At 37.3% G+C, this 54,854-nt stretch overlaps 2 protein-coding genes across 2 annotated transcripts; both read right to left on the bottom strand.

The window, feature by feature from the left end:
- Positions 1–2,176: 2,176 nt before the first annotated feature.
- Positions 2,177–18,922, bottom strand: LOC127162008 (butyrophilin-like protein 3). The gene is made up of 5 exons (XM_051104782.1): positions 18,791–18,922; positions 18,599–18,674; positions 3,285–3,635; positions 2,879–3,151; positions 2,177–2,364 (listed from the first exon to the last, which is right to left on the bottom strand). The coding sequence occupies exons 2-5, from the start codon at positions 18,654–18,656 to the stop codon at positions 2,240–2,242; spliced, it is 807 nt and encodes a 268-aa protein (XP_050960739.1). The 5' UTR covers positions 18,657–18,674; positions 18,791–18,922; the 3' UTR covers positions 2,177–2,239.
- A 3,216-nt stretch (positions 18,923–22,138) lies between these two features.
- Positions 22,139–42,554, bottom strand: LOC127162009 (butyrophilin subfamily 1 member A1). The gene is made up of 22 exons (XM_051104784.1): positions 42,511–42,554; positions 40,275–40,350; positions 39,704–40,057; positions 39,309–39,581; positions 38,929–39,036; positions 37,935–37,979; positions 37,685–37,711; positions 34,943–35,467; positions 32,160–32,167; positions 31,992–32,067; positions 30,919–31,272; positions 30,041–30,313; positions 29,618–29,725; positions 26,222–26,263; positions 25,955–25,996; positions 24,931–24,972; positions 24,730–24,762; positions 24,522–24,561; positions 24,267–24,307; positions 24,065–24,110; positions 23,645–23,688; positions 22,139–23,134 (listed from the first exon to the last, which is right to left on the bottom strand). The coding sequence occupies exons 1-21, from the start codon at positions 42,532–42,534 to the stop codon at positions 23,682–23,684; spliced, it is 2,544 nt and encodes an 847-aa protein (XP_050960741.1). The 5' UTR covers positions 42,535–42,554; the 3' UTR covers positions 22,139–23,134; positions 23,645–23,681.
- Between the last annotated feature and the right edge of the window lie 12,300 nt (positions 42,555–54,854).

Genomic DNA, 54,854 nt, shown 5'->3' with positions numbered 1-54,854 from the left:
CATGGTTCAAATCGTATCTATCTGACCGCCATCAATTCGTGGCAGTAAATGATGAGGTATCATATCGATCTCAAGTGCAGTATGGAGTACCACAAGGCTCAGTACTAGGGCCGTTACTCTTTACGCTTTACATGTTACCCTTGGGTGATATCATCAGGAAATATGGTGTTAGCTTTCACTGCTATGCTGATGATACCCAGCTCTATATTTCTTCGCGGCCTGGCGAAACGTACCAATTTGAAAAACTAATGGATTGTGTAGTTGAGTTAAAAAATTGGATGACAAGTAATTTCTTACTGCTAAATTCTGAAAAAACAGAGGTGTTAATTATTGGGCCTAAAACCTCAGCGTGTAATAACCTAAAACACTGTCTAATACTTGATGGCTGTTCTGTCAATTCTTCGTCATCAGTTAGGAACCTAGGTGTGCTATTTGATGGTAATCTTTCCTTTGAAAACCACATCTCTAGTATTTGCAAAACTGCATTTTTCCATCTCAAAAATATATCTAAACTACGACCTATGCTCTCAATGTCAAATGCTGAAACATTAATTCATGCGTTTATGACCTCACGGTTAGATTATTGTAATGCTTTATTGGGTGGTTGTTCTGCTCGCTTAATAAACAAACTCCAGCTGGTCCAAAATGCAGCAGCTAGAGTTCTTACTAGAACGAAAAAGTATGATCATATTAGCCCGGTTCTGTCTACACTGCACTGGCTCCCTATTAAACATCGTATAGATTTTAAAATCTTGCTAATTACTTATAAAGCCCTGAATGGTTTAGCTCCCCAGTACCTGAGTGAGCTCTTATCGCATTATAGTCCCTCACGTCCGCTGCGTTCTCAAAACTCTGGCAATTTGATAAACTCTGGAACAATCTACCCTACAATGTTCGGGACGCAGACACACTCTGTCAGTTTAAATCTAGATTAAAGACCCATCTCTTTAACCTTGCTTACACATAACAAATCCACATTCTTATAATTCAAATCCGTTAAAGGATTGTTAGGCTGCACTAATTAGGTCAACCGGAACCGGGAACATTTCCCATAACACCCGATGTACTCAGTGCATCGTCAGAAGAATGGCATCTACGCTAATTTTAGTCTGTTTCTCTCTTATTCCGAGGTCACATTAACCACCAGATCCAGTCCGTATCCAGATCAGATGGTCACTGCAGTCCCCCGGATCCAGTCCGAACCCAGCCCAGACGGTGGATCAGCACCTAGAGACGACCTCTACAGCCCTGAATGTCAGCGGAGTCCACATCAACTAGATGAGCCCCAGAGACGGATCCACAGTGAAGACCACATCACCTAGACGGCTGTCGGCACAAGACCACGGGAACTTTGGCCAGAGGAGAACTGGCCCCCCGACTGAGCCTGGTTTCTCCCAAGGTTTTTTTCTCCATTTGTCACCGATGGAGTTTTGGTTCCTTGCCGCTGTCGCCTCTGGCTTGCTTAGTTGCGGGCACTTTCTCTTAACACAATATTGCATTTTATTTTATTGTTTTTGATTAACTACCTTTACCTATAATGTGAGTGTTTAATGTTGCCTTTGGCATTGTTGATGTACTGTTTCCTATTTAATACTGTACAGCCGCCTTGTCACAATTCTGTATTGTTAAAGGCGGTATATAAATAAAGGTGACTTGACTTGACTTGACTTGACCTAAGATACACTGTCCTTCATATGACAAAAAGTATATGAATACACATGTTTGTTCATTAACTATTTATGGATGAAATGTATGGAGTTACTTTTGTGTCTTTTTTATTCAACCAAACATACTCTGTTTGAGAACACGAGTAATTACATTGTAATTACAGATTAAAGTTGGCAAAAAATGGTATAGTATTTATTGATATTTCAAATGAAATAAGGACTCATATTCAGTCACATCTGCTCCCTTTGTGATCACAGGGCTTCACTAAACAATGTCCGTTAGTCCAAAAGTGTTCCTATTTAGAGAAATATTGATGGTTTCCAATTGCTTTCATATTTTTTTAAAAGAATCGTCATTCCTATTCATTTTCCACTAAATTATGAGCATGACGTGACGTCTAATGCTCTGTTTTATCACATACTTTAGTTTTTTGTAAATAAAACAATTTGTAGCATTTATTTGCAGTCTTATATATTTAAATAATACAAATTTTTATTTTGCCCTTAAACACAGTATTTTTGTGTGAAATAATAGTGAAATAATAACTTATAGTAAAATAAGTTAATGACTTTCAAGAAAAAAATGTACCTCTGTATTTATGATCAAACACATATATCAGTATTCCAGCTATCAGAATGAGCACAAAGGTAATTGAGCTCAAGATGATTGATGTCCTCCAAGGATTAAAACTTTTACCTGCAAAACAAAACAGTGACTCCCATTGAGCACATTGTGTGCAGTCAAACATTTATAACTGCTAGATTAAAAATGATTAATAATGAAAACAAGATACATTTGTATAATACTTACACAGTTACAAAAAAGTGCAATTAAAACTAATGCTGCTGATGCTTTTTTTTTTCCGTACCCTAATGTAATGCGTTCATTTCAGAATTAAAGTGTAACTTCGCCAATTTTCAACCCACTTGTATTGTTAGAATGTTGTATATGTAAAAGATTTTTAATTTCATCAAAACTCCACCGGAGTTGGGTGTGTTTTGCATAATCCCATGGAGGTTTACTAAAAAACAAACCGGGATACACATAACTAGGAGAAAAATTAAAGCTTGTTTATTTACATCTACGACATTCAAACAATACAAAGCAAGTTAAAAATCTGCTAAGTTACACTTTAATTGATCTACACTACAGCATCAAATAACCACAGAAATATCATAAAAATGTCACAACAAAACGTGCCAGTACATACTTGAGGTCACAATCAGTGTCTCCAGCACGTGATGTCTCAGTTTGACTCTGCAGTGAATCTTGTCTTCTCTGTGATGTACAGTGATGGTGTGTTTCACACTGAAACCATCTGTGTTTCTTTGCATCTCTGTTTTTTCTGAACTCAAACTGACTCCTTCACTGTTCAGCCACTCAAGATCAGGTTCAGGATACCAACCTTCAGATTCACACTGTAGATGAAGCCCTCCTGAATGATCAAACCCATCTACAGTGATCACTGGAGGACGTCCTACAGCTACAGAGACCAAGATGAAGAACATTCACTGAGTGCACACCCCTATATATACATATATATATATATATATATATATATATATGTGTGTGTGTGTGTGTGTGTGTGTGTGTGTGTTTTTCATTGGTTTACTCACCTCCAACTTTGACAACAACAGTTGTGTCATCATACCAGGATTTGGACTGAATAAAACATCTGTAACGTCCTTCATCAGAGACTTGGACTGATGAGAGTTTGAGTGATGCGTTTCCTCTCTGTAGTTCTTGATGATTCAGTTTTGTTCTCTCTCTATAGGACTGAATCTGATCTGTATTTCTGTCTTCATGATTCTCATAGAGATGCACTAGTGAGTCTTTCAGATCTGGTCTAAACCACTCCACTCTCATGTCCACAACACTGATGTTGGGTTTGACTGAACAGGGCAGAATCACATCTTCACCAGCTACAGCAAATACAGGGGCTGCTGGTCCCACCACATCATACTGTTCTGTTATACAATAATTAAAACAAGTGTAAAATGTGTGTCATTAAGGTTCCCTTTTGATACGGTTCACTGTTTCTGATGCTTTGAGGAAACTCCTTTTTCTCCAAAATACTAAAGCCTGCATTGAATCACATCTGTGCACTTGCACAGACAACTGCTTTTTTAGCATCTACCTAAATAAGTTGATGCTTAATGTCATTTAATCAGAATCTTTTTCCTTCAGTGTGATGATCATCTCCTCACTGACTCCAAAGAAGAAGAGGGAGCCTTTCTGCTCACCTTGAAAGAGCTTTTGCAGTGGATTATGATGCTGACAGCAGTCTCAGCAGAGAATGCGCTACTTCCTTTTGTCTATCCAGCTAATCTTGATGCATCTTGTTCAGTTCCAGGGTATTGGGGGCATTGTGTTTGTTGCCAGTTTTGGGTTTTCCCTGCTAAATGAGTCTTCACCAATGTTAAAATGAACCAAAAAAATAAAAAACAAAAGCCCTCACAGCAAGAGCACTTCTCCTCTTCATAGCAGCATGAACATTAATTCACTCCAGCCCCTCACCACCTGAATCCAGTATGGGCTTTATCTGGGGCTGATCTCCAGAAGGAAAGGAGTCACTTGGGTTGGGATGCACTGTGCAACACCAGACTAACATTCAGCTCCTGGTTGATCCTGTAGCAGCACTGGCTTATCTAAAATGATGGCAGTTTTTTTCTGGCACTCAAAGCCTTCCTGCCAAATCTGAGAGGGCACCACGTCCTGGTCCATTCAAACAACATGTGGCCTACTTAAACCACCAAGAGGGACTTAGGTCGCACCCTATGTACAAGCTGGTGAGGAGTCTCCTCCTGTGGGCATAACACAACCTTCGTATAGTGAAGGCAGTGCACCCTCATGTTGGTCTAAACTTATATGACTGACTTTCAACAAAAAGAGACAACTATGTATAATGTTCATACCATGCTGGGCGGATAGAAGGGGTTGTCAACCTCCAATAGGACAAAAAAAGCCATAAAAGTGCTCCATAACTTGACAACTCAACTTCTTCAAAAACAAACAGAAGCCTTGAAGTTGTGATTGATGAAACTGCACATTTCTAAAACTTTAGAATACAATTCCGTCATTAATGAATAACTACACAGGAACAAATGACAAATGATTTTTTTCATATCTCCCAGAGAACTACTAAGAACTGCTATACATGTTCACAATTAATGTAAAAAATGAAAAATGTGTAATTAATTCCAAAGTGAAGATCATGGTAACCCACTAGATATGACTCAGCTATTATCAAATACTTCAGAAGGAATTAATTATGGAACTAATTATTTGGATCCGTATTCTAAAGTGAAGATCATGATAACCCCTTAGTAACGACTAATGCCATTAAAACTATTGAGGTTTTTGTAAGGTTCTGGATAGTCATACTTCCGATGGCTTTGGTAACACTTGAGTTGTTACTAGTGGGTTACCGTGATCTTCACTTTAGAATACGGATCCAAATAATTAGTAATTCCTTTAGAAGGATGTAGTAACACTTGAGTCATTACTATCCAAAACCTTACATATACCTCAATAGCTTACCATGATTTCAGTCATTACTATAGAGTTATCATGATCTTCACTTTAGAATATGGATCCAAATGATTAGTAATTCCTTCTTAAGTATTTGGTATATATCAAGTATTTGGTATTACTAGTGGGTTACTTTAGAATTAATTACACATTTTGCATCATTCACATTAATTATAAACATGTATATAGTAGTTATTTTGGAGCTATGGAAAATAGTAGATACTGATTAGCTACCACTTTCAACTGAGCACTATTACTGACTCATTAATCAGAATTTCTTGTTAGTCAATCTTAGTTACTAGAATGTTAAAAGTGCATTATTTGTTCCTGTGTAGTTATTCACTAATGACTCGAGTCCGGTCTCGAGTACAATTTCTAGGCGACTCGGATGCATTTTACTCGGACTTGACTCGGACTCGAGCATTTCGGACTCCGAAAATATGCGGAGTCCATCCAAATCCAGAGACAGTTTACGGAAATGTACATGTAAATGTTTCTCGATGCATTACAATTACAAACAGTTGACGCCATACATTATCACGAAAGTACGGTGGCCGGGAAGTGCAAAACAACATTACAAAGTTTGAAACACTTTTACGAAGCTCGAGACAAATTTACATTTTGGAAAACATTTTTACCTATCATAAGACACAATTACATGGGAAAAACGATTTTACCAAGGACGAAACAAATTTACATTTTAGAAAAAAAATTAACAAGACGCAAAACACTTTTACCAGTCCCGAAACAAATTTACAATGACAGATTCTTTACGGAAAGGGAATGTACCACACACCGGAAGTGACGCGGTGAAAGGTGTTGTGTTGTTGTTGTTGGTGGTGAGCGCGGTAAATTCGTGTTGTGGAGTAAATGGCGTAAATAAAGTTTATGGTGACCGAACATGGACTGCGGCAGAGGGATGTTTTGCCCGTTTTGTGGCAAACACATGAGCAGCTTAACGTGGTTTTGCTTTACGTGTGGTCGGTGTTTGGAGTTTCTAAAGCACGCGGACCAGACGGAAACACCAGACATACTGCATCAATGTGTTCAATATTTTAACGAGGGTCACTCACCTCCGTGAAGTTGGCACCCCATAAAAAGAAATAATGACCAAAACTATGCCATTCTTTTGTGCTGATTTGTGCCGCAAAAACGAACGTTTGTGCTGGTTTGGTGTTTAAGATATTAAACATTATTTTTTTGACCGTGTGACGTCACTTTCGACACCATGTTGTCCAAATCGCTCCAAACCGGCGCAGTTCGTTTGTGCTCGATTGTACCGTTAAAATAAACACTGTATCTGTTTTCCTTCCCTAGATATAACAAAAATATTTTCGGGGCTGTGACGTCACTCTCCACCCCAGTTCGTCTAAATCACACAAAACTGGTGTCATTCGTTTGTGCTCGATTTGTGCTGGTTTGTGCCGTTGAAATGAACGTCAAATATATTTCCCCTTCTTAGAAATAACAAAAACAATTTGAGGCAGTGACGTCACTCTCCACCCCATGCCTTCCAAATCTCTCCAAACCGGTGCCGTTCCTTTGTGCTAGATTTGTGCCGCTAAAAGAAACTATGTAACCATGACCTCTTTTTAAATATAACGAAAATTTCACTGTCAACTGCATTTAGCGCCACTGCAGAGTTTTAAAAAAGTTAGTGTTCGTGCTGCGTTAAAATTTAAAATGTACTCTTTTCATTTAGTCTTTTCAAGTTAGTTTTTACTAACTTCATATTTAAATTTGACTAAATTAATAAATTATTAATAAATTGTATAGCCTGTATGTAATTATATAGCCTAATTCAAAGCGCTCCCCACACAAAATGGCGTGTTTATTTGTGCTGATTTGTGCCAGAAATCCTGGTTGTGACTAAAATTCGTTTAAAAATTGATATTTAAAGGGAGAAAACTTAAGCACTTAATATACCATTATCTATAGGAAACATGTAGCCTAAAAGTAATTGCATGGCATGACTGCATTTTAATAGCTAATATGGTAAAGTTTTTCTGTCCCCCTTATAAACGATTATTTACCGCACTGCTTAAGAAAACGAAAAAGGGGCTCGTAGATAAAATAGGCTCAAGCTATAGACTACTGAATGTGTGCATGGCAGGAAAAATTACCGGTCATTGGAAAAAGACTACAAGAAATTGATAGATACTACTGTAGCTAATCACAATTGCTAATCAACGAGGTAAATCTATATTTGTACATATTTGTATATATTTTAATGCATGTTGAATGTTGAAAAAATCTAAATTTAATTAAAACGAATGTTTTGTTGATGTTGTGAGTGCACACAAATCAAAGTAGATTCGTTGCAGTTCCGAATAATGTATTACTCCTACCTTTAGCAAAAATGATGGCGTGTAGATATTAATTAAAAAATCGCAAGCGATATTGCCGGCGCCTCCATATCTGCGTGCTGTAGTTTCCACACTCCTCATGGATTAAAATGCACCTAAAAGCGCACATTTATATGTGGAATGTTTAAATTAATATTGTGAAATGCATTAATTGTTTTATATCTATAAATTTTATTTTAGGCAAGTGTTGATTTTGAGAAGGCTATCAGCTCACTGTCTGCTGCTGGCAGCTTGGTCAGCAAAGAAAAAAAAAGAATTTAACAAACATAAAATGTTCCAAACATATTTCTAAAATAACTTAAAGAAACGAAAATAAATACAGCCACTTTGCTATTAAAAATATTAACGAATATTCGTGGGGAATCTATGTTTAATACTCTAATGGCACAAATCGAACACAACCGAATTATAACGATTTTTTTGTTGAAGTTAGTGTTCTGCCTTTAAATTTAAATTTAGTCAATTTGAAATATAAAGTTACTGCAAACTTGGAGCTGACAAAATGTAAAATTATAAGGCAGCATGAACACTAACTGTTTTTTTAAACTCTGCAGTGGCGCTAAATGGGGTGGAGAGTGAAATTTTCGTTATATTTAAAGAGAGGTTTGGAAGGCATGGGGTGGAGAGTGACCTCACTGGCCCATATTGTATTTGTTTTTTTCTAACGAAGGGAATTAGGTACAATGTTTATTTTAGCGGCACAAACCGGCACAAATCGAGCACAAAGGAACGGCACCGGTTTGGAGAGATTTGGACTACATGGGGTGGAGAGTGACGTCACTGCCTCAAATTGTTTTTGTTATTTCTAAGAAGGAGAAATATATTCGACGTTCATTTCAACCGCACAAACGAATGACACCAGTTTTGTGTGATTTAGACGAACCGGGGTTGGAGAGTGACGTCACAGCCCCGAAAATATTTTTGTTATATCTAGGGAAGGAAAACAAATACAGTATTTATTTTAACGGCACAAACGGGCACAAATCGAGCACAAACGAACTGCGCCGGTTTGGAGCGATTTGGGCAACATGGGGTCGAAAGTGACGTCACACGGTCAAAAAAATAATGTTTAATATCTTAAACACCAAACCAGCACAAACGTTCACGGAGGTGAGTGACCCTCGTTAAAATATTGAACACATTGATGCAGTATGTCTGGTGTTTCCGTCTGGTCCGCGTGCTTTAGAAACTCCAAACACCGACCACACGTAAAGCAAAACCACGTTAAGCTGCTCATGTGTTTGCCACAAAACGGGCAAAACATCCCTCTGCCGCAGTCCATGTTCGGTCACCATAAACTTTATTTACGCCATTTACTCCACAACACGAATTTGCCGCGCTCACCAACAACAACGCAACACATTTCACTGCGTCACTTCCGGTGTGTGGTACATTCCCTTTCCGTAAAGAATCTGTCATTGTAAATTTGTTTCGGGACTGGTAAAAGTGTTTTGCGTCTTGTTATTTTTTTTTTCTAAAATGTAAATTTGTTTCGTCCTTGGTAAAATCGTTTTTCCCATGTACTTGTGTTTTATGATAGGTAAAAATGTTTTCCAAAATGTAAATTTGTCTTGAGCTTTGTAAAAGTGTTTCACACTTTGTAATGTTGTTTTGCACTTCCCGGCCACCGTACGAAAGTGATATTCCGTATTTGCATGTGTTTTAAGTCTTGTCCAGTAGGCTACTTGAAAGCCGACGGGTTTATGTGCGCACACACTCAAAGCGCGCTCACAGAACGCACCTCTCAGTCAGTGTACGAATGCCGAGTTCTCTTTCGCTTCTAACAGGGTCTGTTATTGCTACACACATGCTCGTCTTAGAGATTATTCATGTAAATGAAGTCGATTTTGTCTTAAGTAAACCTGAACAGTTGAGAGAAATACTGATGCGCCAAAATATTTGATCTGTGCGTCAGATCTTAAAGCGACAGCAGCGTAAGGCCCCGATCACGTTTTAGTTCTAAAAACGCGAGGCGCACTGCACTGCCTTTTTCTGGCGACTTTTAAAAAAGAGCAGTGCGGTTTTTTATTTTGCTAGGCAACCATCAAATAAGTCGTCCTGTCAATCTAATCAAAGGATTATAGCACTAGCGCTTTCAAATCTATGGTTTTTAGCTGTTAAGTAAACTGTCATATCAGCAAAAAAATTAAAACATACAGCTCTGGGTAACCCACGATAGACACCAAAAGTTTCTCCTCCATCACGGCAATCTCCGGACTTTTTAAGCGTCGGTAAAACTTTCGTCACCACAACAGAAGGCCCGCCTCTCCATTCATTCGATTGGACAATGGAAAAAAGTGCGATGACGTCGGGCGCTTTTCCGCTCAGAGTTGCTTTTTTTTCAACTTCAGGCGCTCAGAATCCTCCGGCAAAAACGCGAGGCGCCCGCGGCGCATAAACAGCGCGCATAACGGTGTGTTCACACAGGGCGTCAGCGTCAACGCTTGACGTAAGGCGTGGCTGAAGTTTGGCACTGACGCCATGGTCATAGCAGCGTCAGCCAATGAAATTAGATAGGAACTCAACAACAAAAACTCGGATACAGCTTCATTGTCAGTCAACATGGACGCCAATTTTTTATATGAAATTTAACCTAAATTTCTGATGGCGTGCTATTCTTGGCGGTACATTCTGTGTATGGTAGTTATCATTCACGGGTCCAATACACACCAGATTCACCAACGGCCTCTGCCACCTCCTTCCACGCCTGGTCTCTCCGGTATGAATCCCGGTACATAAAAAGTGATTGGTCATAAAGGACCGGGTGATTGCCCACCGCAATAATTAGTTTCTCCTCCATTTTAAAATTTATCCTCAGTTTGCTGCTCTTGAACAGGATGAACGTGATTGGCTGCCGCCTGGCTACTGTATTTGCATAGAGCGATCCTGATTGGCTGACGCTTCCGTCGGCGGCGCTTCACTGGCGTTGCTCGCGGCAGAAGTTGAAAAACTCTCAACTTCTGCCGCGAGCAACGCCAGTGAAGCGCCGCCGACGGATCCACAATTCTTTTCGGCAACGCTTGACGTCACCCATTCAAAGTTAATGGGAAGCGTTGACGCTGACGCCCCGTGTGAACACACCGTTACGCTCACTGCCTATCCACAAGTTTCCTACGCCCCATGAGGCCTTGCGTCAAAAGTGGGAGCATCTTCTGGTTCAAAGTAAACAAGCAACGGTTGACAGGAGTGACGGGCAAATGAAGCCTCGTGAAGCACCGAGACTTTCCTCTGACTGTTTCGGGAAAAGATTCAGAGCTTCGAAGTGTCGAAAACAGCGCGGTGGTTAGTGGTGGTTCTGGTGGTTAGTAAAAAATAAAGCAGCCAAAAGACTAAAGCTCTGTCGGAAGCACAACCGGAGGCTGTAGTTTCAGGACCTCCGGTTGTGCAGGAATACCCTTCTCGTCGGAAGACGCATTCACCACAATTCCCATAGATCGGTCCATGTTATATGCACAAATAAAAGCCTAACAGTGTGTGTGTGTTTGTTTGTTGAATTTCTGACAATGATAAATTAATTTACCCATTGAATAGTGCATATGTTGTCCATAAGAACGTAATGACATCTCTCATAAATGTGTGCATCTTTACAAAGTAAACAATGGTCTAAAATTAGCACACAAAATACCATTGGTATACTATGTCCACCACCTTACCGGAAGTTGTACCCACATTCTTTTTTACAGTAGCGCCCCCCGGAAACTTGTGGATAGAAAACAATTTAAAAAAGGCGCCTCTCGCTGCAAAAACACGTTCGGTGTGATCGCGGCCTTTTTCTGGTGACTTTTAAAAAAAGAGCAGTGCGTTGCGGTTTTTTTATGTTGCTAGGCAACCATCAAATAAGCCGTCCTGACAATCTAATCGAAGGATTATAGCGCGAGCGCTCTAAAATCTTTGGAGTGAGAATCACTCACTTTACTTGACTGAATCACTTATTAACTTTAATAAGAATCGTCTTTAATGTATACAGTGAAGATTTTGCAGTGTTTTATTTTAACATTTATTAAAATGTCTGTAGTAGTCTATTTCTGTAAAAAATATCCTATTTTAAAAAAAATACCATTTCATTTGTATTTTTGATTAATATATTTATTTATCCTTTTATTTGTAAGTAAGAGGACTACTTGGAGTGTTTACTTGCCTTCAGCTTAAGAATGTTTTACTTACATTACTTGATTAGTTTTTGCTGTATTAAAATTATTATTTTTTTTAAACATGGTGGCAGTTTCAAGTTTCAAAGAAAATAATTTTTCTAACATCTTTGCAGCAATAGTTTTAATGGGTCCAAAACCACCTTGGGTGTGCATGATTTTCTAATAAATCAATGGCACATCATCAAATTTTCTTTATATAATGTAATTTACTGTAATTAATATAACTATAAATGCATTCAAAAATAAAACAGGTGTGAGTTTTTTGAATGCATTTATAGTTACATTACACAGTGTGTACCACTGTAAAGATTAAAAAGTGTCATATAAAACCCAAAACACACACAGACACAATCAGAAATAAAAGAGGAACATTTTCTGCTCTTAAGGTCCCATTAAACAAGATACCTACTTCTTTACCCTCACCCTTGAATTTATACATTTACTATATCAACGAATAATTCAAGTTCCGCCCTATAATTTATCACATTCTAAAACCTGTTTCACTCTAAAATATGTCACAAGACATAAGTCAGCTATGACTTCTGTTACATGACTTTAAGTTTGCTAAGCAGAACATGGACACTAATCATGAGATGTTGTGAAATCAAAAATCAAAATGGCAAGATCCACTAGAGGTTTGCTTTTTTTTGCTTTTCAATTGACATTGCATTTTACTGGTTGTAAATGTGCCCAAGCTCAGTCCTGGTCTTTGGTTTAGCTCCAACTTGCCTCAACACACCTGCCAGGGGGTTTCTAGTATCCCTAGTAAGAGCTTGATTAGCTGGTTCACGTGTGTCTGATTGGGGCTGGAGCTAAACTCTGTAGGACACCGGCCCTCCAGGACCGGGTTTAGGAACGCTTTGGGTTAAAACAATGTTAAGATACTGACAAACAGTAATGTTTACTTGGACTCGGACTCGACTCGGACTCGGGCCTTTGGGACTCGGTCTTGAATCCGACTTGGCCCATTTTGGACTCGGACTCGTCTCGGACTCGACTCGACTCGGACTCGACTTAGGTGGACTCAAACCCAACACTAACTTTTTCTATCCGCCTCTACAACCGTTGTTGCTTTCTCCCCCTGCTTTTTCTTCACAAGTTCATCAAACAACAGTGGTGAGTTGAAATTGTTCAACAACTACGGTGAGTAATGGCTTCTTCTCCTTTCCTGGTAACCTGCAGCACCTGTCATATGCATAGTTTATCAATCTCTGTCGGCAGCGAGGGATTCACATGTGATAAATGCAGGGACATACAGGGGTTGGACAATGAAACTGAAACACTGGCCAATATAGTGTTGGAGGTTTCATGGCTATATTTATGCAGCCTGGTGGCCAGTCTTTACTGATCGCACATTCCACCAATAAGAGCAGAGTGTGAAGGTTGACTATGTGCACCCAATAGCTCAAACATTGTACCCTGAAGGTGGTGCCGTGTATTAGGATGATAATGCACCAATACACACAGCAAGACTGGTGACAAGAGTGATTTGATGAACATGAAAGTAAAGTTAAACATCTCCCATGGCCTGCACAGTCACCAGATCTGAATATTATTGAGCCACTTTGGGGTGTTTTGGAGGAGCGAGTCAGGAAATGTTTTCATACACCAACATCACATAGTGACCTGGCCACTGTTCTGCGAAAGGAATGGCTCAAAATCCTTCTGGCTACTGTGCAGGACTTGTATTTGTCAGAACATCAAATAGGTTCTCCCCACTCAGTGACGCACCCACTGAGAAACCTGATGAAAGTGCTCTAGTTATTGGCGATTCTATTGTACAGAACGTGAAAATAGAGACACTAGCCACCGTAGTCCAATGTTTACCGGGAGCCAGAGCGCCTGACATCTTGGCAAATTTAAAAGTGCTGGCTAGTGCTAAACGTAAATTCAGTAAGATTTCAGTAAAATTCAGTTATTCACGTCGGCACAAATGATGTTCGACTTCGCCAGTCGGAGATCACTAAAAATAATGTTAAAGAGGTTTGTGAACTTGCAAGTACAATGTCAGACACTGTAATTTGCTCTGGCCCCCTCCCTGCGTATCGTGGTGACGAGATACATAGCAGACTGTCGTCACTAAATGGCTGAATGTCTAAGTGGTGCCCGCAGAATAACATACAGTCAGGTCCATATATATTTGGACACTGTCACAATTTTTATTATTTTAGCTGTTGACCAAAACATATTCAAGTTACAGTTATACAATGAATATGGGATTAAAGTGCACACTCTGAGCTTTAATTTTTAGGGCAGTCTCATCAAATTGGTAGAAAGGTTAAGGAATTACAGCTCTTTAATATGTACCTCCCCCCTTTTTCAAGGGACTATAAGTAATTGGACAGTTGACTCAAAAGCTGTTTCATGGACAGTTGTGGGCTATTCCTTCATTTTTTCTACATAAATTAACCAGGTAAAAGGTTTGGAGCTGATTCTAAGTGTGCCATTTGCATTTGGAAGCTGTTGCTCTGAACCCATCATGCAGTCAAAGGAGCTCTGCATGCAAGTAAAACAGACAATTGTTAGGCTTCAAAAACAAAAGAAATGCATCAGAGAGATAGCAGGAACATTAGGAGTGGCCAAATCAACAGTTTGGTGAATTCTAAGAAGAAAAAGAACACACTGGTGAGCTCAACAACATAAAAAGGCCTGGACGTTCACAAAGGACGACAATATAGTGGATGATTTGATGATCCTCTCCATGGTATTAAAGAAGTTTTACAACATCCAGCCAAGTGAAGAATACTCTCCAGGAGGTAGGCATGTCACTGTCAAAGTCTACAATTAAGAGAAGACTTCACGAGAGCAAAATAGAGAGGGTTTACCACAAGGCGCAAACAAGGCCAAGGGCGGCTCTTCATAGTACAAATGGACGATGACCTAAAACATACAGCAAAAGCAACCCAGGAGTTTTTAAAGGTAAAAAAGTGGAATATTCTGCAATGGCTAAGTCAATCTTCTGATTTCAAATCGACTGAGCATGCATTTCACTTGCTGAAGACAAAACTAAAGGCAGAAAGACCCACAAACCAACAACAACTGAAGTCAGCTGCAGTAAAGGCCTGGCAAAGCACCACAAAGGAGGAAACCCAGTCTATGGTGATGTCCATGAGTTCCAGACTTAAGACAGTCATTGCCTGCAAAGGATTCTCAACAAAATATTAAAAATGAACATTTATTTATGATTATATTTATTTGTCCAATTACTTTTGAGCCCCTGAAAATGGGGGGTCTGTGTATAAAAATGGTTGTAATTCCTTAGCATTTTATGTTATATTTTTGTTCAACCCCTTGAATTAAAGCTTAAAGTCTGCACTTCAATTTAATCTTGATTGTATTATTTTAAAACTATTCTAGTGGCATACAGAGCCGAAATTATGAAAAGTGTGTCAGTGTCCAAATATATATGGACCTGACTGTAGGTTTCATAGACAATTGGACAAGTTTTTGGGGCAGACCTGACCCGTTGAAAAGAGATGGTCTTCATCCCTCCAGGGGTGGTGCCGCTCTTCTCTCTAGTAATATGGCATATAGTCTTAGAGTTTGCACTTGACTAACTGGGGGCCAGGTCAGGAAGCAGACAGACTGGCTAAACCGACCATCTGCTAGCTGAATCACGTCACCAAAATCAGTTATTTCTCACCCTTTCAACTAGATATCATGCTATAGAGACTGTGTCTGTTCCCCGAGCTAGAAAATACAAAAGACGTCTAAACCAATTTAAGAGTAACAATCTAATCAATGTTCAACAAATAAAAAATGTACATAATACAGAGAAACAAATGATACAACTTGGCCTTTTGAATATCAGGTCCCTCTCTACAAAAGCGCTTTTTGTAAATGATATGATCATTGATCATAACCTAGATGTGCTGTGTTTGACAGAAACCTGGCTAAAATCAGATGATTACATTATCTTAAACGAGTCTACCCCTAATGATTACTGTTATAAACATGAGCCACGTCTAAAAGGTAAAGGGGGAGGTGTTTCTACAATTTATAGCAATATTTTCAGTGTTTCTCAGAGAGTGGGCTTCAAGTATAACTCGTTTGAAGTAATGGTGCTTCATGTAACATTATCCAGAGAAACAAGTGTTAATGATAAATCCCCCATGCGGTTGTACTTGCTACTGTATACAGGCCACCAGGGCACCATACAGATTTTCTTCAAGAATTTGCTGATTTTATATCTGAGCTGGTGTTGGCTACAGATAAGGTCTTAATAGTAGGTGACTTTGACATCCATGTTGATAATGAAAATGATGCACTGGGAGCAGCATTTACAGACATTTTAAATTTTATTGGAGTTAGACAACACGTGTCAGGTCCCACTCATTGTCGAAATCATACTCTAGACTTAATACTGTCACATGGAATTGATGTCAATGCCGTTGAGATTCTGCAGCAAAGTGATTATATCTCTGATCATTATCTAGTCTCGTGTATACTCCAGATAACTAAAACTGTAAATTCAACTCCTTATTACAAGTATGGTAGAACCATCACTTCTACTACAAAAGATTGCTTTCTAAGTTATTTAGCACCCAAACTTTGGAACAATCTACCCAACACTGTTCGGGACGCAGACACACTCTGTCAGTTTAAATCTAAATTAAAGACCCATCTCTTTAACCTGGTTTACACATAACACATTAACACATTTCTATAATTCAAATCTGTTAAAGGATTGTTAGGCTGCACTAATTAGGTCAACCGGAACCGAGAACACTTCCCATAACACCCGATGTACTCAGTGCATCGTCAGAAGAATGGCATCTGCGCTAATATTAGTCTGTTTCTCTCTTATTCCGAGGTCACATTAACCAACAGATCCAGTCTGTACCCAGCCCAGATGGTGGATCAGCACCTAGAGACGACTTCTACAGCCCTGAATGTCAGTGGAGACCACATCGACTAGATGAGCCCCAGAGACGGATCCCCAGTGAAGACCTCGTCACCTAGACGGCTATCGGCACAAGACCACGGGACCTGGTGAGTCCTCTGCGTCTGGCCAGAGGAGAACTGACCCCCCGACTGAGCAAGGTTTTTTTCTCCATTTGTCACTGATGGAGTTTTGGTTCCTTGCCGCTGTCGCCTCTGGCTTGCTTAGTTGGGGACACTTTATCTTCACTTTATCTTCACACAATATTGTATTTTATTTTATTGTATTTGATTAACTATCTTTACCTGAAAATTGAGTGTTTACTGTTGCCCTAATGTACTATTTCCTATTTAATACTCTACAGCCGCCTTGTCACAATTCTGTATTGTTAAAGGCAGTATATAAATAAAGGTGACTTGACTTGACTTGACAACATTAGAAAGATCAGGCCCTTTCTTTCGGAACATGCCACACAACTCTTTGTTCAAGCTCTTGTTCTGTCCTGACTGGACTATTGCAATGCTCTTTTAGCAGGTCTGCCAGCCAGTTCTATCAAACCTCTTCAATTAATCCAGAATGTGGCTGCAAGATTTATTTTTAATGAGCTGCAAATAACGCATGTCACACCTCTGTTCATTTGTTCATTAATTTGCACTCGCTACCAATAGCTGCTCTCATAAAATTTAAGGCATTAATGTTTGCCTACAGAACCACCACTGGCTCTGCACCCTTATCTGTAATTAATTACTTATGTGCCTGTTAGAAGCTTGCATTCTGCAAGTGAACACCACATTATTGTTCCATCTTAAAGAGGCACAAAATCACTTTTAAGGACTTTCACATTAACTGTTCCCTCCGGGTTAAATGACCTGCCCAACTCAATCCGAGCAGCTGAGTCCTTAGCCATTTTCAAAAAGCTGCTAAAAACACACCTCTTTCATCTATATTTGACTGTCTAACTCTAGCACTCTCTATTGTAATTCTGTTTAATCTATTAACATTAGCTTTCTCTCTATTCTTTTTTTTCCTATTGTATCTGTTTCTTTCTTTTTATTTATTATTAAATGAATAACAACAACAACAACAAAACAACCCCGTTATATATACTGCATTAGGCTAACTAGGACTTCTCATAGCACTTGCATATGCTCTTTTGTTGATTTTGATTGCTTCAGTTCATCCTCATTTGCAAGTCGCTTTGGATAAAAGTGTCTGCTAAATAATTAAATGTAAATGTAAAAGTTTAATGTCATTGACACCACTCATTACAGGTTCTCACATATAAACATATCACAACACATCATATTTCACATTAGAGCAACAGTGAAATAATAATGACAACAAAATGTTTGGTCTGTTCCTTACAAAAAGCTATTATCTGATCATTTTATGGTAGTTTTTGGCTTTTGTGAAACTTGTCAGGACCTGGTGACTATTTGCTTTCATTTTATGCAAAATAGCAAAATAGAGTAAACATTGTAATATCTACTTTTTTGTTCCAGAGAAGAAATATGGTTTGAAATAACATGAAATGACATTTAAAGGGATGATGAACTGTCATCCTTTAAATTAGAAGCAGTAGACAATTTGTTTTACAGATTTAGAAGTTAAAATGCACTGAATAATTCTTATCTTCATTATAAGAAATGTCTGATGTGACAATCCTACACCAGAAACAATACAAGACACATTTTTCCTAAAAACATGTTTCTAGGTAAAGCAGCATCTGTCATTTCCTCACACAAACCTCAGCTCAGCATCTGTTCAGCTGAGGATTCATTCACTGCATTGAACTGCATAAAACACTACCTGTTTACACTTTCTTGGATTTGATTAATTATTACATGGCTCTTTGGAATACTTGATTCTGATTGGTCAATCTTGACATTCAGTTGGACTATGACCGGCTGATTGTACATTGTCCCTTATATAAGTTACTTATTATTTATCTCTTCCTCTTTATTTTACACATAAACACACACTTAAATACAAATGCTTACCTGATGTTGAATCAGTAATTCCACTAATAATAAGGTAGGTCAAACAAATAAACTTCATCTTTGAAGGACATGGATGCTGAAAATAAAATATGAAAAAAACAAACAAACAAAAAAACACATGTATTATAATCAGAAAACTCTAATCAGAAAACTCACAGAAAATCTACATTCAAAAAATCTATGTAGACTTACCTGTTAAAGTGTGTTTCTCAATTCTTCCGTGACCTTAAACTCTTGACTGAGTGTGAATAATTGTAAGATCATACAGAGATCATTCCTGGTTTAGATTTACTTTCTCATTTCACTGAACATCTTAAGCGATTGCACAGTTCCTTACATCCTCTAGGAGCAGGGAGGAGTAACTTTTTTTTTTATTATTTTATGGCCTGTGAGGACCTCTCTGTTGCCTGAAATCAATGTCTTAACTTTTTGAGTTTACAAATTTGCATTTGTGGATGGGTTTGTGATTTAACCTTTTGAATCAATTTGCAGGTTCTAACTACAACTCCAATTCCAGAAAAGTTGCGACATTTCGTGAAATGCAATAAAATCAAGAATATGGTATATGTCCATTCTCTTTAACCTTTATAATTATAGTTTATAACCTTTATCATTTTCAACTGATTAAAGTAAAAAGAAAAAAAATTCCAATGCTTTTAATGGCAAACTTAATTTTATTTTGTAAATATAAACAGATTTTGATTTTGATGGCTACACACTCCAAAAAAAAAGTTGGGACATAGGCATTTTAATGTAACACACAGGGCTGGGAAAACACCAATATATTATTACAAGGCAGTTTCTAAAGCCAATTGGTAGTGGACTACACCCAGTGGTGTATGAAGTACATGAAAGTCATGCTTAAGTAAAAGTTCAGATAACTTACCAGAAAATTAAGAAGTTGAAGTCACCGTTTAGAATATTACTTGAGTAAAACCTTTAAAGTATGTGATATGTATTGTACTTATATTGTACTTATGTAATAATTTAAGACGTGAAAAAAGTCAAAATGTGAAATTAAAACTGCAAGTAGGTGGCAGCAAGTGACTATTAATGAGTGAGTCATAGAGATTCAACCGAATCATTCAAATGGCTGATTCATTCAGAAACAAAGCATTTGACTGTGTTAATGAGTGAATCACTGAACCTTTTTTTATCAACCAGCTGGTTCAAAAAGCTGATTCATTCAATAAGTAAACACAATCCATTGATCAAAGATGCAAAACAGTGCTGTGATCTTTGTTTGGAACTATTTTTGTTCGGCGAAATTGAGCAAAAACAAGCAATATTATGTCTAAAAAGTAAGTCACTTATTGCTTTACTGAACTTTTATAAAAATATTATTAAATGTATTATCATATGCAAAAGTTGACTATTATAAATATAAAAAGCATACAGAAGCATTTTTGCCATCTACAATTTAGAATGCCTGAAATTTTGAGTTTTAATAGACTAATATATCAATGTGCGTGCACTCTGTGTGCAATTTGGTGATATAGCCTACTTGTGCTGTTGAGCACGGACTTGTTTGCACATGAGCATAGGTGTTTTTATGAGTCTAACTTGGAAGTACCAGAATGATGAATGATGAAATATATATATATATATATATATATTTTATATATATATATTTTCATGATATTTACATTTTTACTTACATATATATATATACATATATATATATATATATATATATATATATATATATATATATATATATATATATATATATATATATATATGTAAGTAAAAATGTAAATATCATGAAAATACATCATAAATCATTCACTTCCATTGTATCTTTTTTATACAATGAAAGTCAATGGTGACTGAGGATGTCATTCTGAAGATCTTTTATTTGCTGCAGAGAAAATAAAGTCACATGGTTTTGGAACAACAAGATGGTGACAGGTACATGACCAATTTTTCATTTTTTCATTTTCCTTTAAAGGGGTCATGAACTGAGAAATCAAATTTCCCTTGACATATAACAGGCCAATGTACTGTAAAAACATTCTGTAAGGTTTAAAACTCAGAACTTTCTTATAAAAAACTGCTTTTATTGAAACTAATTTCAAAAAATGACTCATTATGGAGTGTGCCACGTCATGATGTAACAGCACAGCGAAAGCCGGCCTCTGCAGTAGACCAAGGTCTGCTTCTACATCACTGCCTCTTTAGCACCACCCACTGATACATCCTTGTAGTAGGAGGAGGGGAAATAGAGAGATGCAAACACAGGATTGCTCCATCAACAGAACCATATACATGTACAGTCATGTGAAAACCCTATTGAATTACATGCTTTTCTGTATCAGGTCATAATAAAAAATGATCTGTTCCTTTCCAGGTCTTAACTTTTGTAAAATAAAACCTCAGACAAAGAAGAAAAAAATGACATATCACACACACTGCGTCATCATTTATTTAACAACAATAAAGCCAAGATATAAAAGTCATGTGTGACAAAGTTAGGACACCCTATATTCACTTGCTTGTAGATCCACTTTTAGCAGCAATAACCTGAAGTATTTATTTTCTGTATTTCTTTATCAGTCTCTCACATCATTCTGGAGGAATTTTGGCCCACTCTTCTTTAAAATGTTGCTCCTGTTTATTGAGGTTTGTGGGCATTTGTTTATGCATGGCTCTTACCACAGCATTGAGTCAGGATGAGCTCTGGCCTGGGTTTTTGCAACCCCTTAATTCTCGTCTTTTTCAGCTGTTCTGTTTGGGATTATTGTCCTGTCACATGACCCAATGTTGGCCAAGATTTTTCTGTCGGATGGACATCCTCACATTTCACTCTTGAATACTTTGGTATACAGAGAAGTTCATGGTTGACTCAATGACTATGAGATGCCCAGGTCCTGTGGCTACAAAACAAGCCCAAAATCATCAGCCCTCCGGCATGTGTGACCTTTGGTTTGAGGTGTTTGTGCTAATATGCTCTTTAGGTTTTCACCAAATAGGGCACTGTGCATTATGGCCAAACATCTCTGCTTTAGTCTGTTCAAAGGACATTGTTCTCTGAATTCGTACGAATGGCCGCACCTAACCCCACCCCTAAACCTACCCTCTTTTATTTAATTTTTAAATATAAAAAATAAATATGAAAAAATAGCCTGCTACTTCTAAATTATATTTTTTGATGTAAAATCACACTGACAATACAAGTGAACATTAAAAATTAAAAAAAAAAAAAAACAGGCAGTTCATGACTTTAAGCACAATGAAGCACTAAAATGAGACACAAGTACCAAAAATAAAAAATAAATAAAAAAGACAAATTGCGAATAAAGATGTTATTCATGATGATTTACATCTGGAGTAGTAAAAGTGCGTGTTAAAAAGAAAGACTTCTTGTATAAAGTGTGGCCCTCAATTAACAGTGATCTGGACAGAGATATTTACAGTATGTTAAAAACATATATATTTATAAAAATTTCTAAAACAACAAGATTAAAAATTTCTAACAATGTAAAATTTTATATTTTTTTAATTCTTTATTTATTAAACATTTTTGATTTAAAACTTTTATACAGCAGAGCCCAAGATCTGACCATATACATAAAAATAAAATAAAATAAAATAAAAACATGGGATACAATACATTACACAATAATATTAGCGTGATGACCTGTACATCTGAGGATTTCAAGAGGTCTGATAAAGTGTCAGTAAGGTCTAACCAAAATTGTATTGTCTTTCTGGTGGCACCATGTATTTTGGTTGTGGTACACTCCAAAAGGGCAATGTCCAGCAAGTATGACATCCACATCGATCTAACTGGAGTAGATGGATCCAACCACAAATTTAGAATAACCTTTTTGGCAGCAGTAAGAGCAGCAGACATAATAATTTTTTGATTGACAGACAGTGACAGGGATGAATTACACAACAAAAGAAAAAGCAGTAGATCCAACAAAAAGTCCTGTACCAAGGACCAGAGCAATGCAATTCGAGGACAGTCCCAGAACATATGTATATATGTACCTTGATTTGAGCTATTTCACAGGTGACAGAAGGGGTCAGACTTTCTTTTCATTTTATATAATAAACAGGGAGTGGCATATGCCTTATAGATTAATTTATAATGAATCACTTTGTGAGAATTCATCATTTAGGATCTGAAAGGACTTGAACGATTAATCATTGTAAAATTTATTCTTATCAGAAATGATCATAGATGATTAGTGAAGCCTGTCAAGACCCAAAAAAGCAAGATTCTTATCAAAAGATTGACTAGTGTAAGAGTGGATACGAAACATGGACTCAGCATAAAAGGAGGTCAGGCCCTCCTCATAATCCACAAACACACTCCGAGGTTCCACACACAGGAAAAGAAAGATAAATGGAGAATCACAAGCGCAATGCATCACATTACTCAGACCCACAGTCCAGTATTTATCTTTAGAATTCAGACCGTTCATGTTGATGGCCTGAATACCACTCAGTTCACCTGCACCTCATCGTAAAAGACATATTTTATTTCCATCTTCTTCTTCTTTTTTTTTTTTTTTGATTGTGTGTTCACTAAAAACATAAAGAAAGTTTGAAGTTATATAGGGTCCATAAAAGAATTCATCTTAAGATCAATAATGAGATAAAACCAGCAAAACCAACAGGACTTAAAACAGACTACTTATCATATAATAAACTGTGATGAATAAATTAATAATAAAACAAATTCTTCATTTAGTGTAATCATCATGTGACTCTGTTCTAAATAAAGTTCACAATAAAGACAAGAATAAACAACATTGGCATGACAATATTTTTGATATCACTCTGAAAAACAACTGCCTATTTTAAATATGAATTATTATTATTTAGATGTGTTTATAGGCTGCATCAACTGTTAACTGAATAAATAGTTCAAATACATGCATACAATATAAATATGTATTCATTATTTTATAAATGGATAGACAGTGTTTGTCATGTTTGGCAGTTCAAAGCAGGCTTAATAATTAAGAAATGGCCAGGTGTGCATTAAACAACTGTAGTGCATGACTAGGGGCAAATAACCACCACAAAGCTGACCTTGTCCTCTTTCCCGTTCTCATTCTGTAAATGTAGATCATTTTCTGAATAAAATACAGAATAAAGGCAAGAAAAAACAATATTAAACAGATTACACCATACACATGTACATACGGTAAATTAATAACTCAAATGTATATTTTATAGACATGCATTTATTATACAAGTTTGTGTGTGTGTGTGTGTGTGTGTGAACTGCCACTAAATTAAAGTGATATAATTATGTTATAATAATAACTACAAACAAATAAACAAGTATGAAAAATGATTAAAAATGGCATTCTGGTTACCAGAAATGGTGACCTAATATGTACAATTTCCCTCATATGACGAAAAGTAAGAATACACAGTGTCCGTTCAATAACTATTTTGTGGATGACAAGAGACTTTAAATTAATAATGAAACTTCAAAAGACTCACCTCCTGTTGCCATACTGTACAAGTTGATTGCATTCTGAGGAGCATTCTGAATAATAACAAGAGAAAACACCATAACATCACACATGGGTACATATGGTTGTGCACAACAAATGCAAATGCAAAATTAGAAAAAAGGGCAAAATGGGTAAAAATGGCAAAAACATTTGAATTAATATTGAAATAATAATAAAGATAAATTCACCTTGTATTCTGCTCATGTCTTCCTTTAGTTGATCATGTTCTGGAAAAAAGAAATTGAATAAAGGCAAGAGAAAACATAGATAACATCACATACATGTATGTATGGTAACTAAATAAATAATTCAAATGTACATTTCATAAACATGCATCTATTATATGAAAGAAATAATAACACAAATGCAAAAAAGGGTTAAAAATAGCAAAAACATTTAAAATAATAGAAAAATAGTAACCTAATAAAAGATAAATTCACCTTTTTTTTATTCTGCTCTTCTCAATCTCTAGTTGTTCATGTTCTGAAGAAAATTCAGAATAAAGGGAAGACAAAACTACATTAAATATACAGGCCATAATTATTTCTGACTGAGGAAAAAACCTACAAATAGTGGAATAAGTTGATATTTTGTGGATGAAAATAGACTTTACATTAATAATAAAATTATAATTAAAAAATACAAATTCACCTCGCTTTATTCTCTTTTTGTATTCATCTGATTCTGAAGAGAATTCAGAATAAATGCAAGAGAAAACAAGTTAAGTAGATAACATCAAACATGGGTACACATATAGTTTTGCAATACAAATGCAAATGCAAAAAAGGGCTAAAACTGTAATTAAATAGTGAAATAATAACTTCTAAAAATAAATTTGTTTATAAAATTTACCTTTCTGTATGCTGCTTATCTCTTTCTGTAGATTATCACATTCTGAAGAAAATTCAGAATAAATAGAAAATATTAAATCTAACATCACACATGGACAGTCCTGAAATAACACATTACAAAACTAAAACCATTGCAATAAAACTTTTTGCTGTAACACAGTAATATAACGCATTATTAATACAATTTTGATAATATCATACCCAATACAATCTCAGTAATGCACTTTACAACAACGTATTTTATTCTGAAATTAAGTAAAAAATACAAATCTGCTATTTCCTATTGCTGAATTCAATGGCTGTGATGACGAAATAATTAAGAGCAATCTATGTGACACACTAAGGAGACTCTCTACATCAAGAAATAACACCAGTAACTTAAAGAAATACCTTGACTGGTGCCACGCTAACACTAAGGTAAACAAGAAAGCTGCAGGATTAGAGAAGAGAAAGAATCTGGCGGACAAGAGATGTAGAGAAATATTTAGCTCCTATTAAAAGTAGACCACCCAAATGCATGCCAGATTTGCGCTGTAAACTTAAATGAAACAAAAATTTTAAAAAAATACACACGAAAGGAAAAAGAGGTGGTGTGTTTTGTCATGTCATTACAGGTTGCATCATAATTTATGGACATCATAATTTACCAGACTTTGATTGTTTGTCTACTTTTGTGATTCTAACAGTGAGTGTTGCTTATTGTATTGCACAAAATGAAATAAAAACTGTTCATTGCAGCGCCAAATTTAGATCTGCTTGTATCTCATCACAGTTCTTTTATGCGTTTTACAGTGTTGTGCATTATAACCAATCACACATGATTCTTTTGAGTTTATGAATGTAATGGCCAGCCAGAGGTGCTCAGGTAAGTCATCGCTGAAATGAGTTTTATTCAGTGTGCATGTTTGCTGACTGAATTCTGTACTCTGGCGAATTGTCGTTATAAACAAACTGAAAAATAATGAAAAATTGCAAAAACATTTAAAATAATAGTGAAATAATAACAAAATAAAAGATAAATTCACCTTCTTGTATTTTTCTCTTCACCTCCTGTAGTTTATCATGATCTGAAATTCAGAATAAATGCAAGAGAAAATTACATTAAATATATATAGGCCATATTTCTGGTTAAGGAAGAACTGCTACAAATAACAGAAATTATATATATTTTTAAAAATGACACACAGTGTCTGTTAAGTAGATATTTTGTGGACAAATAATAATAATAATAATAATAATAATAATAATAATAATAATAATAATACAATTATAACTTAAAAAGACTAATTCACCTTGTTTTATTGTCTCGTTCTCATTATTTAGTTGATAGATTCCTGAAGAAAATTAAGAACAAAGGCAAGAGAAGACAACATTAAATAAAGATAACATCACACATGGGTACACATGGTAACTGAATAAATTAATAATTCAAATGCATATTCTATGAACATGCATCTAAAAAATATGAAAAATTATGAAAAATGTCAAACATTTTGATCTAAAATATACAGTTTCCCTCATATGACAAATATATATATATATATATATATACATAGTATGAAGTTATTTCACTATTTAAATTAATAGTGAAATAACTTCATAAATTTCACAACAAAATGACAGATTTGTACAGTCCTGTGTGTATGCCCACTGCTGGACACTATTAGTGGACTAAGATATAAGTAAAACATCTTGGTTACTAATGTAACCTCTGTTTCCTGATGGAGGGAATGAGACATGGTGTCGATGACTAACAATAGAGGTCGCACTTGAGATACTTCAGAAAAGGCCAATGAGAATTTGTGAGTGTAATTTAAATGCTGCTCCCCCATCATATGGGTATAAAGGCATGGTGTGGATACATTTATTAAGGTTTGTGCTAAGGTACCAAGACAAGTGTCCCAGCCATTTCAGCAGCCAGATCAAAATTGTGCCAAGAGGATCTTGTTGCCTCCATCAGGTAACAGAGGTTACAGTATTAACTGAGGAGTTTCCTATCTGTCAGTCACTTCCAAATTGTGTTAATGATTGACACTAGGGGTGTATACTAAATGATACCACAACAGAACTAAGTCATGAGAGATGGTGGTGCAGATGGTGGTAGGCTTTTGAGTGCCAGAATGAAAAGTGGAGTTACGTTGTCTTCCAACGCCCAGCATAAATTACCTCAGGTCTCCCTATCTTAAGGGGACCAGCTTACTCTTCATTTGGGAGCGGTCACTCCTGCTGTAAAGCCTCTAGTTCTTTTGTGTACTTAAGGCTGAGTACACTTAGTTGTTTACTTAGGAGAAGTGTTCTCTTCTCTTTGCCAAGAAAGGAACACTGTGGCAACAACATCCTACCTGAAGGGTGAAGTTAGGATATGGAAATACGTCCATTTGTGGTACTTACACAGGCCCTGGGGCCACCTGTGAGCTAGTGTACCTGTGCCGAAGGGACCACAGAGAACAATGGGAGGATTCCTGTGTGGCAAACAAGACTTCCTGAGCCTGAATCAACTGCAAATCACCTAACCCCTTCTTGGGAGAGTCTCCACTCTCCTCGGAGCATGATTTGCCATAAAAATGTGTCAGCCTTGTGACTGAGGACATCTGAAATATGAGTAGCTCACAGCGCCCTCTGGTGGTCAGCGAGTTGTGACATGCGACGGGAGCAGACACTGCCCTGACAGTTGATGTATGCCACCACTGTAGCGTTGTTCATTCGGACCAACATGTGCTTGAACTGAACCAGATGTCAAAACCGCCTCAGGGCTAATAGTACAGCCAACAATTCTAGAGAGCTGATGTGCTAGTGCAAACAAAGCCCTATCTAGGATTCCAAGACTGCACGTCTGATGCACATGGCACCCCAGTCTGTCTTGGAGCCGTCTGTTGTGACAACAGCACGCCTGGACATACACAGAAACAACTACCTGAGGTCTTACCAAGGCAATGTGTGCCACAGTGCCATGACCATCTCAGGACTCGAATCCAAATCCAGTGCTGAAGCGGTCTCAGATGCATTAACCCCAATGGCACAACCACTACTGATGAAGCCATATGCACCAGGAGCCTCTGAAAGTATTTCAGAGGAACCGTTGTCTTATTGAACAGGTTCAAGCAGTTCTGCAATAACCAAGCACAATCCCCTATGAGGCGCACTGTCATTGTAAACCGAGTCCAAATCCACGCCAACAAAAGAGATGCCTCTGCACAGGGGAGAGCTTACTCTTCTCCCAGTTGACCTGAAGTCCCAAATAGGTTAGGTGCTGAAGGACTGGCATGCCAATTCCCATGACTGAGGTAGAATCAGCCAGTTGTCAATGCATGCCCACTTCCTTTAGAGGGGGAGGAGTGGCCTCTCTGACTTTCATGAAGATGCGAGGAGACTGGGACAACCCAAAAGGGAGGACTTCGTACTGATATGCCTGTCCCTCAAAATCTAACTAAAAAATGCTCTGAGCAGAGGAAGGATTGAGACATGAAAGTACATGTCCTTCGGGTATGTCGCAGAGAACAAATCTTGATGCCAGGCACATTTTTGCATGTGTCTCAGCATAAGCATCTTGAACAGGAGCCTGTGAAAGGCCTGATTCAGTACTCACAGGTCTAAGATAGGTCGCAATCTACCAGCTTTCTTGGGCATAATGAAGTAAGGGATGTAAAACCCCTTTTTTTTGCTCCAGTGGCCCACAGGGTGTTGGTGGCTCATCACACATACCTGTCTCATAATAAAGGCCAGTTTCAGCAGAACATGGGAGAGCAATGTGTTTGCGCTCTGCCAGGGTTCTCATTCGACCCATGGCGATTGCAACACTGAAGGCTGTGAATATCTAGTGTTGTGGAATGACCCAGGGAAAAAGGACTGTGAAAAAGCCACTGGCCACCTGGTTTCTGGCAACAAAAAATTCAACTGAGTCTCCTTCTGTCCCACCACTGGAATGAGTCCCCTCTCGTTCTCAGGGGTGGGTCAGCCCTGGGTTGCCGGTCTCATGGCCACTTCGAAGCCTACCGCAGGTTCTTAGCGGCCTGCTGATGAGCAGACGATGGCTGGACTGGTGCAGCCTTTGGGATTTTCCAGAAAGAAAAGCTCTCACTGTCACCCTGAGCACTCACTAGCATGGCCTCATGCACTACAGAAGGACTGGGATGGGAAGCAGCTGAGGTGACTTTCATTAGAAAAGACAGTCGCGACTGCAGCATTGGTCACATGCAGTGAGAACATGATCCATCCATGAATGTCCTCTTAGCGTGTGTGCCTCAAACAGGCGAGATAGCAATTGTGGCCATCCGAAGATAAAATACATGAATCAAACCTAGGAACACACAGACACAAAGTCATCTTTAAAAATACACTCTTCATCCGTGCTTACTGAGAAACCCACTCTTTGTAGAGAAACTTTCTTATTAGAGAATATTCTATTTTGGAAATTTTTCTTTCTAGTTGCTTGTTGAACCAAGGGGGAACTCTCTTGCACTCTTGCATCAGTGTGTATGAGCGAGAGGGCTGCTGAAATGTGCTGTAAGTTTCCAACAAAGTGTCTAGGCAGAGATGAATGGAGAGAGAAGCACAGACTTGTCCTCTTGGCTCCAAAGAACAAATCTGAATGAATGGACTGACAGATAGGGAACAAATGACAACTAGCCATACAATCCTATATTTAGTTACATAAAATATATTAAATAAAAATAAAACAAGAAATTTGCCTTTGTATTTAGGAATAAATGCAGCTATCAGCATTCCAGCAATCACAATGAGTAAAACAATAGCTGAAATCAAGATGATTGATATCCTCCAAGGATTAAACCTTTTATCTGCAAAACAAAACAGTGACTTACAATTGAGCACATTGTGTCCAGTCAAACATTTATTACTGTTTGATTAAAATGATTAATAATGTAATACAATTAAACATTGTGTATATATATATATATGTATGTATATATGTATATATGTATGTATATGTATGTATGTATATACACAATGTTTAATTGTATTACATATATATGTGTGTGTGTGTGTGTGTGTGTGTGTGTGTGCACTGTATTGATAATTAATTGATCTATTTTACATCATCAAATAACCATAAAAACATCATGAATAATTACAAAACAATAGTCTATACTTACTTGAGTTGATAACCATTGTATCCAGCATGTGATGCCTCATTTTGACTCTGCAGTGAATCATCCGGTCTCTCTCATATACAATGATGGTGTGTTTTACTCTGAATCCATCTGTGTTTCTGTGTGTCTCTGTAGTTTCTGAACTCAAACTGACTCCTTCACTGTTCAGCCACTCAAGATCAGGTTCAGGATTCCAACCTTTAGATTCACACTGTAGATGAAGCCCTCCTGAATCATCAAATCCATCTACAGTGATCACCGGAGGAGTTCCTACAGCTATAGATTAACATTTAGTTTTCTGTGTTAGTTTGACAAGAGACAAACTACATCATGAAGGAGCAAAATATAGGGGAGACTGGGGATAACTGTAACACTTTTTGCTTCAAGGTCTATAATTTTCAGTAAATGCTGTATTATTATTAAGTTGTTATGATGATGATGATTATTGTTGTTGTTGTTTTGGACTATTTATGTCTAACACTGATATTATATCACATCTGCCTGCTACTAACTGAAGCTGTCTTGAAATCTGCAAAATATGGATGTTTTGTACATACATTCAAATTGACTTGTTCAAAATCATTTTAATACCATCCCCATATTTATAATTAAAAAAGGCTAAGGATAACATAGACAAAGAATATAAAAACATAAGACAGTGTGTGTGCTTGTTAGTCACTTTCATAGATGTGTCAAATGTGGGCTTATACACCATCTCATTTCATTGTGTTCAATCTTTGTGGGTCTAGCAGAAGTAAACCATGAAAGTTGCAACAACTTTCTGGTCTCAACTGGCCCCATGATACAAACATCCTAGTCTTCCCTACACCAAAGGTAAATTTCTAAACTCTAAATGTTTGTGCTTATATTGCTTTTCTTACCTTCAACATGGACATCAACAGTAGCATCATCAGACCAGGATTTGGACTGAATAAAACACTTATAACGTCCTTCATCAGAGACTTGGACTGATGAGAGTTTGAGTGATGCGTTTCCTCTCTGTAGTTCTTGATGATTCAATTCTGTTCTCCCTCTGTAGGACTCAATCTGATCTGTGTTTCTGTCTTCATGATCCTCATAGAGATGCACTAGTTGTGCCTCTTTCAGATCTGGTCTAAACCACTCCAATCTTATGTCCACAACACTGGTGTTGGATTTGACTGAACAGGGCAGAATCACATCTTCACCAGCTACAGCAAATACAGGATCTGCAGGACCCACGACTTCATACTGCTCTGTTATATATATAAAAACAGCACATCTAAATTACACAGTCCTAAAGATTTTGTCTTTACCTTAACATATGAACTGAGGTCTCATCACTTACTGACCCTCATGTTGTTCCAAATCTATATGACTCCTTCTACAAAAATAGATATTTAGCATTATGTCCATACAGAACATTGCGGGACAGTTACAAGGGGCTGTCAGCCTCTAAAATGACATTGACCATTGCCTACCATTGGCACCACTCATTGCTGGTTTACATGTAAAATTATCACAACACATCATATTTGACTTTAGGGCAACAGTAAACTTACAATGATAACCAAAATGTTGGGCTGTTCCTCACAAAAATCTATCGACTGATACTTTCATTGTATTTTATGGCCTTTGTGGCCTTAAATTAGAAGCAGCAGACAGTCTGTTTGTTCTACAGATCTACAACAGTTGAAATACATTTCAAAATTCTAATCTGCTTTCACATTATTCAAAATGCCATGTGCTTTGTCTCTGCAGTTTCTACAACAAAACAATTTTGAGTTTTTGTTTATTTGATAAGTGTTTGTAATAAGCTGCATAATGCACAGAAAAATTGTTATGAATGCTAAATAAACTCCTTCAGTTGGACTATGCCCGGCTGATTGTACATTGTCCCTTATATAAGTTACTTATTATTTATCTCTTCCTCTTTCTTTTACACATGAACACACACTTGAATACAAATAATTACCTGATCTTGAGTAAGTAATTCCACTAATAATCAGAAGGGTCAAACAAATAAACTTCATCTCTAAAGGACATGGATGCTGAAAAGAAAAAGAAGAGGCATGCATTATAATCAGAAAACTCACAGAATAGTGAGCTAACATGCATGTGTTTTCTTTACATTACAAATAACCAGAAAATCTAAAATCAGAAAATCTATTTAGACTTACTTATTCAAATAAAAGTATTTCTCAGTTCTTCAATGACTTACCTTTAATGCAATACTGACTGTTCTTAAGAGTGTAAATAATTAAGATCATCCAAGAGGATACATACGGAGATCATTCCTGGTTTAGTTTTACTTTCTCATAGCACTGAACATCTTAAACGATTACACAGTCCCTCCCATCATACAAGTTAAAGGAGAAGTCCACTTCTAGAACAACAGTTTACAGAAAATATACTCACTTCCTTCTCATCCAAACTGTTCATGTCTTTCTTTCTTCGGTTGTAAAGAAATTATGTTTTTTGAGGAAATTATTTCAGCATTTTTCTCCATATAATGGACTGATATGATGCCCTGAGTTTGAACTGCCAAAGTGCAGTTGATCCCAAATGCGGTTGTAAACGATCCCAGCCGAGGAAGAAGGGTCTTATGTAGCGAAACGATTGGTTATTTTCATAAAAATAATACAATTTATATAATGTCAAATACATGTATATACGTTTTTGTTTTTGTTTTGTTTTTGTTTTTTTTCCAGTTCATGACAGTTAGGGTATGTCAAAAAACTCCCATCTCATGTTTTCCCTCGACTTCAAAATCATCTGGGGTGAGTACAGTATCTGTAAATCTTTGTTCTGGAAGTGGACTTCTCCTTTAATAACTGGGCTGCTGAAATCATTTTCTTATTCTCAGAATAACAGCATAAGGCTTTGGCTAAAGGGTTAATAACTGCCATTAGTTGAAGGATGTGATTTAATGTTTTGAATCAATTTGCTGATTCTAACTAGTTTAAACAGCCAATTAAGTGGACTTAGTGACATCAACAATACTCTTTGAGACAACAAATCACACACCATATACATGCAAATAAAAAATAAAAATAACATGCTTAAAGTCTTTTTTCATCCAATAAGGAAAGTGCATTTGATTCTGTTATCTGTATCCATGGACCTGTATGAAATTCCAGATCAAAGACACACCAGTGGATGAAACTGTGATGGTATCACATGAATGCCACACAATCAACCATCGACATTAGTCCAATTGAAGAAATTATACCTGTATAAACACAGATAACTTACATTTAAAATATCTAATTAGCTCAAAACAGGTATTGGATCTGTATAACAGATCTATTCTGTATTTACATACATGTCTGCCACCCAGAACAATCAATTAAGGACATACATAACTTCTGTATGATGTAAGATATTATTGCAGTTCTTAAAAGACCATCAGCAGATTTTATTAACAGTTTATCTCTTTACTTCTTACAGTTAACATAATTTTACCATAACACAATGACAAATTGCATGGTTCCTATACCATACTGATTGACTATTAATGAATTTTAAAACACATTTTATTGAACTATGATCAATAATGTATATTAATCCACAGTCATTGTCCTGATTTCTAATCACAAAATTATTAATAAGGCACATCATGTTTTAATGACAAATACAAAAACACAAAAGTAAAAGTAAAGTTCCCAAATAAATGGAAACCTCTCAAAAAATTAACAGATAAAACTCTCTTCTCAGGGTGTATTTGCATAGAATACTAGCATACTAACACTTACAATTTCTCCACAATAAAAACGCAAAAGTTTCCACTGTAAATTGCCCTTCAGGTAACAGATTAACTCTTTCCTCTCTGCATGTTAGCCACCACCTGAACATTAACAGGACCAGCGTACTGCAGACACACATAAATGCCCTCTAGAGGACAAGAGTGCCATTAGACCTTTAAATATTTGTGAGCTCTGGCAGAAGGAAAGATCTGCAGGTCCAACTACCTTATACTCCTCTGTAAATGAGAAAGAAAGCAGCAATAAACTACATAAACATAATTATTTTTATATTCTATTTCTTCTATGGAACTCAAAAGAAGATATTTTAAAAAATGGCTTTTATACATTACAACTTGCACTCTTTAAAGGGCACCTTTGGATATAAATGTGTGTTAGCAGTGTGTGAACAAAACCACCCTACAATGATAAAATTGAACGGCTGAACACTGGTTCAGGCATGTTGCTTATACTAACTGTTTAGTCCATCTCATTTGCTGTGCATGAGTGTAAGTATGAGTAAATATTCATCTGTTTTCAAAATCTAATCAAGGTTTGGACGCATCTACTAATTATTTTTGCTTTCCACACACTAGTAAATTAATGAAAACCATATGGTATTGTGGGAATGAAGTCGCAAGTAAAATGTGACACAAATAAAAAAATGTCTTATACAGTATTTGAGCTTGTTGTTTGATTCCAACTTTGCTAAATGTGGGGCCTGTACCATGAAGCTGGTTTAGCTAACTAGCCAGACAAGTTTCAGTTTGTTTGGCTGTTTGTTACTGATGTTACACTTTCATGTACACGCTTTCCATAAACTCAGAAACAGAGCCTGAGCTGACAGAAAAAGTTGATGATCAGCATGGTACCAGCAAAGACGGACTGGACTGGGCTGAATTGTCAACTCAAAACTAATCCTGTAACCATTGTTCAGAGCTTGTTCAGCCACCATCATGGTACAAGCCTCTAGAGATTTAACAACAACCAGCAAACACTGTTGAAAGAAGGACAGTTATGATGAGCTCTTCATGATGCTTTTCATTCATTATCCAAATGTCCACATTTCTTTATTGGTAGTGTAAAAAAGATTTAATATTTATTGCTATTGCTCTTGTGTTTCCTTCTATTCCATTTATTTCATCATGTTAATCCAGTCACTGATCTTAGTAGTAATCATCACAGATAATCAGTGGTGTGGAGTTTTCATTCCTCAGATACCCCAAGCTAACAAATGGATAGAGTTTCTCATTAAAATACTGATTAGTGTAAGAATACAAAAGGAACATAGCCTCCACATCATAAAAAGAGACGAGACCCTTCTCATAATCCACAAACACACCAACCCTCTGAGGTTTTACACTCAGAGGAAGAGAGACATGTGGAGATTTACGAGCCCAACACTCCCCATCTCTTAGACTCACAGTCCAGTATCCAATCATGGGACTCACAATGGTCAAGCCCTCCCTGTTAACAGATTCTCTGGTCACTCCTAAATCCCACTCAGTTTGTCCCTTCACCTGAACCTCAAAGTAGAAACACCCTGAGGAGAATCCATCTTTCCCAAGAACACCAAGATATTCTTTAAATATTTCTTCTTTTAAATTCATTAATTCCAGTCGTGTCTTTCCACCTCTCACTTGTTTCCCATCATCAGACACAAGGAGTTGTGGATGAGCTGTATCAGCATCCAGAATCACATCCACTGCTGAAAATATTGAGAAAACAAATACTTTACAGATAAGTATATAATAAAAGAAACAGAATTATTTATTTATTTTTACAGAAATCACTGTAACTTTACAAGATAAATAAAAATAAAAATATTTAAATATAATTAAATTGTGCATTCAAAATATTTAAATAAATGTAATGTTTAATGTACATTATTTTCTAAACAACATTGTTCATAATTCTCACATTCTGTCTACTAATGATTGTTCTAATTGTGTTTTCCTGTTTCATTTTATTTACTTTGAGTTTGTTTTCTCCGTGTCATATTTTTTTTTTGCTCATTGCTGTGTTGATTCCCTTTTGAAAGGGAACTCCATGCTGTGTCTCCTTGAGGGTGCTATGGGGGAATGCCTTCAGGATGACTGGTGTCTGAAGCATAAATCTAAACACGACAATGAACTTGACTGGCAGGCAGTATAAGACGTCACTACTGTTGCAGCTATGAGTATAAAAGGTCATCTGTAGAACTGGTCATCCTCTACTTTGTCTTCATACAAGACTGTTGTGTATGGAAACACCTGGTAAGCATGCTAAGAGTGTGCACCTCTGTGTCAGGGGTTTTCTCTTGATACCTGAGGATTTGTACAGCTTGTATGGCCATCCCAGGCTCACTGGAAATAGGGGGTTGGGGGGCGGGGGCATGATTGCACTCCCCTCACTTTAGAGCAGTGGTCTCAAACTCAATTCCTGGAGGGAACTCTGCAGAGCTGCAGCCCTCCAGGATTTAAGTTTGAGATCTCTGCTTTAGAGTGTCTTTATTCTGAGTGCTTGTTTCCTAGAGCTCCGTTCGGCATGTAGGAGCTTGGTTAGCCTCACCTACTGTCTCTGCTGTTGAGTATAATCAGACCCCCTCTCGTTTCAGAGAATCTTTCTGCTGAGATCTCCACTTTTAAGAGCTACCTAACTAGGATTGAGTGTTGTTAGGCTTCCTCTCAGTTAAGAGTCATCCTGCTGAAGCCTCCACTCTCCAGAGCTCCTCAGTGACATTAGTACGTAGGCTTTCTGATGAGCCTCGCTTACTGTTATCTGCTGTTGCATGTAGCCAGGTCTCCTCTCATTTTAGTTGTTATGCTGAGATCTTCACTCTTAGAGCTCCATAATTTTGGTTAGTGTCGTCAGGCTTCCTCTCATTTAAGAGAGTCATTCTTTTGAAGCCTCCACTCTCCAGAGCTCCGCTTAGACAGTAGTAGTATACAGGCTCTCTTCTAACTGTCTCTGGCGTCGAGTGTAGCAGTAGTGATGTCATAGGCTACCACCTGCCAATGTCAAGTTTATTGCCGTGTTTAGATTTTTGGTTCAGACACCAGTCATGCTAAAGCAGTGGTGCCCAAACTCAGTCCTGGAGGGCCAGTGTCCTGCAGAGTTTAGCTCCAACCCCAATTAGACACACCTGAACCAGCTAATCAAGGTCTTACTAGGCATACTAGAAACTTCCAAGCAGGTGTGCTAAGGCAAGTTGGAACTACGGTGCGTTCCAAATGGGATATATCGCCCTCTGAAGGGCACTTTGGAGTGAAAACAATCATGGCTGCCATATTGAAGGGTCGTTCCAAACCGAAGTGCTCAAAACTGACCACTTTAAAGTACCCTTCGGAATGAAGGATTTCGAAGGGTACAACTGATGGACACTTCGGGCCCCCATGATCCTTTGCGCTGATTCTTTCCATGATGACGGCGCCTCCGTGTGGTCACGGGATGATGACACAGAAGGGCACTTCAAGAAACAGTTGTTTGCTCTCCTACACCCTTTGAAGCTCTCACTCAGGAGGGTAAACCCTTTGAAGGGATTAGGGCATAGAGATGAGCCCTTCTGAATGGAACGCAGGGCTAAACTCTGCAGGACACCGGCACTCCAGGACCAAGTTTGGACACCCCTGTGCTGAAGGCATTCCCTCAAAGCGCCCTCTAGGGGACGCAACGTCTCATTTAATATACTCGGGGAACCATGGTTATATGCATAATCGGAGACGTTTTTTTGTCTTGATTTTCTTTAGTTAAACATTTATGTTTTCTCTGGTGGCACAATATAAACTGCATTTGATCATTAAGGACTTGAACTATTTGATTGCATTTATTCAGTGCATTATACAAAACCCCGAAATACATATAAAATGTTTGACATGATGATGAATTTGGTAAATTAATATTATATAAAAAAAACTGTTATAAAACATGAGTAATTTGTACTCACCTGCGTGTGTTCTTAAATGTATGATATCTAAAAACAAAGTATGAAGTTATAAAGGGTTCAAAACAGAATCTTTAGATCAATAATGAGATCAAACTTTTTAATCACCACTTCAAGACCAACAAAATCCAAGAAGACTTTTTACAGAATTTATATATCTTGTAATAAAATATAATGAATTGTATACATAAATGAATGCACAATTTAAAAGTAATGAATTAATATTTTAATAAAGCCATATAAACAAATTCACCTTGCATTATAATTATCTTCTTACTTTGTAACAGACGATCACATTCTAAAGAAAATTCAGAAAAAGATGAGAAAATACCAGTGCAATTATATCATTTTTATAATTCTAACAAACAACTAGTTAAGTACACCAAGTTATGTAAATCTGCTAACTGAATAAATATACAATATACAAACAAATGGTGACCAAGACCCAAGATATACACAACAGTAATACACAGAGTCTGTATTACTATTTTATGGCTGAAAACAGACTTTAAATAAACAATGAATTAATAACCTAATAAAAACAAATTCATGTTCTCAAATTTAAGAATAAAACATGAGAAAACAACATTAAATATGTAGGCAATATACACATGGGAAGTATTCCAGAAAGCGTTTTTTGTGACATACCCAGGTATGTGTAAAGGTAAGTAAGCAAATAAACTCAGCAGTCAGTTCCAAAAACTAAGGCAAATTTCAGCGATCAGCGATAACAACGTATTCTCTGAACAGAACCTGTTATGGAGCACCTTGGCTTTCATCTGTTACTATATGTTTTATTATTATTATTATTATTATTATTGTTTGATTAACTTGCACACCTTCTATTCATTATGTTGACTGATTTAGTCTGTCTGTATTTACACACTGTTTTATTTAGTGCAACTTCTTCTTTCTAGTCATCCTACAACCTGCTCTCTAGAAATCCTCTCCTTCTCCAAGCAATCTCTCCTACACCCTTGCCAGCACTCACAGATATCATCAACACATCTCTTCTCACAGGCATTTTCCCCACTGAATTCAAGCAGGCTTGGGTAAACCCAGCTCAAAAAAATAAAATAAAAAACATACTTTAAACACTTCACTTGCAGATAGCTTCAGACCTGTCTCTCTTCTTTCATTTATATTGAAAAGATGTGAATGAGTTCTTTTTAACCAGGTAACAATCCCAAGATTGATTGTTTGATTGTTTTAAAAATATATAAAATAACAAGAAAAAAATAATTTACCTCTGTTTTTATGAACAAACACAACTATCAGGATTCCAGAAGTCACACCGAGTACAACAGCTACCAACAACAGGGTGACTGATGTCCTCCAAAGTTTAAACATATTAGCTGTAAAACAAAACCCTAAATAAGCACTTTGTGTAAAATAAACATTTTAAAAATATATAAGCATTATATATAATTAGAATATCTAATGATCAGTTCAGAATGGTACATACACAGCAAACTGTTAATACAAAAACATAATGAACCTAATGCTGTTAAAGCTTTTAGCTTTACATAACGTATAATGAACTGATAAACATTCATTCATTTTAGTGAATCAAAAATACCATGAGAAGATGACAAACAAGTACAGGAACAAAAGTGTCAGTACGTACTTGTGGTGATAATCTGTGTTTCCAGCATGTGATGTCTCAGTTTGACTCTGCAGTGAATCTTGCCGACACTGTGATGTACAATGATGGTGTGTTTCACACTGAATCTGTCTGCATTTCTATGTGTCTCTGTAGTTTCTGAACTCAATCTGACTCCTTCACTGTTCAGCCACTCAAGATCAGGTTCAGGATACCAACCTTCAGATTCACACTGTAAATGAAGCCCTCCTGAATGATCAAACCCATCTACAGTGATCACTGGAGGACGTCCTACAGCTACAGAACAAGAAGAAGATCATTCAATGAGTGAACATGTTTTATCATGATATAAACACAAAACAGTAACATCTACACAAAATGTAAAATGTCTACACATTAATTTTCATTGGTTTCCTCACCTTCAACTTTAAAATCAACAGTGGCATCATCAGACCAGGATTTGGACTGAATAAAACACTTATAATGTCCTTTATCAGATATTTGGACTGATGAGAGTTTGAGTGATGCGTTTCCTTTTTGTAGTTCCTGATGATTCAGTTTTGTTCTCCTTCTGTAGGACTGACTCTGATCTGTGTTTTTGTCTACATGATCCTCATAGAGATGCACTAGTTGTGAGTCTTTCAGATCAAGTCTAAACCACTCCACTCTCATGTCCACAACACTGATGTTGGGTTTGACTGAACAGGGCAGAATCACATCTTCACCAGCTACAGCAAATATAGGATCTGCAGGACCCACGACTTCATACTGCTCTGTAAGAAGAAAAAAAAAAGGTACATTGTCATAAAAATTTGGTGAAATGAGGTGTCATAATTTACTCTCAAACTTGTATGACTTTAGTTCTTTTGTGGATTTAAAGAATGGTTAAGAAAGTCAGTCTGAGTTCATAAATGCAGGATACTTTTATATAAATGAGGAATTACTTTCATACATAACAACTTACTCGCTTTAAACAGAGAAAAAAATTACCTGATCCTGAATCTGTAATTCCACTAATAATAAGGAGAGTCAAGCAAAAGAACTTCATCTCCAGAGAATGCAAATTCTGTTAAGAAAAATATGGAAAAACAAACTTTATAAACTTAAGAGTTTTTTTTTTGTTTGTTTGTTTGTTTGTTTGTTTTGGTTTGGTTTTTATGAACTTAATGTGTCATTACAGTATGTGTGTCTTGCCTCAGAATATAATCTACACATAAATTTTAATAAAATATAACATTTCACACACATGGATGTTGGCATATGTGGTTTATGAGGACCATTTATTATGTTTTTTAAGCGCTTTGAATTACAGAGACACAGGAAGTGTCCACATAAACCACATTAGAATACCTATGTCATTGTACAAATGTGTTCTTATAAACCACACACTGGTGCACACACACACACACACACACACACACACACACACACATACATAGTTACTCTTATCTTTCTTTTACAAGAAAACGGGTTAAACCAGTCAAAGCAAAGTAGGCAAATATACAAAATGTATCTACATACAACATTGACTCTTTTACAATTTGTATTTGTAAAAGCATCTACAACAAAAAAGATGAAGCTCTTACATTTATATTACATTTACATTTGTAAGATTATGTATTCTTTGTTCTAAACCAATAGAAAACATATTTCTGACCTTATATTACTCATGCTAAACAAACTGTTCGGACAAATGTCATTTTTTGTTACATGACTTACCTTCTCAGTTTTGAATTGTTGCTATGATATATTACATTAATTAACCAATCAAGAGTTCTTATGACAGTTTGTAATGGTCACGAAGAAAATAATGAAGGTTTATTTTCACTTTCACTTATCACTGAACAACCCACATGATGAGAGGCCCTCCCATCATTCCAGCTAAATAAAATGGGCTGCTGAAATCATTCTCTGTGTAAATGTGTCTGCAAGTTTTTTTTTTTGTTTTGTTTTGTTTTGTTTTTGTTTTTTATTTAACCATTATTTTACACACATTCACAGACACACATGATAACAGATAACAAAAACTAGGTTGGAAAGACACAAGTATTTCTTCAAGATAAAATCAATGTGAAATCAATAAATTAACAAATAAAATGAGGACTATATTTACTTGAGAACAGAAATGTAAAGTATTTGACATACAGGTGCATCTCAATAAATTAGAATGTCGTGGAAAAGTTCATTTATTTCAGTAATTCAACTCAAATTGTGAAACTCATGTAGTAAATTCAGTGCACACAGTAGTTTAAGTCTTTGGTTCTTTTAATTGTGATGATTTTGGCTCACATTTCAAAAACCCACCAATTCACTGTCTCAACAAATTAGAATACTTCATAAGACCAAAAAAAAAAAAAAAGAATTTTTGGCCTTCTGGAAAGTATGTTCATTTACTGTATATGCACTCAATACTTGGTAGGAGCTCTTTTTGCTTTAATTACTGCCTCAATTGGGCATGGCATGGAGGGGATCAGTCTGTGGCACTGCTGAGGTGGTATTGAAGCCCAGGTTTCTTTGACAGTGGCCTTTAGCTCTTCTGCATTTTTTTGGTCTCTTGTTTGTCATTTTCCTCTTGACAATACTCCATAGATTCTCTATGGGGTTCAGGTCTGGTGAGTTTGCTGGCCAGTCAAGCACACCAACACCATGGTCATTTAACCACATTTTGGTGCTTTTAGCACTGTGGACAGGTGCCAAATCCTGCTGGAAAATGAAATCAGCATCTTTAAAAAGCTGGTCAGCAGAAGGAAGCATGAAGGGCTCTAACATTTCTTGGTAAACAGGTGCAGTGACTTTGGTTTTCAAAAGACACAGTGGACCAACACCTGCAGATGACTGTCAGATCAGCAGTCTTCCCCATGATTGTGTAGCCTAGTGAAACAAACTGAGAGACCATTTTGAAGGCTCAGGAAACCTTTGCAGGTGTTTTGAGTTGATTAGCTGATTGGCATGTCACCATATTCAAATTTGTTGAATTGGTGTTTTTTTTTTGTTAAATGTGAGCCAAAATCATCACAATTAAAAGAACCAAAGACTTAAACTACTTAATTCTGTGTGCACTGAATTTATTTAATACACGAGTTTCACAATTTGAGTTAAATTACTGAAACAAAGAAACTTTTTTATGACTTTCTAATTTATTGGGATGCACCTGTATATTATTTTGTTGATGAAAACAGATCTGATATTAATGCTGAATTAAATGATTTCATAAAAAACAATTCACCATCTTGTATTCTTCTCTGGGCATTCTCTAGTTGATTGTGTTCTAAAGAAAATTCAGAATAAAGACAAGAGAAATCAGCATTAGCAATATACGCATATGCTATATATAGACATAGCCTTCCATACTGTTTGGGTCAAAGACATTTTCCTCATTGACTAATATATTCAAAAGCTCAAACGAAACCTGTGCGGTTGGTTATAATGCTCAACACTGCAAAAAACATACAATAAACATAAGACATCTAATGGAAAATGAATGAATGTCTAATGAACGTCTGATGTAGTGCTGCAGTTGACACTTTTCTTTTTCACATTTCACTATAATCGTGATAGATTTATGTGCAGGAGAATGTTTTTGCTCTATTAACTTGAATGTTTTGGTGTCATCATCCCCCAAGACCCTGTTGATTTCTGACCCTGGTATAGTCTGAGACTTTTTTGGGATTGAGAACCACATTTACTTACTCACACAGCAGCTTACAGTCGCTTTTTGAATACTGTATGTATGAATGTGCAACAGGAATCAAGCCCATATTCTTCACAAGTAACCTAGCGACAGTGACCAAAGCAATATCAAAGATGGCGACATCCACAAAACTGAAATTATTTACCACTTTCTGACACAACAAGAGTCCAATCAAGCCACGAGTTCATCCATCAAATCATCATTAACTGAAAGCAGCTTTTAAATTTGAGTGGAGAGCAGAGCATTTGAGCTGCACGAAGAACACAAAACTGACGAGAGGGAACGGCTCCGGTGGAGACTGGATATAATACTTTCAGATGACACACAGCTCATTTCTTCGTCACTGTAAGTTACCGAATCCACACTTGAAAGCACACAACAAATGGTAGAGGCACGTTTGTGGGGCGGAGCGGCTGTCTCGCACTGAATGAAGTGACAGACACTAGTTGTCCAGTCCTGTTCCGTTCACACAGCACATGTGTTCCAAGAATGTGGTTGTGTTTAACCTAGTAATTTTTACCCGGCAACATGGCAGTTGCAAACTTTACTATGGTAAACTGCGCTGTTGTTTCAAACAGCTTTTGCCAGCTTATTGAATTAAGTTACAGAATAAAAATTATTTTTAACGAGCAACACTTATCTTATATTAACATTAGGTTAGCTAATGTGCAATTTTGTGTTGTTAGTAGTTTATTGTTGGCCAGTAGCCTACTAAGAAAAAAAAAAATAATGTATGTTTGCTAGGTTAGACAAGTTTTATAGCTGTTATAACTGTTAGCTGCCTTTCTAGATTTAGAATTAGTTTGTTATAATTTTCAGTGGAATTTAAGATTTACTGCATTTTGTGTGTGTGTGTGTGTGTTTTAAAGGCAACTGCAAGGAAGCATCAAGAAAAACATGAGCACACCAACCACTCTGAGACTGATCATTCATGGTAAGAGAACAATATGGTTTTGAGAAGTTTGTGTATTCAATGTGGGGTTTTCATTTTAAAAGTGTGCCATTTCTACTACATGTTTTTCAGAGAAGACTAACAAAACTGTCACTAACAAAGTGGATGGTGAGCAATGGTGGTGGCCATGTTTTGGAGCAGCACCTGGGTTTTGCAGATGGCTATGTCTTTTTCCCCATTATGTTTCTGTTGCTTATAGATTTTTTTGTGAGGATAAATCCAGAGGATAAAACATAATGCACTCTGAAACATCCTAAGACAGGAGAAATGGTGAAGATGCACTGTTCCAGCAGTGGAAGACTGTATTTTAAGTGTTATACGTGCAGTGTTTTAAATAAAGTATTTGATATTTTGTAATTATTGTGTCTGTTTTAATTGAATGCCCGTAGTACCGATGTAGAGTAAAATAAAATAAATGTAAATTAATTCAATATAAAAATTATAAAATCTACTGAAATATATATTAATATGAACGAATTACAGTAGTATCCTGATAAGTTTGACTTTTTTATACACTGTAATCCCAAACCGTTGTACTAGCTCATAACTAATAGGGTCACAACAGTCAAATGTCGTTATGTAGTTGACCAAACTATAAAGTGTTGAGCTCTGTTGAGATTTAAGCCACTTTAATTGAATAGGGCTCCATATTTTATAGCTAATTTGTGTGGAACGCTTAAAAAGTTTAGAAACCACACAGTAGTGTCATAACGTTATCGACGTCATGCCGTTCTGGTGGGTGGGCCTTATCGCTCCGTCAGGTAAACTGAGTCAGCCATCTTGATTTTGCCTTGATGCGGGGAAGTCTTGGCCAGCCCGTGAGGATGTGGAACAGAGTTTAATTTGTTTTTGTTTGTTTGTAATGCGCACTTTTATCCCCCTGCTTCAAACCACCTCCACCTCAGTTTTTTTTTTTCATTAGTCTTATTGCCCTCGTTTTCTTAAGCGCGCATCAGCCCTGATTTGGTAAGTAACGCTAAGGTTTTTATTTTATTAAATTTGGAACTGGGAATACATTTGTCCAATGTGCACAGCGATTTTTTATTTTTTATTTTTTGTAAATAGTTTACAAATCCAAGTACTTGTAACTTGTAGAAGTTGTTGAATGTGACAAATACGTCTTACAATCTTACAACGGTGAAATGTTATCAGCAGGTTTCCCGTATGAACTACATTTCCCATAACGCATGTTTGCCCGGGACACTGACGGTGGAGTTAGGTCCACGAGTCAGAACTCTCTGGTGGGGGCCAGAAGCATAACTTTATCCCTGCTTCCCGGTTTCTGCCGGTTGTTGTTATCGCTGTTCGCCGGTAATGCATGTGAGTACTGTGAGTATACTTATTTCTTAAGTGTCCGCGTTACACAGTCTATATTTTACGTTGTCGAGCTGTGTGTATGTGTGTGCTAGCGTGAAACGAACAATGCTTAACAACATAATGTCAGTGTGTTATCATGATGCTAACCAGACCTGTGTTTGTATTTCTTCGTAGACTCAAGTGTGTGGTTGTGAGATCATCTCGAAATCATTTTAACAGTTCAGGTAGGATGTATTATGAAATAGTGTTTAACAATTGGTTTTATTTTATGTGTTTCCACAGTCATTCCTTTGCTATTTCTTTAAATGTTTTTAAATGTCATGAACACATCCTATGCTCTTTGTTGCCAAGAAATCGTTGGAGCTCTTGTAGCTCCACAGGTGAGAGATGTCGTGGGCAGATGGCCAGCCCTACTTACGGAATCACAGGTAAAAAAATAAAAATAAAAAATATTTTATTATTTTACTGTTCTCCCTGTTGAGAGCAATTAATCAACATGACTCTTAAGCATGCCCACTTTGAACATGATGATTTTTCCAATATTTAAATGACTATTTAAAAACCTGAATTTTCAAAAAATTCACCAGAACGCAAATGGCAAATGTAAAAGTTGACAACACATCACGCTGTGACATATTTTTGCCATTCACCGTAAACAAAATATACAGAGGTTTATTATTAGATTTCCTTTAGATAACATTATACAGCCTGTTTTAAATTAAAGAATGACAATTAACTTTCTATTCTGACCTTGGTTCTGACTCATCCCTAATAGAATTGCCCTTGGTTTTGCTACCTGCCAACTGAAAACTTCTCAAAATACATTCACATTTCTGTTTCTAATTCATCTTTGCATATTTCTTTGTAATTCTGTCTATGTACAGGTGTTTGCAGAGTTCCACCGAATCAACAACGTTAACCTGCGCAATCAATTCTACAAGGAGCTGGACAGACACACGCCTAAACTCATCACCTTGTTCAGAGACAAGGCCACCAAGACTGGCAAGATAGCAGAGGAGCTAACCAAGCTCATGAGGATTTATGACCTTCAGGTGAATTTTTAACTTTGCATGATTCAGAAACAGATTATTAATAGATTGTTTGCAGACAACTATAAGAAGCCATAGTGTGAATTGCCTCGACTATGCCCCGAGGTTAAGTGTTTATGGCATGAACACAACATTGTCAGTCTCATCAGAGATAAATGTCTTGACAAGATGTATTCTATCAGAAAGAGGTACCTTAAAAAGATACTTTATCAGCTTCAATTTGAAGAAGTCCAAATAAGTACTGTTTTTGTAAAAATTTGATTTACAATTTTGAGTTTTTTCCTTTGTGAGTTATTTAAGTATTTACAATAGAAAATGATTCATTTGAAAAATGTTTTACTGAAGAAATGGTGACGCAAAATACTGTATCTACCATCTATAGCAATGACCACCATCAGAATATGGAGCTATTTAACACTTAGATTTTTTTAAGTGTTTGCTCTGCATTTGTGTAATTACTATAGTAATGGATATTTTTTGTCCATCTAGGAACAACGTGATGTAAATATGAGATGGGCCCTCGTCCTTTGTGCACTTCCTGTGTACCTGCGTGAAGATGCCTCCAAGTTCCTCAGGACCTATAACGTAAGTGTACTGGCCTCACTATCGATCCCTTTGCCTAGCTATCCAGTCAACTTAAATATATGACATCACTCAAAGAACTCTAGGAGAACAAGTGGGGTATTCCAGAAAGCAGGTTAGGTAAAAACTCAGAGTGAACCCTGAGATAAGGGAAACTCTTGAGTTAACCATTCCAGAGGGCTATTCCAGAAAGTAGGTTCAACAAACACTGAGCCTAACCCTGAACTCTGAGTTGATTTACCCTGTGAAGTGAAACTCTTGAGTTTTCAGTTCAGGACCCTTTGTCGGACATGGTGGAGGTGAGCAGCACTTTATGTTCATCTACTCAGCAGGATGTTAGGACACAGATGTGTGTTAAACAGCATCTGTTGGTGGTAAAAGCTACTACAAGTTAAAATATCTACTGAATAAACATTTGCTTTGTTTAATATGTAAAATAAAAACCAAAGTGAGGAGCCAACGTGAGAATGTTTTTATATTTCATTTTCAGCCAATTTAAATTAAATAGAATAGTCTAAATTTAATAAAACACTGAACAACATTCAACCACTTCCTCAAAGGCTAATATAAAAGAAAGTGATGTTACATTCAAACTGAAAAGACGACGGCATCTAAAACTTTGTCAGTGATTTTTATTATGGCCGCAGCCAGCAAATGTCTGCTTCCTGTTTTCTCCCCTGTTGCCATGGTGAATCACAGTATTGGAGCTCCATTTATGATGGCTTTTTACTAGTCGTCAGGCACAGGCTCAACTCAGAGTTAACATACTCAGAGTCGACTTACCTAACTCAGATCAGCTGTTTTGGAACTGAAAACTCAGAGTTTCACTTCACAGGGTACGTCAACTCAGAGTTCAGGGTTAGGCTCAGAGTTTGTTGAACCTCCTTTTGGAATACCCCCCAGGACCAGGTTTATGAAGTTCACTTGAGTTGTCATTCTACAAACTGACATGTAGAAATTATGAAAAGGTAAGTATAAAGCATTCCACGACTCAAAAAGTGCTAACTGATGGGTATGAAACTAACATACGATATAAGCATATGTACAGAAAATAGTTTAAACATGTAGCTTAGTTGCAGTCTAAGTGCTAAGTGACAGTAATGTCTAGACATCATTGGCATGATTTGTATCCTTGAGGGGCTGAATTCATTCTTGTATTATTTGTGTTTTATAGTCAGCAGATGGTCTAGACCTCACTGACACTCCGTTGGCTTTCCTGACAGTCGTCACGGATGACACTACTGATGCGTCCCTCTTCAGCCCTAAGAGCATCTGTATTGTCGTGGAGGATGAATACTTGTGAGTGGTCCCACAAATCTGGCTGACTCAATTCTCCTGCTCTTTGGGTACATCTATGCACTAGACCTACAGTACCCAAAGAATCTTGAACTTACATTCACATTTATCCAAAAAGTTGTGGTGTGTCTTGAGGACAACAAACCACTGAAAGGGCGTCTACTGATGCTGAAGAATGATTTGTTCAGTGAGTGAATCATTCAGAATGGATCATTTGTTGAGCTGAGTATTGAGGAAGGTTTTTTTTTTGTTGTTGTTTTTGTTCCCCTCTTTACAAATGTAATTATTTGCCTCTTCTACCTCAGATTTAAGATGTGACAATGTTTGCCTGTTCTACCTCAGATTTAATACATTGATTGTTAATAGATACATTTCACTACATTTGACGTATTGCTAAAGTTTTTTTGTACTGAATAACGTGGGAAACGACTGTTCAATTCATGCACTATACGTTTAATGTTCTGTTGCCTAATGCCTACCTTGATGCACTACCTTGATGTTGCCATTTGAAGTACGGCACAGTAGAAACCAGTACTTTATTTGAATGTTATTTGTGTTTTTCAGGGAACAGTAAGTGCCAAAACATTTTTAAATAGTGTTAAATGGCTCCACATTCTAATAGTTGTCATTGCTGTTGAGGATGGATTATACTTAGAATCTTTTTGAATTTTATCATGAATCCTTTGTGATTTTTTTTTTGTTTTTGTTTTTGTTTTTTTAATCATAATGTGAGATGGAGACCCAAAATACTGAATTTACACTCTGTAGCAATGATCACTACCAGAATATGGAGCTATTAACACTTCATGTACTTTAAAACAGATTTTGTTTTTATGGAGTCATTTCCTTTTGATTTACTTTATGACAAGCACTTTGTTTTGACTGAGCTCCTTTAATTTGTGCCTTTTAAAAAGCACATTGTGTTGAATAAAAAAAGTTGTTAAATTGTCACTCTGGTGTCACTTTCATGTTTTCTAACATTATTAGCTGATTATAATTGTGTAGTGGGCTGACATCAGTATTTCACTTTAGAAATTATTTTGAGTGCATTTCCCACATTTTGAGTTGAAAAATATTGAAAATTTGACTGTATTTTCCACATTATTTGAGTTGAAAAATATTGAAATTTTTTAGTGAATTACTCCCCAATTATAAGTTCAGGAATATCAATAATTATAAGATAACATTGAGATAATTTAAGGCAACTGTAAATGTAATTTTTATTTTATGTAAACTTAAAACATTTAAAAACATCACTAAAAATTTTTTGTGTAATCTGTTACAAAATAATTTTTGAGTTCTGTGAACTTATTAGGGTTTACAGTGTAGTAACTGTAAATTAACAGTGTTGCCAGTACGTTACTGTAAAAACCCTTTAAAATGTCTAACACATTCAAAACACATTCATGGTCCTCGAGTCACACTCATTCTACACTTTAACTTATAAAGGTAAATATGTTTCTCAGTTTATACATGACTTACCTTCATCTCAGCACTGACTGTTCTCAAGAGTGTCTGTTTGTCTAGCTGTGTGGATAAGATTGCTTGTATGATCGTAAAGAAACCATTTCTAGATCATTTCTAGTTTGGTTCCACTTTCTTGTGTAATCAAACGCCTGTACAGATGACACAGTCCCTCCCATCATTCAAGATGATAAACCTGCTGCCACTATTCTGTCACAGACTTATATGGAGTAACATTCCTCACTTTAATTTGAAATATGGCAGACATGTTACAAGTATGAAAATGCAAACACAAATGTGGATAACATTACAACATATGCATTCACAAATATAGAGAGAAATGACAATTTACCAGAAATAAATTTCAAAAAACAGTTAATCACATATATTGTCACACCCCTGGACTTTCTAGTTGGTTTCTCCCATCATCTCCCCTGCAGTTCTGTGTATTTTGGTTTCTCCCTCATTGTCAACACCTGTGTCTGTAATCAGTCTGTGTATATATATAGCGTGTGTTTCCACTCTTGCTTTGTTGGATGTTGATGTTACTACCCTGTGTCCCTGTGTCTTCTGTGGTCCCCGTGGATTTATTAAATACCTTCGTTTATTTACATCGTTGTTCGTGTGCTTTGTCTGAGCGTGACAGAACGTCCAACCGAAACAGTTTTTTCGTGCTTTCCCCTCCGTTTTATTTTTCGTCATTTTTCCACAGTCTTTTATTTCCGTTGTGTTTCCCCCATGGCTTCCCTACTCCGTCCTGAATACATCCTCCTTCGGCTGAAGCAGGGGATTTACCGCTCGAGGGATATACCATCATGTTCCAGCTTGTAGCTCACACCACCAGCTACCCGGACGATGCGCTCTGTGCGTTTTATAATGCCAGCCTCAACGCGTCATGCAGAGCGCCGTCGTCCGAGGATGGCCCTCGAGCGGATTTCGCCGCATTTTGTGGAGTGGACACTGGCGAGAAACAAACCCTCGTTCCCCGCCTGCTCCTTAGAGAGTCTCGCTAGTGCCACTCCGGACCCAGAACCCAGCCAACCACCACCCCGACACGCGGAGCACGAGCCCGAGCCCACCGCAGACGGATCCCACGCTACCAGCGCGACCCAGGAGCCATCGCCCATCGGAGCGACAGAGCGAGCGATCGCCACGGAACTGGAGGAATTTGCGTCTGACCAGGTGCGAGAGCCGGCCACAGAGCCTGCGACGGTGGACGTTCCTGATGGGCGTGAGGGTGCTGAGGACCGCACCGCCCACTGCACCACCGCTGAAGGTGAGCAACGCCTGGATCTGGGACAAATTTTTCTGGAACAAAATTTGACTAATGTCTTTGAAGATATATATGAAGACATGCCTGCTCTCCTTCCATCTAAATTACCTGACTGCCTGGATTTCCCACCCACCCTCCCTCTGTCTATTGTTTCTGCGGCCTAAGTCCCGCCACCGCTGTCTCCTGGCAGCCCATCTGCTCACCCTCAGCCCACCATCTGTGCGGTGGGTTCGCCGCAGGTCTGCCAGTCTCCATCGGTGTCATGGCTGGAGGATCCCTCATCTTCGCCTCCAGCCTCTGAGTCCTGGACTCCACCTCGGCCCTCCGACCCTGCGGCTCCACCCCGTCTCTCAGCTCCCTCGTCTCCACCGTCGCCCGTCGGTCCACCAGCTTCACCGGGCTCCATCGTCCCTCCGGCTCCGCCCTGGTCAGTCGTCACCCCACCTTCACCTCTGGACTCCACTCCTCTGGCTGTGCCTCGTCGCTCCATCCCTCCGGCTCTGTGGACCTCCTCCCTCCCGTGGGCACAGCCTAGGTCCTCTGTCGCTCCAGCTCCGCCGCGGACCTCCAGATCTCCGCCTCCGCCTCGGTTGCCAGAGCCTTGGGCTCCACCTGGGCCCTCCGGATCCTCGGGGTCGTCCAGGATCATCGGCTCTCCGTCTCCGCCTCGGGCTCTACCACCACCTGCTCCGCCTCCGTCGGTCGGCCCCATGGAGTCGTTAGCCTTTCCTCCATCATGGCTCCTCCCTCCATCGGCTCCACCGTGGGGCTCCATCATGGCTGAGGTCTGGGTCTCACCTGGCTCCTCCTGCTCCAGCCCCCTCCTGTCACCTCCTTGGCTCCTCCCTCCATCACCTCCATGGAATATCCCGTCATCACCCTGGACTCCACCTTTTGCCCTCCTCCCGGGAGTCCGTCCTCCACCGAAGCCCCCTCCTAAGACTTTGTACATCTTGTTGTCCCTGTTTGTCGGCGCGAGGACGCGCCTTCCGGGAGGGGGAGGTAATGTCACACCCCTGGACTTTCTAGTTGGTTTCTCCCATCTCCCCTGCAGTTCTGTGTATTTTGGTTTCTCCCTCATTGTCAACACCTGTGTCTGTAATCAGTCTGTGTATATATAGCGTGTGTTTCCCCTCTTGCTTTGTTGGATGTTGATGTTACTACCCTGTGTTCCTGTGTCTCCTGTGTTCCCCGTGGATTTATTAAATACCTTCGTTTATTTACGTCGTTGTTCGTGTGCTTTGTCTGAGCGTGACATATATAGGCATATAAATGTTTTTTTTTTTTTTTTTTTTTTTTTGTGCAACCCTTCTTTTGAGAGGCTTGTTCAAGTGAAGCTTGAGTGGAAAAACAGTGTTACATGCCAGACAAGTAATGTTGCTCATTAAATTTAAGTAATCAATTTGAGTAATCAACTAAACAATTGTTTATGCTACAAATAATTAAGTTCCTCTAACTCAGTGCAGTCTGTTGGTTGAACAGTTTTATTCAAAAAGATTGTTTCAAAAAGATTGAACTGTTGCATTCTCTTTTTTTTTTTTATTTTTTTTTATTTTTTTTTATTTATTTATTTTTTTTTTTTCTTCTTTTAAACGAAAACATTTGTTTTCTAGAGTGTAATGCTTAAGTTGTATGGACTTTTTGTGTTTGTTTTACTTGCCAGTTAAAGCAGTAAAAATCACCATACGGCTTTATACTACAGACATTCTGCTCAACATCTGAAAACTTAGCTTGAAATAATGCAGTCAGAAACAAAACACAACTGAGCTTGTTCTGTCTAGATTCCAGCTATTTAGTGTATATATATGCAGATGTCTTTAGATTATACGTTTTTTTTTTTTTTTTTTTTTTTTTTTTTTTTTTTTTTTTAAGATCACATAAAACAACTTTTTGACTGGTGGTGTAAATAATATTTAAGTTTTATTATTCTTACACTTTTTATTGTATTTCCAGTCACTGATCTAATTAGTAATCATCACAAATAATCAGTGGTGTAGACTTTGTACTACACAGATGCCCCAAACTAACAAATAGATCTTCTCATTAAAAAACTGATCAGTGTAAGAGTAAATATGAGACATGGACTCCACATCATAAAAGGAGACAAGACCCTCGTCATAATCCACAAACACACTGACCCTCTTAGGCTTCACTCTCACAGAAAAGATATTTGAAGGGCCATAAGACCAGTACTTCTCATATCTCAGACCCACAGCCCAGTATCCATTCATAGGACTCCTCCCCTTCCTGTTAATGGATTCTCTGACCACTCCTACATCCCACTCAGTTTGCCCCTTCACCTGCACCTCATAGTAGAAACACCCTGCGGAAAATCCCTCCCTCCCAAGAACACCAAGATTTGTATCAAACTTGTCATTTTGCTTTTTTTCCCCATCCACTCCTGTGTTTCCATCTCTCACTTGTTTTCCATCATCAGACAAAGTGAGACATGGATGAGCTGAATCAGCATCCAGAGTCACATTCACTATTTATAAAAAAAAATAAATAAATAAAAATTTAGCAGATGTACATCATCAGTTAAAAGTTTGGACAGATCTACTCTTTCTTTATATTTACTTGACTATAACACAAGGTGAAACTCTCTTTTAAGCTAAGGTCTAGATTCCAGCTCTGCTCAACTTTAGGAGGTGCAGCATGGGATTTGTCAAACTGTTGAACTGAGCAGACAATATCAATTTTGATATTAAAGGAGAAACATATTCACTAGTGGTTTCAGATGTTTGGATCTAGTTAATGTAGTAATTAAGTAACAATAACGAAGATAATATTTTATTTTTAATAGTGCCTTTTGGAGTTTATGGTTGTATTCCAAATATAAAGAGAAAAAACAATCAAAATAAAATAAATAATTTAAAAAAGCATATTACATGCATATTACATAAATTATATTTAATGGTTTAGGATTTTTTTTGGATTGCATTTTACCCAGTGAAATTTTATATATGCTTCAAAAGTAATTTACTGTAATTGTAATGTCTCAAATGACCATAAATTAGCTCAATAATGAATTTGGATGAAATTATGAAATTGCACTTTTTTAACTCCAGAGTGGTTGTCACTCCTGAGCATTGTCTCCTAAGCATTTTTGCTGGTGTACTGCATTCTGCCTTGTGTTTTGCTTTTTGCCCTGTTTTGGATCATTGTTCTGGAATAAATAATAAACTGCACTTGGATCTTCTATGTTGTCTCTAAATATCTCTCATAAATCCTTTTTTATATTTTATTTTTTTTAAAATATGTACATTTTTAACACTATACTTACTATACTTTGTATTATATCACCTTTTCATCAAGTTACAAAAAAACTACTTAATGCTATGCGAGGGTGTTTCTAATGGTGCGTCTATGGGTGGGACGGTAAATTTGACATTGTTCTCTCAATATTTTTTCTTTTGAGTGAAAGTCCTGAAAACACTATCGTGTAGTTTTTCGAGCAATTGGGAATGGCAAAAATATATTTGTGGTACTGTCCCATTCACTGTTCTCCGATTTTACCCAACTATGACGACTTCCGCTATGAGAAACCCGGAAATTTGAGAAGTGTCCATTAGCTTGTTCAGGTGCGTTTGATTAGGGTTGAAGCAAAACTCTGCAAGGCTGCGGCTCTCCAGCACCAATGTTTGTCACCACTGCTATAGAGCTTTTTCAATATTATTATTATTGGACTGAGAAATGAGTGAAATGCAAACACTTGTCAAAGCCAAAAGGTTTACCATGTTCTAGTATAGGTCTCTGGATTACTGAAAAGCTATCACAAAAGTGTAATCAAGCTCACTGAATTCATTCATGAAATGTGTGCACTATTAAAGAAACTCAAACACTGCCAAATATCTAAACTAGGGGTTCTTTATTTCTGACTGCGCAGCATTAATACTCAAGGTTTTCAATTGTGGGGGGTTATGCTGCTAAAATTTATACAACGAGA

This window comes from Labeo rohita, unplaced genomic scaffold (genome assembly GCF_022985175.1).
Source record: "Labeo rohita strain BAU-BD-2019 unplaced genomic scaffold, IGBB_LRoh.1.0 scaffold_80, whole genome shotgun sequence".
NCBI lineage: Eukaryota > Metazoa > Chordata > Actinopteri > Cypriniformes > Cyprinidae > Labeo > Labeo rohita.
The sequence above is the reverse complement of the archived record's forward strand: the minus strand, read 5'-3'. Positions and strand labels throughout refer to the sequence as shown.

Excerpts from the sequence above, each read along its gene's own strand:
- LOC127162008 (XM_051104782.1), bottom strand. The coding sequence starts at position 18,656 with ATGAAGTTTATTTGTTTGACCTACCTTATTATTAGTGGAATTACTGAT. Across the intron at positions 3,152-3,284 it reads TGTTGTTGTCAAAGTTGGAG|CTGTAGGACGTCCTCCAGTG; the intron begins GTGAGTAAACCA and ends TGGTCTCTGTAG. Across the intron at positions 2,365-2,878 it reads GACACTGATTGTGACCTCAA|GTAAAAGTTTTAATCCTTGG; the intron begins GTATGTACTGGC and ends TTTGTTTTGCAG.
- LOC127162009 (XM_051104784.1), bottom strand. The coding sequence starts at position 42,534 with ATGCCCAGAGAAGAATACAAGATG. Across the intron at positions 25,997-26,221 it reads GAACGAGACAATAAAACAAG|ATCATGATAAACTACAGGAG; the intron begins GTGAATTAGTCT and ends TCTGAATTTCAG. Across the intron at positions 24,562-24,729 it reads CAAAAAGAGAATAAAGCGAG|AACATGAACAACTAGAGATT; the intron begins GTGAATTTGTAT and ends AATTTTCTTCAG.